Below are 72,089 nucleotides of genomic sequence, written 5' to 3' on the forward strand. Positions count from 1 at the left end.
CATAGGGAAAAGCTAGTGAAACTCTGGACACAACAGATAAAGACATACAGATTCAAACCATCCTTTTTGTGAAAGTGGTGCAAGTAGTGGCAAGGAAAAGGACCTGATTCTGGGGTTATAGTTCGATTGTGGAATTGATATTCCGAGATGTGTGAATAAATTTTGAGGATGAAATTTCAATTAAGATGGGATAGTTGTAATGTCTCAAATTTGCTAATAAGGCTTAGTGCCTTGATTAGCGTGTCGAGAGGGCAATAATTGATTTATTTATCTTAATATGTGAATTAAATGATTACGTGATTAGAAATGCATTTTTAGGGTAATTAAATAGGCATGTGGGTTCATTCTAGTTATTAGGGGCATACTTGTAATTTTAGCATGTTAAGGGCATAAATGCAATATGTATGTGTGTTTTGATTGATACCACGAAGGTGTGTTGATATGTTTGTGATGTGCGATCCAAGACGGTCCTAGGGAGTGGATAGCTAAATAGTCACAACTGGGGTCGAATACTCGGCTAGGGAGGAGCGTAGGGGTATTTTGGGAACATTGTTGGTGTTCAAGATTTACGAGTAGCGGGTAGTAATTTAGCAATTATTTAGGCATGTCGGGATTAAAATGAGAATTTATAGGAACACTCAATGAATTAGCGGGAATATGGAAAAAGACAATTTTTCCCATGGTGGCGTTAGAAAGGGGGTAAGGATAAGTTAGGGGTGTTTTCGTCTTTTGTTTCATGGGATAGACACAGCTGGGCCTTGGGGGTTCTGTGGAATAGACCAGAAGTTAGGAAACGTTTCCACAAGTTTCATTTCCTCTCAGTCATGTTTTTCTCTCTCAAGGCTAAGGAGGAAGTTTTTCTACTGAACTAAAGGGGGGAAAGTCTTTGGAATTCAAATGGGATTGAAGATGTAAGCAGTTGAGGTTTAGCTCATGGCTGGGTCATCAGTTGAGGTAAGGTTGTTTCTATGTTTCTTCTGGGAATTACTGCTGATTTTACTGAGTTTCCTGCGAAGGTTTAGAGGTTTTATAGAGTTGAACTTTAGGATATGAATTATGAGCTTTGGTGAGTTGGTAAGGTGAGTTTTGGGGTATCTTTTATGAGTTATGCTGCTTTGGCATGAATTATGGATTAAATTATGGGTCTATGCTTTGATTTGTGTGGATTTTTGAGTGGTTAGCTCGTAAAATGCATGGAGAATTCTGGGTTTTAGGGCTCGCGCCGCAGCCTTGTTCTTCAGGCCCCGCAGCACAAGATGTAGCGCATCGCGGCTCGTGTCCTTTAGCAGAGAGGCATTTTGCCTCTGACTTGAGCGTGATGTTGCCCTTAAGGGGCTAGGGTGCGACTCAAATGTGAAATGTTGGCCATTTGAGGGTTTTAAGCTCAGGGACCCAAATGTTAAGACTCGGGAAGGATCCTACTACCCGGTTTGGTAGAATCTAAGGTATTAGAGGTTAAATTTATATTCAGAAGTTATTTATTGGTTTAGAACTTGATGGTTAGTTATTATGAATGCATTGTGACTAGGTTATCATTGATGCTCGGGTTAGAGGACTGTGCTCGTGATCGCGGTGCTTAGATAGCTCGGGACACAGGTAAGCGAACCATTTGTACTCGTAGAGCTATGAGGTGTGTTGTACTGTATGTATTATTTATAGTTGTTATTTCATACATGGGGTCATGACTGATCGGCAAGGGGCCGAGATTGGAATTAAGCATGCTGAATGCAGGCCGCCAGAGCGAGACCCTCAATGGTGTTGTAAACACCCGTTCGGCTAGGACCGCGGAGCCGGGAGCAGCAAAGGGCCAAGATCGACATTAAGCATGCTGAATGCAGGTTGCTAGGGCGAGACCCTCTAAGCGTGATGTACACACCTATTCGGCTAAGACCGCGGACCTAGTGGCTGAAGGCACACCCTGAGCGGAGGAGATCGCTGTTGTGCTACTCTGCTGCTATGATGCTATATTATAGTGCTTTTGGATTGTTAAATAGCTATGATGTTACGTTGTCATGCTTATGTGTTGTTATATTGTTATGCAATATGATGTTGTGCTTATGTGTTTCATATTGCTATGAGGTGATATTGTTGTGTTGTTGTGCCATCGTGTATTCCAATAACCATTTTGTAGATTTTTTATTGCCTTGGTTAAGTATTTATTTGTTGAGATAAATTATGGTATGATGTGCTTGAGGTTCTCTTGCTGAGCTTCGGCTCACGGGTGCTCTGTGGTGCAGGTAAGAGCAAGGAAAATGTCGATCAACCATGAGTTGGAGGGCCTGGAGCGGTGCATATATATTTGGCTTACCTGGCCTCCACGGCTGGGGTATTTTTGAGGAGCAGCTTCTTAATGTTGATTTTGTCGCTTAGGTTGACTGTAAAGTAACTTTTGAGCTGTAAATATGTTTCTAAACAATATTTTGGGATCCCATTGTAATTTCTTTATGATTTAAATGAATGACCGATCCTTTTACACCAAATCTTATTTTAACGAGTTTTCATTTTATTTAACCACACTTTTTGGTCTAAATACCTTGATTAGCGAGCTAATGACACATTTTAAAACCACATGGTAACGACTCCAAGGGATGTAGGGCGTTACAGAAACAGGCACTACCAACAAACTAGGTTAACTAGTAGTACTGCTTAACATTTCGAATATTTTAACACTTAGGGTTTAATCGAACTTTTTATAATGTTCATAATTAATAATAAAATACTAAATATATCTAAAAATTGATTAAATTTGATGACATACAACAATATTTATATATCACAAGAGTTTATCTACTTACACATTCAATACAATTACTATTAATTCTTGTTAACGATAATAAAAAATCAATGGTATGATCGACTATTTCTTTGTTCCTCAAAAAATGAATAATTATTTAGCGTTTCAAGAAATTATCAATAACGAAAAGTACATATATATATTTAACAAAAGAACAACACAATATCATATGATCGTACGTTATTCTAACTGATTGTATTATTTGAGTTCTTTGACTTGTTCGTTACTAGCTTACCCTACAGACTAGCCCATACTTACATCTTGGGAACTCGGTAGTATAATTGAGTGGGAGTGTTAATCATAGATATGAACATCTATAGCTTCTGATGAAGAAGTGAAACGATGGTTTCCTTTTAGTTTGGTTCAAGGTGTTAAATGATAGAGATCTCATTTCAGTAATTAAATTAGTTTACTGAAATATCATTTACAAGGAACTAAGTGTTTTAAAGATAAAATACAATGAGGGGTTAAACAGTATTTTAGTCCTATCTCATTCTAGACCGTCTATAGAGGATTGAATGACAATTATGGTTGTAACAATTGAATGACAATTATGATCTAAATTTTTATGTGTTACTATAGGGTGTAGAAACCGAACTGAATAGTTAGATTTTATTTTTAATCATTTATATATTTTTCTTGAATTAATTGGTTTTTATATTAAATTAATTAAGAAAATTAGTTATTTTGTCCAAAAAATTTTAAAATAATTTTATAAGTTTATTTTGGATTTTTGAACAGTTATGTATGATTAATTTGAATTTTGGGCTGGCTGTATATTTATTTTGAATTATTTGAGTTTTATTTGGGAAATTGAGGAAATATAATTTATAAATGTTAAAAATTATTTTTATAGTCATATATGAGCCTTTTCTGATTATTTAGGGTTTCGAAAAAAAAATTTAATAAATTTTGTTGTAATATGATAGTTTTTAGAAAATTATTGAGTTTTTTTTTTGACATTTTGATATTAAAGGCATTTTGATAATTCTTCACGTAAAAAGTATTTATATGAATTCTTGTTTTACGTTAGAAACATCATTGTTTGTGCATGTGACATTATGGCTCGAACCTTTGTGAAAAATGATTTTTAATTTACGTGTCACGCACGTTAAAATTGCATAGTTAAATTATTTCGATCATTAGTGTTTAGAAATAAAACCCTAACGCCTATTTTTTTTACTTTATTCTGAATTGTCACTACACCAAATACCCCCTTCCATAACACATAAATATAAGTTTATTAAAAAAGTATTATAATATCTAATGTAAAAATAAAAGCGGTAAATAATAAATAGTTAAAAAAAGGCGGGCTATGAAATTGCTATACTTTCCTTTTCCCTCTTCCCGTTCTATTCTCTAGACCTAAACCCAAAGCTCTCGTTTTTTTTCCTCTAATCTAAAAACCCTGTCTCTAAGCCGGTCTCCTCACTCACTCTTCCCCAATCCCTCTCCTTCTCTCTCTCTCTCCTGCTCCCTCAACTACGACGGCGAGGGGATATATGAGGCTTTAACCACGGTGGAGGTCGACGGGGCTGACAGAGGCTCAGCGGGACTGTCGGAGGCTCGACGACGTGGAGTCAGAGACTCGTTGGTGCAGGTAAAGATCTCTCTCTCTCTCTCTCATTCTGTTTTATAGTCGACATCGACTGGGTGGCGTGGGCTGGAGATGGTGGTGCGACGGGGTGCCATGGGTATTCAATTCCTGGTTTATGTATTTTTTTTATTATTGTAAAGCAATTTATTTATTTCTTTTTGTTTAAATGGTTCTCGTATCTTGCTCTGTGCAGTCAAATTGAAGGAGTGAAGTCCACTCGACTTCCCTCTTACGCCACTTTTCCCCATGTTTTGGCTTCAAACGGAGTGAACCCCTAGAGACCTTGAAGGAAACGGTATGGAGCTCTTTTGTTGTAGCTTCTGTTTTATTTTGGATATTTGCATGTGGGTTTTGCTGTTAATTGATTTGGTTTTACCTTGAAATTTCTATGTTCTGTTTTCATTAGGGATAGTTAGTAATATTTCTTATTGTATCATTAATACTTGGTTTGTTGTGACCAAAAAAATTTCTACTAGGGATCAAAATCTTGTATTCTTTTGTGATTCTAAACTGTTTTTTTACTTTATAGTAATTTATGAGATCTGTTATTTTATTGTTCTGCACTCTACAATCAAGTGATCAAATTCTTTATTTCACTATCCCTTGCATATATTGATCACAAAATTTGACTCACGAAAAATGTGATTTTGGTGCCTTTAATTTGTACAATATTATGATAATTACTATCTCATCTTTATTGTTACTGTGTCCCATAAGCTAATCTCACATCTCAGAAATCCTTGGCTTTTTACTTGTTTGTTCTAACATTGTTCTTGTGTATAATTTTCTATCGAAAGGAAGAGTCAAGAAATCAGTTTGATTAAAATATTGGTATACTGTTACAAAAATAGCATTACTGTTTGGTATATTGGTCTACATATCTTTCTTTGTGTTGTACTAGAGCTGATTATGTTTCTTTATGTGAACTTTCTGTAGATGCATTCTGTTATACCCAAAAATTGGAGAATGCATCCTAGGAGGCTAAGGAGAATACATTCTAGGAGAGCTAAGGGGAGTGGTCCTAGGAGACCCCACGGAGGATGTGGTCCTAAGAGACCCCAAGGATGTGTAGGAGGTAGCCTCCCAAGGTTTCCTAAGTGTTGGCTCGAACGTGTCCAAGGTAAGTAGCTAAGGAGGAGGAGTCTCATGCAAGAGGAAGGAGACTTAGATTTTGATAAGGAGAGCCTATACAATGTTCGATCAGACATGTTTGGGAGATGCTAAAGGAGAATTCCTTGACCTTGTCCAAGGTGAGATGTTATGAAGGAGGTTGCCTCAATGTTGTCCAAGGTGAGGCACCAAGGAGATTGCCTCAATGTTGTCCAAGGTGAGGTGCCAAAGAGGTTGCCCCAATGTTGTCCAAGGTGAGGTGCCAAGGAGGTTGCCTCGGACCACCTTGGTCCGAGGAGAAGCCAAGGAGATTGGTTCAAGGAGGAACATGGCATGCTAGAGGAGAGTGCCATGTTAGAGGAAAGAAGTGCATGTCCTACCACCATGCACGTTCAACCCACAAAAACATGTCCTACCACCGTGCATATCCTACCACCATGCATGTTCAACCAGCACTTGCATGGGTAGTGAGTAGGAGGTGGACCAACTAGCTAGAGGAGACTAAGTCAGACACAACTCCAACAACATACGCGGGAATCTCTCATTCTTCCCACAAATGGGGGGTTTGTTATATTTCGAATTTTGAATGTTTAAATGTAATAAATATAATAAAATATCCCTATCATGAAGGGATATCAGTTAAGGATCTCAGGCCTATAAATAGAGAGCTTATGGGATGAGAGAGAGGTCTTTGGAGCTGTTTCTTTCTAGAGAGAGAAAATTGGAACTGTCTATTCTAGAGAGAGAAAGTGCTGAAATAAGAGAGAATACTTGTATTTTTGCAATCTGTACTGAAGAAACTCAGTTGGCTCAGTCCATCTGATCTTGAGTACGGATCTATAAATCACAACTCTAAGTGGATTAGGCTATTACCGACAATCGGGGCTGAACCACTATAAAAATCTCTTGTGTTATTTACTTTTCTTGTTTATACCGTCTGTTGTCGTTTTTATTTTTCTTGAAGGCTTGTCGTTATTGACGTTCTCACGTCGTTGGCTAAAAACGTAGTCAACACATTCTAGTGGATGAGAATGACTAGGTTGTTGGTCATGATACAAAATATAATTGTAAGTAAAATTTGATCTGCACAATTCTTTTTGGGTATTATGTCACGTCTTTATGGTACTTTGCATTTTGCATACTCCAAGGCTTTCTATCCTTCCTAAATCTTATATGCTCTTTTGATTTTGGATACCTTCATGTTATGGAAATGAACTGTTTATTCATGTTTTGGGCATTCTACTACATGTTCAAATCATATATTTTGTATATAGATCATGTTCATTCTGTTGGATCAGCTGGACCTCTGTGGTTTGCTAATGCTTTTGTACCCTGTAGGTCACTTGATGGAAAAGATTGAAAAGGAAAATTTGCTACACAGGGCTTTCAGTGTGTTTTTGTTCAACTCGAAATACGAGTTGCTTCTTCAGGTATTGCTTACAATATTTGAGGGACATCAAGCTATATGATTTTCCAATTAGGTACCCCGAACCTTAGATCTTGTGGGATCAAACAATAGACCTGACTGTTTGAACTGCCCTCCTAGGTGCTTACATTTATAGTAATAAGTGTCATGTGAAGAACCAAGTCAAGATCTAGCCTATCTATTAGGAGGGCATAAATTGAATAATTGTGTCATATTCTATTTCCCATTTTAGTTTTCTATATTCCTAAAATTTCATGCACTCATGACCATGTCTACATATATTTTCTTGTTTTCTATGTTTTTTCCCTTTTCCCAAAACGTCTTGTGTGTGGCTAGTTATATTGCCAATTCGTATCTGTATGGGGTAAGCTTTTTATGGTACTCTTAAATGCTCTATTTAATAGTTCAGTAAAAAATGGCTATTGTACAGGTTCGAGTTTTGATTTGCTCAGACCACAATAAATTGGGACCTTCTCTATTCTGCTCATGGTGGTGGACTAGACTGAAATTGTTACCTCTTCTCTTGGTCAGGTGAGGTGAGTTCAGTCAAAATTATTTACAAATTCTATATTATATCTTGATTACTTTCCATTTGATCAAATGTAATTGGGTATATCTTAGTTTCTTTTTAATTATTTGGTTTTCAATCCATCTAAATCATTCTAACAATCATCATTTATGCTTTAAGATTAGACAATGTTTTTGTTGAATTCAATATTTTCTTCATTCGTTGATGTTTTTTTAACAGCTGATTTATTGACTGAAGTTGCAATATGATGCCTTTTATATTGAACCGTGGTCCATTCTGTTTCAGAAAAATGTTTATTCTTTGTTTGTAGTTTCCTTTCATCTTCTACTTAAATTTACTCTTTGAACTTGGAGTTAGAGGAGAAAATCAACAGTACGAATCTTATTAATTGCTTTTTTGACACCTTATTTCAAGACATAAGAAATCTTACTAAACAGTGAGACTAATGTAGCTAAATGTTGTCAGTCATTAAATTTTCATGAAGTTTAATTTTAATTTTCCTTTAGATGAAGACAACCCTTGATGTGGCAGCAGGTTCAATCAGGTAAAATTTCTTGGAGACGATATAGTGATTGTGGCGTAAATTTCTTGCTTCAACAAAATGAACGTTTGATTTGTTTTAAGCATTTGTTAATATTTTTATGTAGTTTTTTTTCCTTTGAAAATTTTCTCAAACAGGGCTTACCGGACTCCAATTTCCAAAGCTAAGCAAGGAGGGTATAAGGATACTCCAGCTGATGATTTACTTGCAGTTGTTTTAAAGGTAAATAGCCCATTAATTTTGGCTTGTAATACCATTACTGTATATGATTTTGTTCTGATTTGGCTTATATACACAGGATTATTGATTTTTTTCTTTCTTATACTTGATTAATATACAATTTAGGCCATGATAGAGAAAACAAATCTGGACCCAAGTGAAGTTGGGGATATAGTTGTTGGTACTGTTTTGCCACCTGGTTCACAAAGAGCAACAGAGTGCAGAATGGTAGCAATCTATGCTGGTTTTCCTGGTAAGTTTTCACTTTTATTTTTTCAGCTGCACCTTTTATGAGTTTTTTCCAATGGTATATAGTTTATGAGTCTACTTTAATATCAGACTATATTAAGTTTTTTTTTCATTATGTTGTCTTTCATCATATAGTGATTTTCATATTTTATGTGTTTTGTTAGTACATTTTAATGGGCCACTTAGCAAATCTAGTTCTCATGCATGTTACAAGTAATAGAAAAGCTTGGTCTTCTAAACAATTCTAAGTTTGAATTGTTAAGGATTTACTAGTATAGTAGTCTTTCGTGATCATTTCCTTTTCAAGACTTAATCATTGGCTATAAATGACTCATAATTTTATAATTGCTTGTATTTTTTTGATTTCTTCTTTGTCTGACTCACGTACTCATAAATGCTCTATATGAATCTAATTATTGATAGTAAGGGTTTAGCTACAACAATGTATTCCTTGAGCACTTAAATTTTTTCCAAAATGGATTCATTATCACTTAAAATTCGAGGCTTGCTTAGATTTCATAATTACATGGTAATATTTTTTTAATATATATGTATGCTTGACCATATTTTTTTCTTCAATTCCTCTGAAATAAGGTAGCATGTCAACTTGCATTTATTATGATTATGGAGCATTTATTCCCAATTATATAAATTCATCATGCAAGTTAGTTGGGCAAAGCTTAAGTAAAGAAAAAAGAGAATAAAGGTGGTAGCTAGGCATGTTTGCTTTCACAAGAAAATAAATTCAATTCTAGAAAGGGCATTCAACATATGATAGTTTGTTAAGTTGTTGGATAAAAATATTGATTTGTTATAAGCCACCATTTCTCTTTGAAATTTTGGTTTGCCCTGCATCATACAAGATATTGTAACTTATAAATAATTTCTTTTATATAGCGTTTTTTTCCCTTTCAATTGTTGCATGTTAAAATGAATGGCCTGGGCTAAAACAATGAAAAATAATTACATTTAAATTTATGTAATAATTGCATCCATGCTTTATTTGAGGAGTGTTGTCTCCTATCTTTATTTGAGGAGTCTTGTCTCCCTTTTCTTTAATTGAGGAGTCTTATCTCCATTATAATCTTTATTTAATATTTGTTATCTTTTATCTTGTAGTAGGTCCTTATGCATATATATAATTGTTGAAGCATATGTATGTTCTTTCCATTTTCTTTTATTCTGTTTGATTGTGTTGTGCCATATGATTCTAGTTCAATAAAGTATCGCGTTGCTACTATTTTGTTATTAGCATTCAGTAAGATTTTAGTTACAAATTTAGTGACTTAATTATCGTTCTTGCTTTTTTTTTTTTTTTGATGATTTTTTACTAGTTTATTAATGGTCTTGAAGTCTTGAAAACAATTGTTGGTGAAAAAAAAATAATGTTAGTGATAATGATGTTATTGTTAATGGTTTGGGAGTTATGAAACAAAAGAATACAAAGTCCATGCCTTCTTTTTGTTGGCTTTTGGTATAAATACATGCTTCTACTTCTTATAACACTACACCAATAACCCCTTTTTATAATATAATACATGGGCATGATGGAATTGCGAGGATAAAATATAAGTGTTGTTTTTTCTTACCCGAATTTCTTATCTTTTTAACATTACAATGATATTGAACCCAAGGCACCCGAACTACTGTTGAAGCTGCACGCCGCCGCTAATCTGTCGTCGGTCTCCTCTGCTCTGGTTCCAGAGGTAGGTTTTCTTGCCTTATATCTCTTGTCTTTTGCTTCTTTGAAAAAGTTATGGGTTAGATTTTGGAATGTTTGTTTGTATTGAGGTTCAAGGTAGTGTAAGGTAACTGTGGTCTATGTTACTCTTTAACTAATGGTCAATGCCCCACAAGTGTGTGATAAAATGATGCAAAGAAACTGTATATACATTATGAGCTTGGATAGATAGAATATGCTGTATGAGCCCTTTTGTTTAATGAAGTATTCAAGATAGTTTTAGAGGGTGAGCTATATATTTCTAGGCTAAGACAACAATTTCTTGCATGAGATGAGATATAATGAGCTTCGTAAGAAAGGAGAAGGGGAAAGTATATACCACTTATATACCTCCTCTATGTTTAATGACACAGTAATTCCTACTATTTTGTCTCGGAGAGGCTTTCTTGTATAAATATATACATATATATATTTTTTGTGTATATATAAAGAAAGAGAGGTATACTTTTCTTCAATTGGAGAGAAGAGCTGTAGTTATTTTGTAATCAATTAAGGAATCTGTAGAAATTTTTGCGTTGGTAGTTCCTAAAAACTTACTTTCTATGCTATTTTAATTTGATATTCTTATGACTAGTATTAATATGGACAGTAAATTTGGCCTAGAAAATTGTAATGGGTCTATGACAGTGTTAGCAAGTTATGGCTTGTTTGAGGAGTAGTGCTTTTGTGGACCTGAAGCTTGTCTTTTTCCAACCCTTTTACTAAACATAGTCTTTGGGTGATCATGTACTCTCTGGTTTTGAGTTTACTGGTGATGGTGATGTTTCTATATAGCAATTTCATCTCATCTGAGGTTCATGCATATCTATCTAATAATCTATTTGGTTTTAAGGGAAATTAAATTTAAAATTTGTACAACCAAAATAGCTTATAAATGAATGATTGTTTGTCTTTTTGTTTCAAAATCAAATCCTAGACTGCATAAGAAATGTCTTCCAAGGTTCAGTAAAAGAAGAACATGATTATTGATCAAGTAGAGAGAAAAAGGGAGGAATTATAGAATTAATGGAGAGTTACTAAGTTGTAGCAAGAAGTTGAAAATTGGATCATATTGTTTGGAGTATAAATACATGTGTTTTAGTGTTTTTTTTTCATGTAAACAGAAAATCATGGATTCCCTGTACTTTTTAGCTTAAGAAATTTTCTTGTCATGTCTCATTTTCTGTTTCTTGTGAACCTTTGTTATTGACACCGAGTTAGATGCATTTTTTACTGACTCGGGTCAAAAGAACACTAGAATTAAAGGAACAGTATTTAAGTTTAGACAATATTACAAAGAACTTGAGAAAGTTCTATGCACAAGCTTACTTGGGACAATCACCAAAGCAAGCTCCAAAGTATTGGCTTCATTTTCAAGTTTCTGTACTATCGCTTGGTTGGAATACTTACTTTGTCTCAAAGGCATATAGTACAGGTAATTGAGTTCAAACTTGCTAGTCAAATTATATTGAACATATAGTTGATTCTTATGAAGCTCACCATTAAGATACAATATCATACAATATGCATAAAGAGTAATGCATGTTGGTGAATTGGATTGCTTACTTATTTATAGTAGTGTTTGAAACTAATTTGTTTGATGTGATCTGAACTAGTAACTAAAGTTGTTTCATGAGTTTCAAAAGCTTGATTCATGAATTGGATTGCTTACTTCTTCATGCAAAAAAAGGGATCAATGGCAGATGAATTGGATCCATGTTGAACAATCAGTAAGTTGCTTAAAATTTCTGCTGAGTCGTTTATGTCAAGCATAAGTAGAGAAACGAATATCAGGTTACTACTTGGGTATATTGTTAAATGAGTCCTTTGATTATAGTTTTTAAAATAACGATGCTTCTTCCTGCCCTTCTTTATTATTGAAATTAATTCCCCTGCTCATGTATGTTGTTCGGTGTGATTATATGCTGAATATCATTCCTTGTATTTTCTCCTGTGTGAATTAATTTTGTTATTAATTTTTAAATTCTATACAAGTGTAACTTAAATAAGTATGTGAATATTTCAGCATGATCTAGAATATGATATTTTAGTCATAAATTTACGAATTTGATATTGTTGTTAGAAAGTTACTTAGTAGACTTTGTCTGTTTTCAGTTGGTGAACACAGGAAAGGAAAGGGCAAAAGTCAACCTTCTTTTTACATGGGCGGTAAGCATCTCTTTTCCTAACATAATTGTGTATAATTACTCCTAGATGTTGAAATTCTTGATTTCAAGTATTGACTTGCATGAAACTTATATAAATTTTTCTTCATTTTGTTTGAGACAACTGTGACAAAGTTCAGAGTGGGGTTTTCCTGATTATCACATATATGGCTGTCATGAAACATCTAATATCTAACAATATTTGAACTAAATGTATGCTCTGGTGTATTGAGCAAAACTCATATTGCAGTTTTGAGAGAAAAATATGGTTCTTTTGTTATTTCATTGTTGCTATTAGATGGTTGTCTTTACTTGTCCCTAACTGACAAAATAATATTTTTTCATTACTCTCTTTTTCAAAGGTAAAAAATGTCCAGTTAACAATAATTTCCGCAGCTAGTGTTATGGTGCTCTAAATTTGATTATTGTACCCTTCCTAAGACTATTTCATGGTTTGGAAAACTATCTATGGCTCTGAGGTTTTTTTTCTTAAAAAAATAGATGTTAAAGGAGATAGCTTCTGACTAGACAATCTCTAGAAAAAGGTTGAGATATGACTTTACTTGTCCATTCAGGCCATTTTTGCCAAGTACTTCTGATTTCTGTTTTCCATGGTTGGACTATGTGCTCTTTCTTCTACATTGCTCATATTTTGATGCTTCTCTGAATTTTCATAATGTGTTTTCTAACCAGGAAGGCAATGTTGCCAACCAGAGGGAACATCTAATTCTTCTCCTTGCCAATATTCACATTCAGAAAGCTAATAAGCAATCTGTCTTGAAGGTATTCTGATTGTTAATTAAGGTTGTAAAGCTTTGCCTTGTGGTGTTTATTCCATATTGGTTGCTTCCTAGTTATTTTTAGTTTTTTGGTTTTGCCTTGTGGTGTTTATTCCATATTCCTTGTGACGTGATTGGTTTGAATAGATGCTTTGAAATATACACAAGTTAGCTAATCTCTGCCTCTATTTTGGGCAGTGAATGCTTTTTCTTATGAGACTAAATTTTTTTTGTTGTATTTTAAGTTGTGGATAACAATTGGTTTTTATTTTTTAAGATAACAATTGGTTTTTGTGCTGTGGATCATTAGATCTGTTTTATTAACATAAGGATGTAATATTTGCTTCTACATTTACTATCATTCTAGTCATAGAAATTTAGTACAGTTTAGTTACAAGTAATTTAGTTGCTGCTGTTGACAATTTGTGGTATCTAAAAGATGGAATACATACTGTAGTCTTGAAAAAACTTTCAGAAAATGGTAAGAGCTATGTGGGTTTTACAGTTTTATTTTTGTATGATACTTCAAGCACTGATCTGTAGACTTATCTCAGTTTTTGGTGGATCCTACTCCATTTTCTAGGATCTTGCAGGCAAAGGACACCAAGTGAATTAGATAGAGAGGTTAAGAACTTGAGGGTGGCATTTACTGACCTGTTTTTGAAGCATAACACTTTCAAAGAAAATGCAAAGCCATCGAGATATTGATGCAAACAATGGAAGAATGTATTTCACTAATTTTTGTATACATTTCTTGTTTTGTATTTAGTGATAAAGGAATCTGAATTGGGCATAAATTATGTTGTAATATGATTTCTTAAGCCTAGACTAGTAGACTAAATATTGTAATTACATTTGAGTAATTAATAAAAATCTATTTATGTTACCTTATTTGGCTTCAACTTTCAAATTTGTTTTCCTAGTTTTGTGTAAGTAAAAAAAAGATTATGTTTCTCTAAGCTAATATAACACATGTGTTATACTAAAATGTATTATAACACAAATAATTTGTTATACTAAAGTTTAGTATAACACAAAAAATGTGTTATACTAAAGTGTAGTATAACACAAAAAAAGTGTTATCTAATCGACTATAAATAACATAATTCAACACTTATCTATATATTAAAATAACACAGAAATTGTGTTATCGTTGACAATACAATAACACATCTGTATAACAATGATAAAGTGTTATGTAAAGTACCCTGACCTACGATAACATAGTCGGTCTTAACACATCAGAAAGTGTTATCGTATGTTTTGATAACACATTTTTGGTGTTATTAAAAGCATTTTTTCTTATAGTGTGTCGATGTGTAATTGGATGTCTAGGAGCTAGTGGTCATCGAGGTGACACAACATGTGGTTCGGGACAAGTCAGCGGACAACGAACTGCTTAAGGTAAGAAGAGTGGATATCTGCGCACACGGTAGACATGCTTAGATGATAGAGTAGGCGTACTACTAGATTCTAGCTGCTTGTGTGAGTATAGCACTTGAAGGAATTATTTTGGGTGTGTATAACTCAAGATAATAGGATGCCACCACGGACACTACTACAAAACTGTACTTAGATGACACACATGAGACGACGGTTTTAGTAGACCTGTCTTCTTGTGTTAAAAATAAACATATGACGACTGACTCTCTAGAACCGTCATGCCATGCACAACAAAACTTACATTAGACAACAGTTCTTAGAAGAATGTCATCACGTGTTTATTTTTAACACAATTAGACAGTTCTACTTAGACTGTTGTCTTATGTGCGTCGTCTTATTATTATTATTATTTAAGGGTTATTGAGATTTTTTCCCCTGAACTATTACCGATCCAAATCGTGCTCCCCGAATTTTTGAACTGGTTAAAAATTCTCCCTTAATTATTCACGTTACTGAAATGTGGGACTTCCTTCCAATTTCGCTAATAGAATGGTGATGTGGTAGTTTGGTGGCCGATGTGGTATTGCCACGTCAATGCTTCATTTATAATATAAATAATAAATAGTATTCTTGCCCCCAAACTATTACCATTACTAAATTGTGCCTCTGATTTTTAAAAATTTACAATTAAACAATCTTTTGAATATTAAAAAAAATGAAAAAATCATTAAAATTAAAAAAAAAAATTGGCTTGGGTGTTGGGCATGCGTCAGAATGAGGGTAGTGACATCGTCGACAGACTGGGCTCATGCGGGTCCCTTGCGACATTCAACTTTGGTGTCGCCTATATCGCTTTAAGTTTTTATTTTGTATGATTTAATTTTAAAAAAATGATTTTTTAGTTTAATGTTTTTAATATTTTCTTTTAAACATTCAAAATATTGTTTTAATTTTAAATTTTAGAATTCAATGGGCATAATTTGGTAACTGTAATAGTTTGGGGGGTAAAAGCCTATCTATTTTTTAAATTATACAAGTAGCAATCTACATCAGCACTCCAGTGTCGCCATATCACTATTCTGTTAGCAAAATTGGACGGAAGTCCCTCATTTCAATAACATGAATAGTTCAGGGGGAATTTTTAACAGGCCAAAAAATTCAGGAAGCACGATTTGGTAGTCGTAATAGTCCGGAAAAAAATCCTAATAAGCTTTTTTTTAAAAGGGTATTAATATATTTAATATTATTGCATCACATATATATTTTAATATTTATAAAAAATATTGTCTAGACATATCTATTAATACTTTAATTAGTTGTTAAATTTTTATATATAATATTATACTTTTAATTAATTATATTATATTAATAATACTTAAAACTTAAATCAAATATTCAAAATATCCTTTTAATTTTAAATTTTAGAATTCGATGGGCATAATTTGGTAGCTGTAATAGTATCTCATTTCAATAACATGAATAGTTCAGGGGAAATTTTTAACAGGCCAAAAAATTCAGGAGGCACGATTTGGTAGTCGTAATAGTCCGGAAAAATATCCTAATAAGCTTTTTTTTAAAAGGGTATTAATATATTTAATATTATTGGATCACATATATATTTTAATATTTATAAAAAATATTGTCTAGACATATCTATTAATACTTTAATTAGTTATTAAATTTTTATATATAATATTATACTTTTAATTAATTATATTATATTAATAATACTTAAAACTTAAATCAAATAAAATCATGCATATGTCTAATATTAAGATATATTACTCATGCATATGTTTCTTATTTTTTTTAAACTAAAAATAATTTATATAAAAAAAAAATTTAATCCACTTGTAAAAAAAAGATTATTCCTTAAAAAAGAAAAAAAATGTTTGCATGTTTAATATGTGATATAATTTTTTTTTAAAGTAATGAGTCATATACACGAAATTAATAAAACAAAACAATAAGAGACTCACTCAAAAATAGCCCTCAATTGTCAAAAATAGCCCCAAATGAAATTTAACAAAACAAGAAAAATCCCTAATCTTTTAATTCTACCAGTTGGCTTCTCTGAAACTCACTCAAAATAGCCTCAATCGTTTTTCTCTCACGCTCACCAGCTCACCCGCTCGATCTATTCTCTCTCACACTCAGCCCTCTCGATTCATTCTCTCACTCAGCCTCTGCAAGAACTCAGATCTCGTCTCTCTCCATAACGTCGAGCTGCTCTCTTTCACTCTCAGCCTCGGCAAGAACCAGGCGACCCCCCCGCCGACGCAAGAACCAGGCCACCCTGGGGTAAACTAGGCAGACCTCCAATTGTTTATGAGGTAAATTTTTTTTAGATTCAATTTAATATGGAGAAAATACTTTAAATATAGTCACTGTATTTTTTTGTGTTGGAATTATTTTTAATTAAGAGAATCACTCTGCAACCGAGAGTTTTATGTGTACATAAAAGATTGAAGTGCTGGTTTTTGTTGAGTTTTAAAGTACTTGTTTGAAGAGTTGTTGTTCTTAATTCTTTCCTGTGCATACCAGTTGTTTGTTTCATTGTTTGTACTGAGTTTGAGTGGATAAATGTTTATTATTGGTGCTAAGGTATCATTACAGGATCTTGATATTGTGTAGGAATTATTTTTGGGTGTTCAAGGTGTCAATACAGCTCAGAGTTGTCTTGACAACACCAAGATTGATTTTTTTTCTTCACTGTTTTGGAACAAATGTTTTTTTCAAAAATTCAGAGCAAAGGGATCAAAGCTGATACAATAAGAGAGACAATCTTGTTCTTTTTGGATTTTAAGGCATTTGCTAGAGGAAAAGTGAGAGGGAGAGGGGAGATAAAGGAATGAAGTCTCCATTTTAATCCTCCAAAATTAATCTTTCCTATGATAGGATGGAAGAAGGATTGGATGGATGGAGAGTTTTGGAAGGATGTGAAGTAGGATGGAAGGAGATGGATATCGGGATAAGAGTAGAAGAGATGGATGGCAAGTATATATATAAACTTACTACATTACCTATTATAAAATAGATATTAATTTTTTAGAATAATTTTGTAATTTACATTTTTTGTTTTGTTCTCTCATCCTCCCATTTTTTGAGGGATTGATTTTGGAGGATTAGGAGGGAGACCTCATCCCTCCATCTCTCATCTCCCTCCCACTTTCCCTCTTGCCAAACAATTGATTTTGCTCGCCTTCTACCCTTCTCTCCTACCATCTCCATCCTTTCAAAAACCGATTGATGGGGAATGTGGCCTGGTTAAGTGACAGTTCATTATGATCTGAATGAACATAATGCTTTATCTTTCTATTGTAAAAGTCTGCAAAGTGTTCAGTGAAGTAAATCGATTATGAGAACCTTTTTGGATTTGAAATAAAATGAAAATAATTTTGTGAACCACATAATACTAATTTAAAGCTTAAAAATAGTGTCAAATGGTATTTTTTGAAGTCACATCCCTCAAATGGATTAGACTAACTCTTCTGTCTTCTGTGAGTCTGCACCCAAGAGAATATACTGGAGGAATTTCATCAAACATGTTAATAGACACTGCTCTGAAGGGAATATATCAAAAAAAAAAAAAATTATCAAACATATTCAAAGTAATATCTATGGTGTTTACCACCAATATTGACAATAAACAAACTATTATTTATTATTCTCTTCCATGGGCGCATAGTTTGTTTAATTATTTTCCATTTTTATTAGAATTTTAGCATACTTATTATGAATATCAGGTGGAGGACAATGTTTGGAATTTCAGCTATACCCTCTATTCTACTGGCAGTTGGAATGTGTTTCTCTCCAGAAAGTCCTCGATGGCTTTTTCAGGTTTTTCTCTCAGAAGTTCTTTTCTGATGCTAGTGGAGTTGTTAATGGCTTTGATGGGTTCCTTAAGCTGTTGATAAGTACATATCATTTGTATTAGTTGTTCATTTAATGAATATATATACGTATATATATTATATTTTTTCCTTTTGGCAGCAAGGGAAGATTCCTCAAGCTGAAAAAGCTATCAAAACATTAAATGGAAAGGAGAGAGTTGCTGAGGTTATCCGAGATTTATCAACTGGAAGCCAAGGCTCGATGGAACCTGACGCAGGCTGGTTTGATCTGTTTAGTACCCGCTATTGGAAAGGTAGAAACATAAGTTGATTGAATTCTTTTGTCAAATATTGTGAAGAGATGAATATGTGCTTTAGATAATAAGATGATTTGTCAAGTTCATAATTCTTGAAGACCAAAACTAGAGTAATTCCCATTCATTGACGGGGCACATATTGTACAAATTTTCAAAGTTCCATCAAAGTTTCCACCACATTCTGTGTTTGTTGAACATTGTTGCATTGCAATTAATTTCGTGGTCACGACTGAAAAATTTCAAGTTCTTCTGGTAGTAAATATTTTGATACTTTAAGAAAAGTAAAATCTCAATATAATGTGAAAATGGGTTTGAATCAACATAAATATACTAGGAAGAAAAGGTTGCAAGGCAATAAGTAAGGAAATATAACTTTCAATAAAGAAACCATTATTAAGTAAATTGATCTCCATCTTGCATTCTGCTACCAGAATATGATTGCATATATAGGCTGAAGAGATACTAGGCTGAGAATTAATGTTGTTAATCTTTTTCCTTTCTTTCTTTTTCCATGACAACTATTTCTTGTTGCAGTTGTTAGCGTTGGTGCAGCACTTTTCTTGTTTCAACAGTTGGCTGGGATCAATGCTATTGTATACTATTCAACTTCTGTATTCCGTAGTGCGGGGATTGCCTCTGATGTTGCAGCAAGTGCTCTTGTTGGAGCCGCAAATGTCTTTGGTTAGTTTCTGTGTCTTTTGTACTTGGTTTTCTAAATTTTGGCTTCACTTTGCATCATGCCATAAAGACTTCCAACTGATTCTCTTTCAGGCACAGCTGTTGCATCATCCTTGATGGATAGACAAGGAAGAAAGAGTCTTCTAATCACAAGCTTTGGTGGAATGATACTGTGTTTTTTCCCCATGAACATTTATTTGTATATAGATATACATATTTATACTTTCATCAACTGATGTAAAAAAATTATGTTTTCTTGTATTCCACTATATTCAAGAATATAGTGATAAGCTTTGTATATGTTAAAGGCTTGTTAAAGCTCTATTTTTCTGTTAAGAATTTAATTGTAGGATTTTTTTAAGTTGTTGCTAGGTTAGTTACATTAGGGATGAATCTGTATTTAAGAACTAAGATTGAAAGGAGACTCAAACAGAAAGTAGACAATTTTCTTGTTTAGGGAGAGGAAGCTTCTAGAACTAATCCAATCTGTACTTGGGATTGCTTAGTCTTGCTCTCTTGATCCAATATTAGACTAGTGCACTGACAAGAGTCTAATCATGTAGCTTGTGAACTTGGACACTGAATCTACATAGATTATAAAGAGAAGAAAATTCTATTTTACTACCAATCAACTACTAATGAATTTATGTAGTGATCAAGAGCAAAGTTTGTACCTATCCAATAAGGCAGTGCTTGAATTAGACATATATTGATGGTACTACTTTCACCTGTTGCTGTGTTCCCAATTACATAAAATATATTTTGATAGAAGTGTGATATCTCTGAAACCTTGCAAGTAGCGTGTGGGATGTTCTGTTTTCGAGTCTTTCAATGTGAAACTTTCTCAGTTTATGGTATTATTAAAACTGATAACGCTCTTGCTGACTTGTTTAGGCTGCCTCTATGATGCTGCTTTCTCTATCCTTTACTTGGAAGGTTCTGGCACCATATTCTGGCCCCCTTGCTGTTCTTGGGACTGTTCTATAAGTTTTTACTTTTCATGGCAGCCTTTGAAAAGCTTTTTTTTCTTTTCTTTTTTTCCTTCAAAAATAAATAAATTGTAGTAGTACTCTGACTCAGTGGGTCCCTTCACATAGTGACCATTTTATCACCGTGAATTCCTGAACTTGGCCTTTTGTTTCATTAACAGCTATGTCTTGTCGTTTTCACTTGGTACTGGTCCTGTGCCTGCTCTTCTTCTACCAGAGATACTTGCTTCAAGAATCAGAGCAAAAGCAGTTTCTTTGTCATTAGGAATGCATTGGGTGAGTGACTTTTTGTTCTGTTTTTTATGTTATGCACCAGTGTTTTCATACCTATATAATCAAATTTCTTTGAACTTGTGTACTTTCCACTTGATGAATAATTCAGAGAATGCTTTCCTTAGCTGTACTATATTCAAGGCAAGGGAAAAAAATGAAATATATATAGATAAAAAGAAAATAATGCCTAAAAGGTGAACTATTATTTTTCTTATCATATAGTTTTGAGACAATAAATACTGCTTCAGTTTCGTGCTGAAACAATGGCATTGTGTATTGGCAGCACTGCCTTTCTTCCTACAATTCAAATGAAGTGAAGGAAATTTTCTTACATTTATTTTCAGTACTCTTAAGGAGTACCTAGAGGGTGATGATGAGCAAGCTGATGTTGATTCCATCGATGAGCAAACTGATGGTGGTTCCATGGATGTTGACCACGAGGAAGAGGATAATAATAAAGAGAACGCAGAAGATAAAAAGAAAACACATAAGCGGACACGAGGCATAGTGCGATTGACGAAGATCATAGCAGATAAAATTAAAGGAATCAAACGCCATTTGAGGTTCAATAGCAGGGGGCAATCAATCGGGACCCCAAACAGAGAGCTTCAATGTTATTTAGGAATGCAAGCCAAAAGTATGGTGCCAATTAACATTGACAATTGGCGCGAAGTTCCTAAATCTATATTGGACAGCTTATGGAAGGATGTCAATGTAAGACATTTTACTATGTTTTGAAATAAATTGATGAGTTTTATATTTTCTTTTGCTTACAAAGTTTCTTAAACTATTTGCAGCTAGCTTTCCACCTAGATGAGAATATGCGAAAAAATATTATTGGCCCAGTGGGTAATAAGTGGAGACAATTCAAATGTAATTTGAACAAGAAGTTTATAGTCCCTTACCTTAATGACCCATCTCTTTTGGAAGCAAACCCTCGTGGTCTTGATAAACCTCCACCAAGCTATCATATAGAAGAAACACATTGGAAAGAATTTGTCAAGAGAAGGACATCCAAAGAGTTTCAAGATTTTAGAAAATTACAACAAGAAAGGCGTAATCATTTACAATACCCTCATAGGATTTCACGCCATAGCTATATAGAATTGGAAGCTGATTTAGTAAGTATATATATAGAACGTATTATGCCTGATTTTATGTTTTCTTCATTTGATGTTAAAATTGACCTAATTCTATTACATGCAGCAAGCTAAGTGGGGCACAACAGAGCAAATAGATCAATCTATACTCTGGAAGGAGGCCATAAAAGATTCTTCTGGCAACTATGTCACCGAGTGTGACAAGGTCAAGGGAGAGGCCATCGTAAGTTGTAAAATGTTAAATGACTTTTGGTAATTGTTTTATATTTTCGTAACAAACATATAATTGATTAAATTTTGTATAGGAAGACATGCTTGAGCAAAGAAAAGAGGGCAAATTGATTGAAATCGGAACAAATGACATCCTAACACAAGTGTTAGGTACTGCTGAGCACCCCGGTTGAGTTCGAGGCCAGAGTCGAGGTGTCACACAAAGAGACTACTTTCATAAGCCTATTGGGGGGGGGGGGGGGGGCGGGGTCTAAGAGGCTTGCAGAAAAAACAAATTGAGTTTGAACGACAATCCAACATACGACATAGGGAAGAGATTGAAAAGTTGAAAGAATCATTCATGTCCAAGCTTGAAGAATTATTAACCAAGATGGCACATATGCAAGCTAACTTTGATAGTCATTCTAGCTTTGGCAGCCATTCTAAAGTCAATACAATAGAAGTTGAGGCCCCAATTGACACTGCTCCAGAAGTTGAGGCACCGATGGACACTACTCCAGATGTTGAGGCACCAATTGACACTACTCCAGAAGTTGAGGTACTGATGGACCCTACTCCAGGAGTTGAGGCACCTGTTGACACTAGTACTTTGTATGAGACACCTACACCTTCACCTTCTATTCATCCTGAGCCACTAAAGGTAAATTCTCTAATATTTTTTAAGAAATGATTATTTAACTTATACTAACTATAACATCATTGCAGAAAGATGTTAAGTGCAAATTATACATTGAGCAAGGTGGTGATGTTGTGGCTCTTGGACGGGTGGTGGCTACCAAAGGCAATGTACATGGGAAAAGTTTAGCACCTGGTAACTATCGCGTGGTTGTTGATAGATGTCTAGATGGGAGTGCAAAACTACCTGTCTCAGTTGGGGATGAGATGACTCTTGTGGTTCATGCGGTCAACAGTTATGTTGCTTGGCCATCGCATCTGATCATTACTTATGACATGAACAGGTAACTTTTAGTATGCTGTAAAAATTTTCATCTTGAAAGATCCATAAATGTTTAATTTCATGGAGAGAGAGGAGTAAATTGTGTAATAGATGGGGATTTTGACAAAGAAATATATGGTGTGGTACTGGTGAGGAGCCATGTGCCAAAGGAATTGACATAGCATACTTAATTAGTCTCTTAAATTATATATTTACATTAATTGTTTTGGTTGAAATACAACCTATAAATTGCAAGTGCTGCTGCAGAAAGATAATAAAATAGTGTGTTAGAAACTTCTCTTTTGCGATATTTTCAAAATGTCTTTCTCATTATGCCTCCCATGTACAACCATATATGTTCACACTCCTAAATTCTTACATTTTTTAATACATTTGTTCTCACCTACTACAACTAAAAGAATTACAGCCCTCCATGAAGAATATTATATATATATTTATACATGTATATATGAAAGGAAGAGATCAATTTTGGACGGGCATTTGCATTGATAATAAATTGAATGTATTTTGTGATTTTTTTATCTAATTTTTCTATGTTAATTTTGAAGGAACCGAAGAGACTAAAGAGAAAGAGGATTTCAGTAGCTTGTCCGCCAACACAAGACCTAAAACATCCTCCACAACATCTTCCCACTACTCAAGAAGAGGCAGGATCAAGTATGGCTAGTAAGTCGCCGATTATCTTCAAGGTTCCCACTGGACTTCCCATGTTTTTGAAGATACTTCTAGGTTCAGTTAAGTACGTAGAACCAGGATTCATGATTGACATTCTTATGGAGACCAATATTTTGGGCGAACAATATACCTTATATATCTCACATGAGGTTACAGTACACTTTGGACTTATGGAAGAAATCAGCGCGTCTTGCATTTCATTCTATATCAGGTAAATTTTAAATTAATAAACATTATATATTTTAGTTTCTTTTTAAGTATAACTATAATATCATTAACTTTCATGTATGTAGTATAATATATTCCGAGTTGTGCGATAGAGAGATATCACACTTTTTTGGTTTCATTGAGCCATCGTGGTCATCGAGAATTGGGACAAATATGGATAATCGGGCTGAAAATATCTCAGAGTGTATCAATAACACAATAATGGGTCAAACTTGGTTAATGCCATATCATTTCTTGCAAGTAAAATTTTCATTTAATATTAATTTTACTTATACCTTATGATGTTTATTTTAATAACTTTGTTTAAATGGAGACGTCACTGGATGTTAGTGATCATTGATCCAGATGACCATACATGTTACTATCTTGATCCACTTAGAAAATTTCCTCCAAATGATTTGAAGAACCTTATGAACAAGTAATACATTTGAAACTCATTTTAGAATATAATATGGTTATTTGATATGGAAATAAAAAATTAATATGCTCTTCATATTGGTGTATATATAGTGTCTCTTCACACATTAAGCGAAAGACAGGAAGGAATGAAAAAAAATTACAAGTAGAAAATAGTCAATTGCCCTCGTCAAACATCGTCAGTAGAATGCGGCTTTTATATCATAAGGATGATGAAGGACTATTGCTTGAATGAGACACCAATGTGATGGCTAAATAGTAATGTAAGTGTATTTATTAGTATTGAACTACAATTCTATTGGATTTAATTTCTGACTTAGTTTTTATTTTGTGTTTTGTAGTGTGGTGGAAAGAATACATATACACTTGGTGAAATTAATGAAACTCGAAATGAATGGGCAGCCAAGCTTCTTGAGCGGATGAGTCATAGTTAGAGTAACTTTTGAAATTAGAATTAAAAAATATATTAATTGTAGTATTTAGTTAGTACTTACATAGTTATTCCAAGTGTATATTTTGATATTGTAATTTTAGATTTGGAACATGTTCTATTGATTTTGTCTGCCTATTGATTATGTCTGAACTATGTTGTAATTACACAGGAAATTATGAATGAATATAGTGGTTGAAAATAGAGAAATGAAAAAATTCTCATATTCTACATGGGACGTCGGTCTCCATGAACTTGTCGTCTTATGTATTGCAGGGGACGATGCTTGCACATAAATTGTCATCTCATGTACTGCAGGAAGATGACGCTTTAGTACGAACTGTCGTCTCATTTATTACAGTAGATGACGCTTGCACAGAAATTGTCGTCTCATGTACCACAAGAGACAACGTTTGTATAGGACCCATCATCTCATGTACGACAGGAGATGACACTTTTATTTCAACTGTCGTTTTATGCTTTACATGGCATGACATTGCATGGGACGATGGTATTAGAACCGACGTATGAGAGTCCATACGACGGTTTAAAACCATCGTCCCATGTCAATTTTGTAGTAGTGGGAACTGCCGAGTGTGAGTATAGCGCAGGCAGGGCAACGATGTCTCAAGGGAGCGCCCGAGTGTGAGTACAGTGCAGGCTAGACTAGGTGCCACTGTGGGAATGTCGAGTGTGAGTACAATGCAGGCAAGGCAGATTACATTTCATGTCCGATCAACATGACTTGTTAGTATTTAGGTGTGAGAGTATAACACATTATGTTAGAGTGATATTGTGTTTATATATCGCACAATGATTGTTATTTATGCTTATGTTATCTTGTTGGTGGGTTATGTCCTACATAGTTCTTCTTACTGGACGTTAGCTCACGGGTACTCTGTGTGCAGGTAAAGGCAAGAAAAAGCAATGAGTGGAGTAGGCTCGAGGCGTGGATCTTACATGTTAGCGGTGGACGATGTTTTAGAGTTTTAAAAAATATTTTCGGATTGGAACATTTTAGTTTTGGTTTTGGACTTAAAATGGTTTATTAATGTCATTATGGTTTTAGTTAAGTGTTAAACATTTTATTTTAAATAATGAGATTTCATGCCTAGTTTTATTTCATTAAATAAGTTTTTCTGTCATAAAATTTATTAATTTAAATTTATAAGTAACGTCTCGGAAAATCGAGGTGTTACACAATCTAACAACTTTATACCCTTGATTAGATGTTAAATAATTATTAATTAATTAATGATACTATATAAAACTATAATCAATTAAAAAAATTAAAAATTGTGTATTTCTATTCTTTAATACTTTTACCTGTGCAATTTTATCTTGTCCTGGTGGATTTATGACTTTTATTGGCGTGTTTAGAAGACTTTTGTCGGCGCAACATTGAATGCGCCGACAAAAGTACCACCGTCAAAACTAGATTCGTATAAAAATCACATTTGCCGGCGCAATAATGCCTTGTGCGCCAACAAAAAAGTATGTCATCTAAAGTGCACAAGCTTTGGCCGGCACATTCCGTCTTTGCGCCGGCAAAAGTTACTTTCCCAGACGTTTTTCAGAATTGCGTCGGCAAAAACTACCTTTATTGGCGCAAATTCACACCGGTGAAAGTGGTATTTTTTGCCGGTGCAATTCATGAAACACGTTGGCAAAAGAAACTTTTGTCGGCGCAATTCCGAAACGTGCCGGCAAAAGTCTAGTTTCTTGTAGTGTAAGTAGGTCACTTGTTGTGCCCCGCTATGGTGGTGTATTTAGTGAGTTGTATTCGGCTTGAAGATTATTATGTAATTGAGGTTCAATATAACATGGTTTGCATTGAATTATAATATATCTTATTGTAATATGTAATGATTAAAAAAATCTAATTGTTGAGTCTTAGAATGAGTACAAGAATTACAATTTCAATAACACTTGAAGGAAGAAAAAAAAACAAGTGAGTCTGGCACCAACTGTCGACCAAAGCCTATGCATGTTAAAGATTTTTTAATGTTTCACTTTAATTTTGTTTATTTAAAACAAGCAAGTAACTTCCCTAAAATAAAATAAAAAACAAGCAAGTAAAGTAAAATTGATTTTGGTAAGCAACTAGACAAATAACTGATTTCATTTTAAAAAAATAAACTTCTGAGAGATTATTTGATTTAAGGCTCCTATTAGAGCATGTTTGAAAGTAATTGTGTAATTACTAGGATACTAATTACATTATCTTTTAAAATATACTGTGCATTTAGATGTCAAATAGTAATTATTTATGAATTTATATTGTCGTCGTTGACAAAACAATTAATAGCTACACAGAAAAATAATATTATATAATAATTATTATTTAAAATTAGTAATTACATTTAATTCTCATGGGAGTTCTCCCATGAAAATTAGAGAGTGTAATAAGGATTCCTCAATTACCTTTATTACATCGCTACTGTGTAATTACATAGACAGACAAACACGTCAAATCGAGTAATTAATATGAATTACACTCAATTTCAATTATATTATAACTTTCCACACACCTTATTTATTAATTATTTTTTTAATCTTTTTGAAATTCTCAGCTAATTAATCAACTCAAAATCTAACGCGACAGTGATTAATTAAGAAATGATTTTTTGTTATTTATAACTAAGTTTGAAATTGTTATTATTTTGACCATTAAAAAAGAAGTCAAAATAAGCGTGTGCATGCGTGTATAATTATTACATTAATGTATCAGAGTGATAGAAGGTAAAAGATATAAATAGATTTCAAGTCGTCATTTATACATACCTAATGGAAATACTAGAATGATGAAACTGTAGCTAATAATACTCAAAACAACGATTAAATAAAATGAGGATATTGGATTTTCCTAGTATGTTTTACTTCGAACATCTCAACAAATTTCATCCCCAATTCCAGTAAATCAAATGAACTTGCAATTGGTATATAAATATATGTATATATATAGTGTGTATGTGTGTTCAAATCTTTAGGAGACTCATCTAGAAGTGTTAAAATTAACCAAATGATCTTACAAACATAATAAAGATTATAAATATTTGTACAGCAATTTTCATGAAATTTCAGAAATATTTTATGGAATTTTATATTCAAGGATACCAACCACCTCTTGTTATTTTTTGTTCAATTAATCTAATACAGTGATATTAATTGTAGCTCATATCTAAGAATTAATTTCAGTAAGGGTACAATTTCGTAATAATAAGTCGATCCTAATCGTACTCTTAATGTTAAAATTATCTTATTTTAATTTGAAAAATATATAAATATTTATTTTTTAATATATATATATATATTTATATATATAGTCTCGTAAGATACACTTCCAAAACACTTAACAAAGTGACTATGAGCTATCATATTTCTCTTGGAAGATAAATGATAAATATTATTTTAGATGCCAAACGATACAAATTTAGTAATTTAATACGAAATTAATTTATTTGATTTAAACGTATGCCTTCGTTCATACTTCTAGATATATGCCCGATTCTGGGCATAGGCCTGGGACCACAATGGAAACAGATCCTGAGTTTTTTTTTTTTTTTTAAAAACCATTTTTTAATATAAAAAAACTCTGAAATTTTAGATATTTAATAATAGAAAAACATTACAAATTTTTTTATATTAGGCCACACCTCCCAACAAACCACATGGCCCACCCTGTTTCTACCTTTATACCAAGCTATTTGACCATGTTGAGAACTTAACCAAGATTTACTTAATGTAAAATTTAGAGATTTAATTTGCATTGATTGTTATTTTCTTTTGGAGACTCAAATTTCAAAGAGCAAAGTATTATAATTTATAGAAGGTACCAGGATATTACAATCATATAAACATATATATATATATATCAATTACAAAACTACTAACCATTATTTTATGATATTTTTATGAGCTGCCTAAGAATGATCATGGCAATTATACATAGATACACATGCATCTGCAATTGGATTGAGTGTTTCCGAATCATGCATGATATATAACACGTTATCTCTTTTTAATCAACAAAAGAAATAGTTTTGAATTGTGTATTAAAAAACCTAATGGGGGAATTACAATGAAAGAGCACCAAAAATGACTAGAAATTTTCACAAGAACATTAATAACTCCTTTTTAGACGAGTCATTTTCTTCTATAAATATTAAACTCAGTTGGCATATCTATTATTCCAAACACCAATATACATTATATTTCAGTTGAAAAATAATCTTCATACATAACATACAGAGAGTTGTAAGTTGATATATAATCAACTCAAAATGTCTTCCTATCCTTCTCATACTCCTCAAGATGTCCAGTCAGGCAAGGGCAAAGATAAGGATGACAAAGGAAATGAGGGCCACAAAGGAAAGAAGAACAACGACAACAACGGTGGACAGAATATGCAATACAAACCTCAGGATATATTTTCACCTAAAAAGAAAAAAAAATGATGAAGATTATTATTGATGACAAATTACATATATAGGTATAAATATAGGTTATATATTTATTGTTATGTATTCTTTTTATATAGGCTTTACAAAATAAAATACATATATATATGGGTACCATTGTTAATTTGTTAGAATAAATTTATTATAGGATATATATTTGGAAAAGGAATGTTTTTTTATAGGTTCATGCATATATATATATATAAATATTAATTAAAGATATATTTTATGTTTCACTTGATCTCTTATGTTGGATGGATTCGTGTTTTGTGCATAATTACAGATATAATTTCCATAATATAATATCAAAGTAGGTGTTGTGTTGTTTAAACAACCAATAAAGTAATAATGTGACACTATTCAAATACTAACAAAATAAAATAGGAGCAATAAGAAAACAATTGAAAATAGACACGTACCAAGTATGCATGAACAAACAAAAAATATATATTATTACTAAAGTTTTTTCGCAGTGCAATTCATCACTTCCTATTAGAATTTTTTTTAATTAAACATGCGTTTTCAAAATAGTAATTAATAATTAAGTTTAATATATTAAAAAATATATATAATTTTTCACTATTTAAAATAAGCAAGCAGTTCCCTAAAAAAAAAGTAAGTCGTCATAACAAATATCTGTTTCATTTTAAAACACTTCTAATAAATTATTTGATTGAAAGTTCCTATTTTTAATTTCCAGTTAATTAATCAACTCTAAATCTAGTACGATAGTGATTAAAAAAATTAAGTTTGGTGATGATTTTTTTTTATTTTTAATTAAGTTTGATATTGTTATTTTGACCGTTCAAAATGATTTAAATTAAGCGTGTGCTGCATGTATGATTGTTACAATGTATCAAAATGGTAGAAGGTAATATATATATATAATATATATATATAGAACCAAGTCAAATAGTTTATTCATACCTAATGGAAAATACTAGAATGGTGAAACTATAGCTAATAACAAGGGCAAAGATAATGGAGCCGATAAAAGTATTTTTTAAATTAAAAAATTAATAATATTACTAATTTTAATTTAAATATATTAATATTAATTAATAAATTTTGATCTTAATATATTAATAATTTTTAATTTGTTTAGTAACATTATTTAATTTAATTAGAAATAAAATAAAAATTACACTGTTATAAATAAATAAAATTATTTTATAACTATTAATGTTAATTGTCTCTACTAAATATGAAAATATGAAAGTAGTTTAATAAATTAAAAAAACTCTGTCTCTAATTAATTAAACTTTAAATAAATAAAAAAAGTTTTACAAATGAGTATTGTCCTCCTCATCATCCCCGCCCTTGTGAGCATCATCGCCACCAGGACCATTGTCTTCGTCGTCGTTTGGATCCTCTTCTAGGAAGTCAACAGTTAAACCAGGAGCCAATACACCAACCTGCTTCAACAAAGCACTGAGCACTAAATCTTGTCGTTGACGAATCTCAAGTTTAGTCATATACTTCCTTAGGTTCTGATTTTGCTGTATAATGTCCTAACTTTGCTGCAAAATAGTGTCCACTTCAGGTGACAATTGCCCGGACATTTGAGAAGTTGATGAAGATACTGCCCTCTTTGCGCCAATTGCTTTCAACCTAGGCAATCTCCCAAGCCCTTTCTTATAACGCGAGCGGGGCCCGAGGACATCAGTGACAATGTCCATATCAGGCGGGAACTAACCGTCGACATTATCGATGACACAAGAAGTAGCGGATGATGCAGGAGTCGTACTCTGCGATGCTCGGCGCTCGATCATTTGAGTCTGCACAATAAAAAACACATATATCACATTCCAATATAACATTATTTGAAAACCTAACTTAGAAATTTTTAATATAACTACATATAAAATATAACTTTATTATCTATCTGCCAACATCCTATCATTAATGACTGCAGACCAAATATTGGAAAAGAATGTAATTAATTTTATTCCTTTATCAGGGAGCAAATGGGCTAAAGTTAATTTGGTCATGAAAATCCATATCTAAATCACAATAATTAAGATATTGTTGATATATACATAAGAGCAGTTAATTCAATTAATGGAGCATTTACGTCTCTACATATACATCAACAATATCTGGGTGTTTGTGATTTAGATATAGATTTTCATGAACAAATTAACTTATTCCTTAATCTCCCTGATACGGGAACAACATTAGTTACGTTCTTTTTTTATCTTAGTCCACAATCATTAATCATAAAGATATTGGCACCTAGATCATAAAGATTTAATTGTTATAGATTTAATTAATAAGTAATTATTAATTGACACCAACCAATTAATACTTATTAATTATTTACTAAACTTTTTTAAAGTTAAATGATCATAAATTAGTTAAAGTTAGGCTACTTACATGTTTTATCACCGCTTCATCGCTAATCCACTTATCCTTCTTCCTGTGGAGCTGCTCGAATGTGTCGAACATGCTCGGAAACTGGCCAGTAGACAAGTCAATCTAAAAAAACAATTATTAAAACACTGTCACCTTTATAATATTTTCGTAACCATAAAGATATAGGTTATTATAACTTACGTGATCATAAACATGTGCAACGATGGATTTGGAACTGTGTCCTCCTGGTATGGTCATTTTTGCTCGAGCCTCATTATTTCTCTTCAATACTCTACAAATAGAAAATAATAGTCATTAATTTAGATTGTAAATTTATAATTAAACATTAATATAAAAACTAAAGTATACCTGCTGAGAATCGAAAGCCCAATAATCACATGGAATTTCCCAATCAGAAAAACTAGCACCACGATAAGGTTTCGCCTTCGCTCTCTCGTTGTCCACCTCTCCCCAAACCTCTACCCAGTGTTTATTCATTGTGTGGCGCCAATCACTCATATGTTTTTGCATTTGACTTACCATGACATCATTGATTCTGGATTGTCTTGTGGATAAATGAATTTGTCATAAAATCACAATTAAATTTGGAATTTGTTAAAATATTATGAATATAGAAAAAAATAATTAATAGTGAGTTATTAGAGATTTACAAAATACTTATAGATAACCTCTGCCGAATAACTTAGAGATCAATTGGCGTTACTTGTTCCCAAGCTAGTGTAGTTGGGGGTACGGCGTCACGCATATAACGAGCCATGACATTGTTGAACCACTTGTCATACGTTTTGAAGGTGCAATATCTAACTTGTTGAATCAAGAAATTATTCTACTAGAATGTAATGGACAATTAAAGCAAAGTAAAATCACACTTAGAATTTTACAAGCTTCATCTGCACTGGAACAATTTCCAGCCGACTAGTGCTTAGGTCGGGTAAGATGTAACTTTTACTAACAAATCAAATGTTAAGTACAATGACTAGTTCCAAAATGAAATCAACGTCTTAACACTACTAAAATTACAGATTACCCTAAAAACTTGAGTAACCACTCAAGAACAATTTCCAAATCCCTTGGAACTTATGAATCGAATCCCTCGATTCAAAAAACGCTCAAGATCCCCTTGAGCACGCTAGTTGAATCCCTCTACTAGCCAGATCCGAACACCCTTCGAACCAGATCAGAACTTCCCACAGCTCTGCAACAAGCTCCCCCTTCAACAATGGCGAACCTACAAAAACACAAGAAAGAAAGAAAGACAAGAGAGAAAAACAAGATTCTGTTTTCTCAACCAAAATGAGCAACTAACAGAAAGAGGGTTAGGTTGTTAGGAACAGATTATTATATTTATAGCAACCCTAACACCTAACTGATTAACAAAACGAACAGCTAAATAGATTTAACATGTTTCCAAATATACTGACACAAGCTGACGTGTACTCATTAATCTACAGCATCCTGTAGATGAAACTCGAGACTAAGTAGTACGAACAGAGACAACATATTCAAAAAATCAATTCAAAGACTGATCAACAAACTCTGTAGATGAAAAAACACAGACATATTTTGACAACCATAACAAAAAGGCTGTTACACGTTTGAATGAATTTTCCAATTTGTGCATCGAAACGTGCCGGTAAAAGTTTTCACCTACCACATTTAAAACGACACACTTTTGTCGGCGTAGTTCACATAACACGCCGGCAAAAGTCCCAACACTAATAAAAACGTGGGACTTTTGTCGGCGTATTCAGTGAAACGCGCCAACAAAAGTATTTTTCTATGTGTGTTTTAAAATGGGAAAGACGGGAATTTTCCTACTCCACTTTTGTCGACACGTTTCGACAAATGCACTGGGAAAAGTATTTTCACCGACGCAATATTGTGCTGGCAAAAGTAATTTTGCGCCGCCAAAAATATTTCTTTTTATTTTTCTCGTTTAAATTTTAAAATTATTTCAATTATCCGCACACAATAATAGAAACATTTTACTGTCTAAACAACAAAATAATAGTTCAAATACTTAATGTACTTTTCGGGTGTTATATCGAACTAGATCGAAACAACCATTACCAACAAACTTAGTTAACTAATAATATTTTAACACTTAGAGTTTAATCGAAATTTTTATAATGTTCATAACTAATAATAAAATACTAAATATATCTAAAAATTTATTAAATTTGATGACATACAACAATATTTATATATCACAAGAGTTTATCTACTTACACAATCAATACAATTTTTATTAATTCTTGTTAATGATAATAAAAGATCAGTGGTATGATCGACTATTTCTTTGTTCCTCAAAAAATGAATAATTATTTAACGTTTCAAGAAATTATCAATAATGAAACATACATATATATATATATTAACTAAAAAATAATACAATATTGTAATGCCCCAAATTCCCTAATAAGGTTTAGGACCTTGATTAGGAGGCCAGGAGGGCCATAATTGCTTTATTATGCTATTTAATGATAATATGCATGTTTAGGTGTATTAAATATTCATGTGAACCCATTTGTGATTAATTGGGTGATTTTCATATTTTGGCCATTTCGGGCATTTTTGGCATATATGTGTGAAATGGGCGTGGTGCCTTGTTATTAGTTGGTTATGCCAGTGTTACCCAGCACAAGACGATCCTAGGAGGTAAGCTAGTGGGAAAGTCACAACGGGATTTAAGCTTGACTTGGAGTAAGTCAAGGGGTATTTAGAGCATTACTGGGTTATCGGGTAATGGGAATTAATATTTGGTGATAAATTGGGAGTTAGTAAGACCAGGGGAAATTCTGGAAGTTTTGACTATAATGTCCCCAGGGGTGTTTTCGGGACCCCGAGCATTAGGTTTTATTGGAAGCTACTTAAGCTTGAAGTAACCTTTTAAGAAAATAAAAAGAACGTTATGTACGTTCTCTCTCCCTAAAGTTCCCTTTTCGTCTCCCGATTGCGTTTTCAAAGATAACTTGAGTTCTAAGACTCGGAATCAAGCGAGGATCGAGGCATAGCAATCCTAAGGAGAATTAGAAGCTTATTAGCTGAAGTTTTTAGTTGGAAACAACTCAATTGGAGGTAATTCAAGTTTAAGTTTTAAGTTTTTAAAAGTTTTAAGCTTGAATTGGATTTTGTGAATCGTTGAGTTTTTAGTTTGTTTGAGCTTCAGGTTTTGGTGGTTTTGGACCATTGGGGAGTTTGGGAACTTTGATTTGATGATTGGGAATGTTTAGACATGTTTTTGGGAGGTTTTAAAAGGTTAAAAATGAAGAAAAATGGCTGCCCCGAAGTTGGGCCGCGGCCCTTACTCGATGAAGCAGGTCCCCTGTTTTGCTCTTGCTGGGCGCCGCGGCCCTTGGTGTTGAGCGCCGTGGCGCTTGCCTTTGGTTTTGCTGGGGGCCGCGGCTCAGGCAGGCTTTTGTGCCCGTTTGGGTGTTTTGACCCCGGGAACATGGTTTTTGGCCTCGGGATCATTCCTACTACCCGGATTAGTGAGGATTAATGTCTTGGAGGATAAGTTTTAGTTCAAGGATTGGTTTTAGAACTTGAACTCATTGGGTTACCATTTGTGGTTGTGACTAGGTTTTCACTAGAGGCTTGGAATCGGGATCGTGCTTGTGGCTCATTTGTTGGTAACCTGTGCTTGGACCGAAGGTGAGAAAACTGCACCCCATGTGTGACATGCATGGCTATTTATGATGCATGTTGGATGTTTAGATGTAAACATTGATAGCATAATGAATGCTTGGCAATTTTGCCCATTTGCATATGATTATCATTGAGGCATGCTGGATGATTAAGTGTGATGCATGTGATGCACGAGAAACATGTGATTAGGGCATGCCATGAATGATGAATATGAGATTGGTCAGAGCTTGAGTCTCTGTGTTTGTGCATGATCATTATTATGCTAGCAATTGTTAAGTAAGCATGTTGAATGCCCCATCTTTGGATGAATGACATATTGATAGCATTGCTTACTTGTGCATGGCTCTGACTAACTGGTCAGATTTGGCAAAGGTGTTAGTATCAACTGTGAAGCTGTGACTCACTTGTCAAGTTCGGCAGTGGTACTGGGCACTGGTCACATTGTGCTGACTCACTAGTCAGGACGGCCTTAACGTGTTCAACGCAAGCCATGTCGATTAGACCTAATCGACCTTCTGCATTGAATGACTCAAAGAGCATTAATACAGGACCGACCTCAAGTTCGATGAATATAAATAAGCACTTATCTAGCCAAAGGCTAGTCATTTAGAGCTAGGGCTAGCGAGCCCCGTGACTATTAGGTCACATGGCTATGGGCACCAGCCCTCAGTGACATGCTTGTCAGTCACTCATTTGATAAGAGCCATTGCAGGAAAGCCTAGGTAACGGTGTCGTTACACGGCTATGGGCACTGGGCCCCTAGTGACTTGTTTGTCGGTCACTCAGTATGGTTTAACAGGACCTCAAAGTGATATTCACTTATTTGATCAGAGCTATGTGCTCTGTATGATCATTTTGATCATCATATGCATGGCTTTGGACACTGAGGCCCTAGTGACTTACTTGTTGGTCACTCAGCATGGTTTATCGAAACCTCAAGTGTTGCAACACTCATCTGATTAGGATTGACTTGATGGTCATCCAATCAAAAGGGCAGGATTTCTTATCTGAACCCCTAGTGACTGGCTTGTTGGTCACTCAACATGGTTTACCAGAACCTCAAGTATTGAGACACTCATTTGATTAGGATTGACTTGATGGTCATCCAATCAGAAGGGCAGGATTTCTTATCTGAGCCCCTAGTGACTTGCTTGTTGGTCACTCAGCATGGCTTATCGGAACCTCAAGTGTTGCGACACTCAACTGATTAGGTGTGACTTGAGGGTCCTCCAATCAGAAGGGCAAGATTTCTTATCCTGGATACCCCAGCATTTTTTGAAGTCATTTGCATGCTTGAATTAAGCTATGTTTGCAAGGCATGCTAGATATGATTTGATATCATGATATGACTGTTTATAAGCATATGAGTTTTCTTGCTGGGCTTCTGCTCATGGGTGCTTTGTGGTGCAGGTAAAGGCAAAAGGAAGCTGGACCGTCCTTGAGTTGGAGAGCTTAGGAGATGACGTGTACATATGCAGCTGCTCGACCAATACTTGGGCGAGGTTTGAAAGAGGAACTAGGGTTAAACCCTGTTTTGCCGCTTAGAACGGCCTGTTGTAAATATTTTCTTGTAATTGACTCTGAAATTATATTTTTGGGATCCCAATGTATACAGTAAACGTTCTAGTGAAACATTATATCTCAACCAAAATGTTTAATCCCTAAACCGCTAATCATACTTAGTTACGCGTTTATGGCTGAACGACTCGATTAGAGAGTTTAGCACTGTTTGCAATGTGCACTGTAGCGGTCCCTGGAGTTGGGGCGTTACAAATATCATATGATCAGTAACACTAATAATGTTGAGTAAGACCAAGATTGTATATATTCATTAACTTATGTGTAATACAATAGTTTATTAGACTTACGATATCAATTTTTACAAATAAATGATAATCGTATGGTTAGATAAGCATATTCGACAATGATCACAACAATCTTAGTTCATAATTACAAAGTTAATTAGTATTATTGTTGATCTTAGATCAATCTGTAATATTTGTTTTCCCAAAAGGATGGTTTTGTAATTTTGCCACTGAGGGTATTTTATCATTTTACATATGTATGGGTTTAGATATGTATGGATTCCAATTACAATAATGATTATCAATTTCTTATGTTTGAATATTTGGAATGATAGTTGAATTTATGGCATGAGTATAATGCCTAGTAAATAAGTAACGACTCATGTTAAGTTATTAATTATTTAATTGAATATTATTATTATGGGCATAATAATAATAATATGCATGAATTTATTTTATCCTATATGATTTAGCATATTTTATGTTATTATATTGTTTGATGCATTATTGTTATTTGATTGGATTAAATAATAATAACTTTGTGAAAATTGTGAAAAGACCATAATGCCCTTATGATGGGATTTGGTTAAGGGGCAATTAAGGCACATTAAATTGTGATTAAAAGCTAGATAAACTGATTAAATTCAAAATTTAGATCCGTTACAATATTATAGTTTTTATTTATTTATTTAAAATAAGTGATAACCTAGAATTTAGAAGAGGGAATAGCTCCACATTCTAAACAGAGGATTTCTTCATTTATTTTTCTAGTTAAACCATTAATCTAGTGCCAAATCTGTTGACTTCCCCAAATATCAGATTTATCCAGATAATGAGATTTCAGGCAACATTGCACCCATGGTGGATATCTAGCATCTTCCTCCACTTGCTTTCCATCATCATTTGTAGACACTCCAAGCAATGCATTTCGCTTCTTCGTCCCTAGCAAATTCCAAAAAATAAATAAATAAATAAAATAACATAGAATGTAGTGTGACAAAGAGAAGAATAATTTTTTCTAATGGCAAAATCATTTTTCAATGCACTAGAAGTTCCAAATTTTATTTTGTCAGTCTGCTGGAGGAGAGCATAATGAAGTTCCACATGTGTTTTTAACAGAACAATTTCTCTATAGCCTAAAGAAAATAGCAGAAGAAAGTATAACAGGGGACAACATCAATGGTTCAGTTAACATCATTGTTATAGAAAAGTATTAAGATTAAGAATAAAAATAAAGGCTAAAAGAGGTATCATTGAAAAATCTAGGACCCATATTAAGAGTAGAATTATAAATTATAAAACAGAAAATTTACAACACAAAGTCTGTAAATCTGTATAACCTGAGACTACAATAGGCCAAAGGAGTAAAGTTGGAAAGCTTTTAGAAAAAGGAATTTGAGTTACTGACCAGGGATCTTATAAAGTGCATTCACTTTCTGTATCTACATGACAGGTACCATATCAAGAAAATGTACTAATGTAAGCTCTCCTAATTAGTTTTTCACATATGCGGATATGTACAGAAACAAATAAGTAGTTTCACAATTCAAGATAAGTAAATAAATGTGGGGAAAAAAGTGAGACAGGAAGGAATCAAACAAAGAGATGAAAAACGTTATAAACATGAAAAAAAACCAAAGGATGAATTCTCACATTATCGCATATAAAGTGCATCCTAATGACCAAATATCAGTTCTCTCATCGATATCTGCATTACTTGGACAATCCCACAACTCAGGAGCTCGAAAAGGTGCTGAACAATGCTCAGATGCCCATTCCTACACAGCAAGCAATGAGTCCACCATCAATACAAGTACAAAATATTTAATGAAAGATGAAATCTATGTCCATTCCTCCATTACTTTGGCATATTCTAACAATAGGAACTTTTAAATTGTACAAATTAAAAATTCAAACATTTTGTAATTTGATAAGTTTTTTAAATGAGACTATCCAAACAGTAACTAAAAATGCAAAAACTTGATAGAAAACCTCAAAACATGAACACATGTCAAGTCTTCACAAATATGCCATTAATTAAAAAAATTCAATATTTTTTTATCTCTTAAGACTATGAAAAAATAAACTCAAACCTCATACAAATACCAAAGCATTGGATGAATGTCATTCATAGTAGGGTAACTGATGCATTGCATGTGTGTGTGTGTGTGTTCGACTGGGGGAACAAAAAAAACACCTGCAATTGTAGTGCCTTTGAACGAGATTGAATATGCCTCCTTGCAGGTCGAGCACTGCCAAAATCCATCAATATGGCTAGTGGTGGTTGTCCTTTCCCATGAGTTATGAGGACATTACCAGGCTTGACATCATTATGAGCATATGGTGGATCTAAATTGTGCATGTGCTCGAGTCTTGCACAAAGCTGTTAAACAGAATTCCAGGTTCAACTATTTTACTATAAGTACACATCATTGTATCATATAGACGAGGAACTGAAACACAGGTGATAACATAACTCAATTCAAAAAGTCTAAAGAAACATATCTATCTACCTGTCGAAATATATGAAGAACATCGGTGGTTGAGAATAACTCATTTTTAGCTTTCATGGTGTTAGCATTGTCCAACAATGTTCCATCCAAATGAACTGGAAACAACAAATACGCTTCATGCTTCCAATATCCTTCTTGTGTAGGCTGCCAACAAAAATATCTTAATGAATTATTCCGGATCAATTTCAGAATTTCTTTTTGCAGTTCCAACAGTGTTTAAAATACCTTTTTTAATCAAACATTCTGAAGTTAAAAATTGATATTGCTACTATAACCCACCAGATAATTGTTGCTAAAAAAAAATTAGCATCTAATTCATTACATACTGAAAGAAATATCAAGTATGCAGCCAGAAAAAACTGGTGCATACAGGGTGGCATGCTTTACTAGACTATATGCAATAGAGACAAGAAATCTAGGACCCAGATAAGCAAAGAAGTTTTTCCAGCTCGTCCTCTACATTAACCAATATGTAAATCAGAATGACCAGGATAAACTACCAATAATTCATATCCCGTTACCCTTTAATTCCCGGCAACACTCTAATCATTAAAATCTCCCCGAGACTCACCCCGAGCCCCGAACTTAATCCCGATATGACTAAACCGCTAATTTTTACTCAAAGATCGTCTCATGCCGAATGGCTCGAAAAAATCCACATTATAATGTGGTCTCAACAATATGTCACCGACATGCATACAAGTATACAATTACACCCTCAACGAGATAAATTACCAAAACACCCCTGAAATGAAATGTGGACCTACATGCATGCATTTAACATCATATTATAATATAATTCACATAAACATGCATATAATCATTTAATGGCATAATAAAACAATTATGGCCCTCCCGGCCTACTAATCCAGCCATTAAACCGCATTAGGGATTTTGGGGCATTACAATATCTATGGACGTAAAAAGAAAACCAAATGAGGATCGATGGCAACATACATAAGCTAGCTATTTATATATATATATATAGGTTACTAATTGATCAATTAATTACAAAATAAAATATGTTGCATAATGATGTTAATTTCTTTCGGTAAATTTATTATAGGATACATTTACAAGAAAAAAGTTTTCTATATAGGTTCGAATTAAATGTCTTCACCCATCTTGATTCCAATAATATCATTGTCTTCCTACTATTTTTTGAAAACAATATAGTATCATATTAATTATTTCTCTCTCTTCCCCACAACTTTAAAATAAAATTCTCACCACACCGCTGGTCGTTTGGGCTCAAGAGTGGTAACATCACTACCTACTATTTAGTGTGATCATTTTGATATGTGTGAAGCTTATGTTTTCTCGTCATCACCAAAATAAAAAACAATCACTTGCTTGCTTACAATAACAATTAGATACTAATTAGTTACAATTCTACAAAAAAGAGGGTACTAAAATGAAACTTTGTAAAAACACAGGGTACCAAATGAGTAAATTCATTTATTTTAAAAGACGTTTCAAAGTTCCAGTTAAACAACACGTGAAAATCAATTGATACAAAAGTCAAAAGTTAATAACACATAAGCTGGAGATTAAGAAAAAATATTTGGTCTAATTCTTTTATTTCTAAGTTTGATATTATTACTTTTAAAAAAGAGTCAAACTAAGCACAAACTGTTAGAAAAGTTTACTAAGTTATTGTATATGAGAAAAAGTGAATGAAAAACTTAATTTTTGGTTTGTCCCACATTGTTAGCGAATAAAAGTTTGCCTTTGGAAAAGTCTATAAATAAGACCTTATGGTCTTAATTAAAACTACCCCAAATATTAGTATATGTATATCTTCCTTTGAAGAATAATATATATACTCAATATAATATTTCTTATTTACTCATTAGAGTTTTTAGGCTTTTTCTAGTGTGATAGAGTTCAGGCATACTTAGTTTGCCAGAAGTAATTTGGTGGTGTGCCAAGTTACTTGGTCTCTATTGTATCTTGGGAGATAGATGTTAGAAATCCTCTAGCACCAACAGGAGGTGGCGAATTTGTTTTAAGGAAATTGTATGCTACACGGGCATCGGATATCCTTCTGTTGAGAATACACAAATGGTTAATTTTCTCAACTCTTTATATTTGTTATTATTGTTAGAAATCCTCTAGCACCAACTGGAGGTGGCGAATTTGTTTTAAGGAAATTGTATGCTACACAGGCCTCGGATATCCTTCTGTTGAGAACACAAACGGGTAATTTTCTCAACTCTTTATATTTGTTATTATTGTTATTTATTATAATTGCTAGACAGATTAATTATAATTGTTAGTTATATTATAATTATAAATTGTTTTATTTATATTTATAATAATATTGTTAATTATTATTTTATATCTATAATTTATGAGATAATGTTATTGCTTATATCTTAAATTGCTTTATGTGATTTGGATATATTATGTGCAGACATTGTGTTTGCGAGAAGTTCGTTTGAGGAAGTTGGGGTTTAAGTGGGACCACTGTGACCCCTCCAAACTATCCTAGGAACTGAATATTTTCAAAGGAAACTAGACTATTGCGGCAGGGGCACGACCCTCTTAGTCTTCTTTGAAAACTATCTAGTAAAGGTATTTATGACATGGTTTGAATAAATACTCAAAAGAAATATTCAACGAGAGGTTAGACCATGAATGATTGGGTTTTGACCCTTCCTGGTTTTCCTGAGAATAATCTCATGAGTACAATTCAAAATTCCACGTGAAATTTCCAAGAGGAAAGTAAAACACTGTTGGTTGTGTGATTTCAGGCAATATGACAATTAAAACAAAGCAAAGTGTTGGGAACGATGACATGTCAGCTGAGCGCTCAGGCAATTCAAGCTCATACCCAAATGATTCCAGCTTTGATTCCTACGATCCATCTTTAGAGCTTTGGGGAAAGACCTGATAAATTCAACATGCAGAATTTCAAAGGGTGGCAGCAAAAGATGTTGTTCTATCTGACTACCATGAATCTTTTGAGATTCGTGGCTGATAACGAACAAAAGCTGAAAGAAAAAGGAAGATGATATCCAAGTCGTTAATGTTTTTGAATTAAATCTGTTTTTCTCTATCGTAACTATGTTATGAATGGTCTTGAAAATTCTTTGCATGAAATTTATGCTACAAAGAAAACAGTTAAAGAACTGTGGGAGTGTTTAGATCGAAAATATAGAACTAAGGATGCTGGCACAAAGAAATTTGTGGTTTGGCAGTGTCTTGACTATAAAATGGTAGATTCCAAGATTGTGATCAGTCAAGCTCAGGAATTTCAATTAATCTTACATTAGTTTTATTTTGAGGGAATGATCCTGAGTGAAACATTCCAAGTAGCTGATTTGATTGAAAAGCTACCCCGTGCATGGAAGGAGTTCAAGAGCTACCTTAAGCATAAGCAAAAGTATATGACCATTGAAGAATTAATTGTTAGATTTCGTATCGAAGAAGACAACAAAAATTATAAACCCAACTATAAAGGGTTCAAGTTTGGACAAAATATGGCTAAGGTCAATCTGTTGGAGCAATGTCAAAACTCTCGGGGAAAGAAGAACTATAAACCCAACTATAAAGGGTTCAAGTTCGGACCAAAAGGAGGAATCTCCAAAAAGCCATTCAAATTCCTTGGAAAGTGTTTTAACTGTAATAAGCCAGGTCACAAGGCAGTGGACTGTATACTGCCAAAGAAGAACTGTAGTCATGAGACTAACATGATGGAAGACATCTCAAAAGATGTTGGTGATATAACTCTATCAGCGATGGTGTCTGAGGTAAACCTTGTCAATTATAACCCTAAAGAGTGGTTGATTGACACTAGTTCAACTCGGCATATATGCTCAGACAAGTGTGTGTTTAAATCTTTTGAAAAATTGACCAATGGAGATAAACTATTTATAGGAAACTCTACCACGTCTGAGATTAAGGGTCATGGAAAAGTGATCCTAAAAATGACCTCTGGAAAAAAGTTGACTCTGAACAATGTGTTGATTGTATCGGATATGCGCTATATAGCTGGTTTGCCCTGGCGCTCTATGAGCGCGACCACGCCTAGTCATTGGCGAGACTGCATTAGTTTCCTAGAAACACGAATTTTGGGGATTTTAATGCACCCTTTAGATATAAATTTGTACATTTTTGGAGCTTTATGCAGTAGAGTTATAAGACTTTCTTAAGGGTATTGTGGGGATGACTTAGCCTTAAAAAAATAATATGAGTGTATCTTAATATGGTTTGGTTTGGTTTGAGGTTTTAAAATTTGTTGTTAAGTGACATGTTTAGGCTCGCTAAGGATACTTGAAGATACGTGTTAGGGTGTGTGGATCATTGCTGCTTTTGAGATAAGAAGAGTAGACACATACACACAAGGTGTATGCTTGAAGTAATTTTATGGTATAATTTGTCTTATATGATATGTTTATATTAATGTATGAGTATGCTAGTGTATGATTATGTTTAATAGCTTACATGTAATTGTAGTTTATGTGTTTTGTATGTATATGTGATAACTGTGTGGCATGCTTACGTTTTAAAATGCATGTCTACATTACGAAACTTCATGCTTATGATATGTTGAAATTGCATGTTTATGTTGTAATGTGCTCACTGCACTTGTCCAACTCAACTTGGGCTACGATATTTTATTTTATGTTATGTTTGTCTTTATTGTTATTATTCAAATAAATTCACGGTTAAGGTTATGGGGTTGTGTCCTACACAACTCTTCTTGCTGGGCTTTGGCTCATGGGTACTCTGTGCTGCAGGTAAAGGCAAAGATGTGGTTACAATGCAATAAGTTGGAGAACTTTGGCGGAGGGCATACATTTCAAGGATGTAACGACCATAAGGGATCAGGCCTACTAAGGAAATTTATTAAGAATTTTGGAATGATGTTTTCGTTTAATTGTCAACATTAAAAGTTTGTTTTGTTTTACTTTATTATGATAACCATCATGGGAATGGGTACTGGTTTTAAGTTTGCCATATCCATCTTTTTCCGCAGCTCTGCAATATATTTCCCTTGTGACAAATATATCCCAGTATCATCTCTAAAAACTTCTATTCCCAAGAAATAATGAAGAGGTCCAAGATCCAAGATCATTTAATTTCCAAATGAAGGCTTAAAGTTCTTTTGCATTGTTCACTGTGACTATGATGCCATCAACGTAGATAAGCAACATAATGACAAAGTGAGGAGTCTTCAGCATGAAAAATGAGGAGTCAGCCTTTGAATGTTCAAAATTCCAACTGATCAAGGTAGTTTTCAGTTGCTTAAACTAAACACGTGGGGCCTGTTTTAGACCATAAACGACTTGTTGAGTTTGCATACATGGTCTGGTTTTTCTGGGTCTTCAAATGTAGCGTCCCAGAATTTTACTTAGGTGGTAGTAGTAGTAGTAGTAGTAGTAGTAGTAGTAGTAGTAGTAGTAGTAGTAGTAGTAATATGTAGAGTCCCAGAATGTTTACTTAGCTAGTTAGATAATAGTACTAGTAACAATAGCTAGTAGTAGTTATAGTATGTTTATTACTGTGGATTTTGGTTAAAGCTGAGACTTAGTTGAACACTCGTAGCAACACTTATAGATTTTATAAGTTTAACCTATAGTTTAAGAATATTAATTATAACATAAAGTTTAGTTAATATAGCTGATTATTAAGATGTCATTTATTGTACAATAAGGTTTAGATAGAACTAATAATATCATGACACTTGTCGTGTGCATGTTTATTGAGAAATTAAGCATTTTCGATGAATAGTTTTATAAGAGAAATATTTGAAAACCCCAAAACCTGCCAGCAACTTTAAAATCATTTTGTGACTCAATCAAAGCTGTTTACCCAATTCAAAATAAGCTAAAAAGTGTAATTACGTGTATAATATTTCAGTGTATGCCGATATATCGTAGCTCTAGGGGCGATATATCGCCACACGGGGAAAACAAAAACACGTGAACTTCACACAAACGCATCGACGAACACTCGGGGCATAAGCCCAGGCGATATATCGCCTACAATGGGCGATATATCGGCCCTAGGGAAAAAAAATTCCAAACGTTTTTTAAACTGAGCTCATTTTATTCCTTAACCTCTTAGCAAGCCTCTAAACGTTTTGACTGAGTCTTAAGCCTCTGCTGAACGAGTATTCAAAAGTTTTTCAAGTAATATTCATTATTTTTATTCAAGCTAAAAGAAGATTTTTTCACTCCTTGAACTCTATAAGTAGGACCTAGTACCCAGCCATTTCTCTCATTCTTCAAGCTGAGTTCAGAGCCTTTAAGCTGCTAGGTTTACTATTGAGTGATAAACACTTGGGTTGGGGTTATAAGCTTTATCATTTTAAGCTTTATAAACACTTGGGAAGTAAGATAAATAGTGTGTTTTTCTATATCGAGGTGTAGTTCGGTTCTAGTACAACCAAAGGTATTCCTTTCTTAAGTCCATTTCTGTATGTTTCTTCAGTTTCCATTAGTTTTCTTTACTCAAATCCTAACTCACTGTTTCCCACTCTTGGTTAGGTATTTAAGTTCATTAAACTTAAGGTTTCTTTTTGGTAAGTTTCATCTTGGTGGTTTAGTTCATTTCTTCATCATCTCTTTCTTTAGAAATACTCACATTTTTGTTGGTTTTAGGAGTGTTCCAAATCCTGTCCTTGTTCTCACATCCCGGTTTTGGTAAAGAAAATAGGATAGATTTTTATATGTTTATATGATATGTTTATATGTTATGTTATGTTATGTTATGTTATGTAATGTTATATTATATATGTTGATAGACCTTGGGCATATGACTTGTATAGCTAACAAGCCCGAATAATTTATGGGCATATGACTTGCTTAGCTAGCAAGCCCCACAAATCTATTGGGCATATGACTTGTTTAGTTAACAAGCCCCAAGTAGTATAATGGCCATTGTAGTAGTATATGACATATGTTATAGTATATGTTTATGTTTATGTTTTATGTTATTAGTAGATTTTCCTTGCTGGGCATTAGGCTCATTCCTTTATTTTTATGTAGGAAGGAAAAATAGTTATGGCAGTGGAAAGATTCTTGGCAACTTGGGGTTGTGTATTGAGGAAGAATGGATTCGGTGGACTGCTTGAACGATTCGAAGACGATGTTATTTTCAGTTTTTTTTATTATGTTTCTATGTATTTTTCCGCACTTGGTTTTGTAAATAATTTTAATTAAGTTAAAGTTATGTTTTATTTTTCAAACAGTGGGATCCCATACCCCGATTTATGTATTTCAACATTTACTTAGAGTTTTTAATGAAGTTTGTGAATGTTTCTTATGTATGTTTTTTTTAAAATAATGTATATGTATAGTAGTTTTAATGGTCCAAAGTCTTAGAATTAGTTGGGTCATTACTGTTACACCCAGATTTCGAGCTATGTTAAATATGACCTCGAAAGTTGGATTCGCAAATAAGTGGACTCATAAGGTTGGAAACATGCTCCAGGATTGTATGTCGAGCTTGCAGGACATAGACGACCTCGAGTATGGTGACCTCGAAGTATTCATGATCTCGAAAGATAGCTCCGGGAACACACTCATCCTCAGGAATGACCTCGGATCAGTGAGTCCGAGCTCGACGCACTTACGATCTCGAAAGCCAAGTGACCTCGTTAGATGTCTCTAGTTCGAAAGATGACGAGAAACCTGGGAAGCAAAAGCCTTAGAAATACGCGATAACCACCTTGAATATCTACAAGTGTTATAAATACGAGATGTAATCATCGTTCATTATTGTAAATCCCCTAGAATCGTGGGATATTATTTAGTCAGTTATACGTCTCCTGGTCTTCAGGGGACGTTTCCTTTTATATCTGAATATTGGCATTTAAGGCCATTTATTTTATTTATACAAAAAGAGTAACTACCCAAAATATGTGGGATAGTATTCAGCAACTTTCTCTATAAATGGAGAAGCGGTGCACCATTGGAGAGGACCGAAATTCTGATCCTTGAGAGAAAACTCTGGAGAATTCATTCCTGAAGAATTCCTAGAGATAATCTTGAGTTTAATAACAAAGACTCATGGACTAGGCAGATTTAACTGCTGAACCACGTAAAAAACTGCGTGTTTGTGTTGTTTTATTTCAATTGGCCATTATCAACTATTGTTTATGTGCTCTTCTTTCACTGTTTGACGAAAAACGGCGTCAACAGTTTGGTGCTTTCATTGAGAGCCTTAAGCATTCATCCCTGAGAAAATCATGGCCACAAACAATCAGAACACCCCTGAGGAAAATTACCCAAGACGTCCTGGAAAACAACCAATGGAGAACCCGGATGTTGAGGAGAGGAGTGGGTCTTCTGATTCCCGGGGACCACCGCCTCCACCAAGGGATGAGGATATGTACTAAAATCCTGAGCGTTACGTTCCTATTGTAGAACTAGAAAACCGGCAGTTGAAACAGCTGTTGGCAGAGGCCAACAAACAGAATGAGGAGTTGACTAGGATAGCCGCAGAGGCGCAGGTGGCTCAGCCCCCGCCTCCGTGCGAAAACCAAGTCCCTCCTCCAAGGGACGTGCATGTTCCTCCCCGGAGGCCTCGTGGGCGTCCACGAAAGGATGCTGCCACAAGGAGGCCGACTCAACCTCCGGCACCAGCAGAGCCATCTGCTCCTCCTAGGCCACAGAGGAGTACTCGAGCTCGGGTCCCGCATAACTCGCCTGTGGAAGTGCCTGTAGGAACTGAGAATAACCGAACCCCTGCAGAGGCTCGGACTCAGGTTCCTGGGAGTGCGCCGAACGCGACTGACCCGTCTCGGGAAAATTCTGGACCCTCTAGGCCGCGACAAGAGCGGCAGCCACCATCGCCTATACGGTTCCCTCCGTCACCCATAAGATATCCTTCACCTCCCCGCAGAAACGCTCAACCTGTTCGAGATCAGAATCAAGGGCGTACGGGGGAAAGACAAGGAAACAGGGAGACTTTCTAGGAGCGGAGAGGCGCACCATCTGAGAAAAGTCAGACGTCTCGGTCTCGCACTGCGGAGACAAGGCGACGTGGGAAGAAACCATCATGAAATGACCGAGCAATGAGTTTCACCAGTGATGAGTCCGGAGAGACTAGGTCCGTCAGTAAACACGACCGAGGTCGTAAAAATACTGGAAGTCACAAGAATCGTCCCGACCTGCGAAATCATCTAAATCAGAGTAGGGGGAAGGGAGATCAAACAAATCCGGACCTGAGGGATCGCTTGAATAGGCGTAGAGATCCCTCGCGGAGACGCGAGCCTGGAATCACGATCAATGACAGTCAATTCCAGACAGCACTTCCTACTGACCCAGTCCAAGAAAGAATCAATCAGCTCGAAAGAGCCTTTAGGCTTTTAAAGAATGAGCGAGGAAATGGTCGATATGAGGACTCTGATGAGGAGCTCGAACCGTTTGCTCCTCATATTTCTGACACTCAATTTCCTCAAGGGTTTCGGATTCCTCACATCCCAACGTTTGAGGGAAAGACCGATCCATGTAGTCACCTGAGCACGTTCAACACTATCATGAGAGCCAGTAACGTGGGTTACGAGCTAAGGTGCATGTTGTTTCCAACATCATTGGCAGGACCCGCCAAAAGTTGGTTTGAAAAGTACAAGAGACACTCAATAACCTCATGGGAGCAGTTGTCTAAAGCCTTTAAGAAGCAGTTCAGAGCAATGGTAGGGGTCAGACCAGAAGCATCCACCTTAACTAACGTCCGGTAGAAACCGGGTGAAACATTGAAGAGTTACTTAACAAGATTTAATCTGGAGGTCGCCCGAGCTCGGGACGTGGATGACAGTGGGCACTTAATGGCTATCCGAGCTGGTGTTTTACCTGGAAGTGCCCTTTGGGATGATATGCAAGGGAAACCGGTGAGGTCGATAACCGAGTTTAACAGACGTGCGCAGAAATTTGTCAATGTAGAGGAGGCGAGGTCAACGCTCAAAGCGACCTCGCAGACCGAAACTAAAATGATAAACATCAACTCTGCCTCAACCTTGGCTGACCCAGTAGCTCCACAGCCTACCTCAGAGAATCCCTCCAAGAGGAAAAAGAACGAAGGAAATAATCCCGAAGCTGAGGGAGGAAAGAAAAAGAAAGGAGAGAGGTATTTCTCCGTGTATAAGGTGCACACCGAGCTCAACGAGTCTCGGGAAAACATATACCTGGCTAATGAAAACCAGGTCCCCTTCAGGCGTCTGGACCCAATGAGAAATCAAAAATCCAAGAGGGATTCCAGTAAGTACTGCCGGTTCCACAGAGACACTGGACACACAACTGATGAATGTCGACAACTGAAGGACGAGATCGAAGGGTTGATCTCGAGAGGTTACTTCCGGCAGTATGTCAAAAACCAGAGTACTGGACAGACTACCGCGAGCCAGAGAGTAGTCGCGCCTCCAATGATACAAAACAATAATTCTCGATCTCGGGAAGAAGACAGACCCCCACCGATAGATGGAGAGGACGTAATAACCATCTCGGGAGGGCCTCATCTCGCAGGAGGGGGCAGGAATGCCCAAAAGAGATATGTTAACGAGCTTAAGACAGGGGACGAGTCTCCTTATGAACCCAAACCTAGGGCACCTAAAAGCCAGAGGATTAAAACACAACCCATAACCTTCACTGAGGAGGACGCCTCCAATGTTCAGTTCCCACATCATGATCCGCTGGTTATTACTCTTCAGCTCGCCAACAAAAGAGTCCACCGAGTTCTCATAGATAATGGGAGCTTAGTCAACATTCTTTACAAAGCAACCCTCGAGAAAATGGGACTCTCCCCTCGCGACCTGAAGGCATGTGCAACTACTTTGTACGGCTTTTCAGGAGAAGGAACTGCCTGCATGGGATCCATTGAGCTCCCCGTGACCTTGGGAGACTATCCAGTCTCGGTGACCAAGATAATGGAGTTCGTGGTGGTAGACTTGCCATCTGCCTACAATGTGCTGCTCGGGAGACCCGCCCTGGTCGGGCTGGGGGCAGTTTCATCAGTAAGGCACCTGGCCCTTAAGTTCCCGACCCCTAGCGGAGTCAGGACATTAAAAGGGGACCAACTGGCAGGGAGGGAATGCTATAGCATCTCTTTGAGGGGAAAGAAGAAAACGAGGCTCAGGCACTTGTTATCATACAAAATAAAGATGGAACGGTCTTAGAAATAGACGAGGAGATTGATCCAAGGATTGAGGAGAAAGTTGACCTCGAACCTCTAGAGGAGCTCGAAGAAATTCAGCTCGAGGAAGCTGAACCCTTGAGAAAGGTGAAGGTCGGGAAACACCTCCCAGATGAGACAAAATAGCAATTAATTTGCTTTCTGAAGGAAAACCAGGATGTCTTCGCGTGGTCACACTCAGACATGGTAGGGATAAGTCCAAATGTAGCGAGCCACGCACTGAACATAGACAAAAGCTTCCCCCCGAAGCAACAAAAACGAAGACAGCTGGACGAAGACAGAAAGAAAGCATTAAAGGAGGAAGTTGACAGGTTAAAAGCAAACCATTTCATTAGGGATGCCTTTTACCCTGACTGGGTGGCCAATCTGGTGTTGGTCCCAAAGCCCAATGGGACGTGGAGAACCTGTATTGACTACTCAGATCTCAACAAAGCTTGCCCAAAAGACTATTTTCCGCTGCCAAGGATTGATCAGCTCGTGTATGCCACGGCGGGGCATGGCCTGATGTCATTCATGGATGCCTATTCTGGATATAACCAGATTTCCATGCATGCCCCCGACCAAGAACATACGAGCTTCATCACAGATAAAGGGCTCTACTGCTACAATGTCATGCCATTCGGACTCAAGAATGCTGGAGCCACGTACCAGCGGCTCGTAAACATGATGTTTTCAGAGCATATAGGGAACAACATGGAGGTTTATGTTGATGACATGCTTGTCAAGTCTCAACTTAACAAGAACCATGTTGATGACCTCGAAGAGTGCTTCGGCGTGCTCAGAAAATATGGCATGAAGTTAAATCCTCAAAAGTGCACCTTCGGGGTATCTTCAGGAAAATTTCTGGGCTTTATTGTGAACTCTCGTGGAATCGAGGCTAACCCCGACAAGATCAAGGCCCTGATTGACATGCCTTCACCTTGGAAGCACAAAGATGTCCAAAGCTTGACTGGCAGGATGGCAGCCCTAAGCAGATTCATCTCGAAATCAACGGATCGTGGCCTTCCATTCTTCAACTTATTGAGAGGAAGTAAGAAGTTTGAATGGACAGAGGAGTGCGAGCTGGCCTTTCAGGAGCTCAAAAAGCACCTAGCTGAACCACCCATCCTGTCAAAACCTGAAACGGGAGAAGTTTTGTACCTATACCTCTCAACCATTGAACATGCGATAAGCGCGGTGCTCGTTCGAGAAGAAGAGAGGGTGCAAAGACCCGTTTATTACATCAGTAAGAGATTACTGGGCAGAATCAAGATATCCATTGATGGAGAAACTCGCGCTCAGTCTAATTCATTCATCTTGTAAGCTCCGCCCCTACTTTCAGGCGCATCCCATCCATGTACTGACTGATCAACCACTTAGGCAAGTCCTGTCTAAACCAGAAGCTTCAGGTCGACTTCTTAAATGGGCTGTTGAGCTCGGACAGTTCGAGATCACCTACCACCCGAGAACGACCATTAAGTCATAGGCATTGGAAGACTTTATAGTGGAATGTATTGGTATGGCCGACGACAAGGTAATAACCACGGCCCACGAGCTGTGGAAACTTTACGTCGATGGCTCGTCAAATGAAAATGGAGCGGGGGCAGGGGTTATTCTGACCACCCCCACAGGGAGAAAATTTCACTCCGCTTTAAGATTTGGCTTCAAAGCATCGAATAATGAGGCCGAGTACGAGGCTCTACTCGCGGGACTACGAATAGCAAAAGAGCTCAAGGCTAAAGCTATACATTGCTATAGCGACTCCCAGCTCGTAGTTAATCAAATTTTGGGAGAATACCAGGCTTGTGGCACAAGAATGGCAGCTTATCTGGAGAAGGAAAAATCCGCATTAGAGTATTTCGAGTTTTATGAAATCGAACAGGTTCCCCGAGAACGAAACTCAAATGCAGATGCCTTAGCTCGACTCGCCACCTCCGCTGAAAAGGAAGAGCTGGATGTTGTACCCATAGAAAACCTATCAACACCCAGCATTAGTGAGCCAGAAGAGGAAGATGTGTGTATGATCGAAACAGAGCCGACCTGGATGACCCCGATAGTTGATTACCTCGAAAACGGAATCCTTCCAAAAGATCGGAATCAGGCTCGAAAGTTGATGTATCAACTTCCTCGGTACACCATTTTAGACGGAAAACTATACAGAATGGGATATTCCATGCCGTTTCTTAGATGTGTACCCCCCCCCCCCCCCGAAGCTAAGAAAATCATTGAAGAAATTCATGAAGGGTTCTGCGGAGACCACACTAGGGAGCATAGCCTGTCCAAGAAGATCATACGCCAAGGATATTTCTGGCCAACCATTAAAACGGATTCTTTCGAGTATGTGAAGAAGTGCGACAAATGCCAGAGATTCGCCACGATACCCCGAGCTCCACCATCCGAGCTGACCATGTTGACATCCCCATGGCCTTTCGCGGTATGGGGCATCGACCTCATAGGCTCTCTCCCGACTGGCAAAGGCGGAGTAAAATATGTTGTAGTCGCCGTTGATTACTTCACGAAATGGACGGAGGCTGAACCATTGGCGACCATAACTTCAAAAAAGATCCTTGATTTCGTGGTAAAGAACATCGTATGCCGATACGGAGTACCGAGGAAGATCGTATCCGATAACGGAACCCAGTTTGATTGCGATTTGTTCACCAACTTATGTGAAAAGAACGGCATAATAAAGAGTTTTTCATCAGTGGCTCACCCTCAAACGAATGGTCAGGTCAAAGCCGTTAACAAAACTCTCAAGAGTTCTCTAAAGAAAAAGTTGGAGGAAGCAAAGGGACGATGGCCCGAGGAATTGCCTCAAGTCCTTTGGGGGTATAGGACCATAGCTTGGACATCAACAGGACATAACCCGTTCTCTCTAGCATACGGCTGCGAGGCAATGTTGCCCATCGAAGTCAAAATCCCAACGATCCGAACTCAAATTTACGATCAGAGTTCAAATCACACTCAGCTCGAAGAAAACCTAGACTTGATCGAAGAAAAAAGAGAAGAGGCTCAGCTGAGAAATGCTGCTTACCAGCAACGCACTATCAGATATTTCAACAAGAGGGTTCGAGATCGAAAGTTCGGAATGGGAGATCTGGTGTTGAGACGCGTATTCTTAGCAACCCGAGATCCAGCAGCTAGAGTGCTCGGGCCGAATTGGGAAGGACCGTACCAGATAGAGTCAGTCATCCGACCTGGCGTATACAAACTTGCGAGATTGGATGGGAGCCTAGTACCGCGAGCATGGAATGGCGAACACCTTAGACCTTACTATCAGTAGTGTAGGAAAAGTGTTGCCTGTAACCATGATTTTCTATCTGTATTAGCTTGTCTGTTTTTGAATTCCATCAAATAAAATATCTATTTTGTTCAATATGTAATCTCTTTTTGTTTTTTATTTTTGCAATCTCTCTTAATTTAATAACCTATGGTCACACTCATAGGATATTAAGGGGGCATCATTGGTATATATACCATCAGCTTAAAAAATAAAAAATATATATATAAAGTATTTGGATGTAACCAAGTACGCGAGCTTAGATAGTTCGGACATAACCGAATTATCAAAAATATATATATAAAGTATTCGAATGTAACCAAGTACGCGAGCTTAGATAGTTCGGACATAACCGAATTATCAAAAATATATATATAAAGTATTCGAATGTAACCAAGTACGCGAGCTTAGATAGTTCGGACATAACCGAATTATCAAAAATATGTATATAAAGTATTTGGATGTAACCAAGTACGCGAGCTTAGATAGTTCGAACATAACCGAATTATCAAAAACATAAAGTATTTGGATGTAACTAAGTACGCGAGCTTAGATAGTTCGGACATAACCGAACCATCAAAAACTTAAAACATTTGGAGTTAACCAGAGGTGCAAACCTAACAGGTTTGGAACAAACCGGCCAAAAAATTAATCGATGATAAGTAGGAACCTAAACCTACTTCGAGATGAGTCGAGATCGAGGCTGGAATATCTTAAAGAAAAATAGTTTCGAACTCTTAACCTCGGAGCAAAAACTGAGGATGAGGAAGAGTGACTAAACAAAAAAGATATAACCAAATCATATACGTTACATACCATATAAGTACTTTCGGGTTCATGGTTAAAGTAATATCCGACCTTGATAAATAAGAGGTCGAAAGCGGATAAGTCGAACAAACTATGCGTGAATGCATCGAGTTTCGAGCCTAAAATCCAAACTATGTTTGTATGAATAAATAAACATAACTGATTCATCTACATAAAATGTGCAAAATATTTCGAGCCAAGAAATGTAAAGCATGTAAAAGAATAGTTAAAGAAATTGTATCAGCCCCGTGGGCATAAATTAAAATAATTACAAAATAGGGGGACACAGCCCCAATAAATGATCTCCCCGAGGTCAGATTCAAGGAAGAGGAGTCTCCTTGGCCTTCTCAGCCTCAGCAGCACTGGAGTTACCAGGATGAATAGCATGACTATCCTCCTGGGCTCCCTCCGAAGTGGCCTCCTGAGCAGCTTTTTCCTTCTCGAGCTGGGCTGCTTCTTCCTCCTCGAGCCGAGCATTCCACCTCTCAAGAAGAGTCGCCTCGTGAGGGCCTAAGAAGCTGGTATCCAGATCTTCATTGTAGGCCCACATCCAGTACATGGCCGAGTCGACCGCCTTCTCTTTCTTCTCTTTGTACTCAGCAAGGAGACGAGCTTTTGCATCCTCCATGTTGTCGAAGGTGGCGGCCTTGTCCTCTTCGAGCTTCTTATTGGTCTCCCGAAGCTGGATGATCTCTTTTTTATGCTCCTCGAGTTCAGCCTTCAACTTCCCGAGCTCGGTGGCCATACCCTCACGCTTCTTAACTCCCGCCTCGAGCTTCGCATTCGCTGCCTTCAGATCATCGCTTGCCTTGAGGTGAAGATCTTTCGCTCTTGAGCATGAATCTTGCTCGAATGGATCTCATTGTTTAACTGGTAATTGAGCTGGGCAGTGAAGGCAAGAGCCTGAAAAAGAAATAAACCACCATTAGCTCCAGGTCAGTATGATTACAAGTAGAAAAGGAAGGAGTATAGAAGAATACTTACCGTGGCAGTGTGCTCGATACTCTTCTCATAAAGAGCAATGCAGTCTCGGGTATCATTTAAGCACTGCCACTGAGAAACTTCAAGGCTGCCATAGCTCTGGCCGATCCAGGACATGACATCTGAGACCAGCGTGGATCCATGAGACCCAGCAGCATTGTTCATCGCATATGTGTCCATATGGGTGGAGATTGATAGCTTCTGAACTCGGGAAGAAAAAGGCCTTTTGGAAAGCGGAGCAGAGGATGATTGACCCACCATAGGAGGTTGGGGCTCAACCATGATGGGGGCACCAACCAGCGAAGTCGGTGCCACCGCAGAGGCGACGGCCTGCGAGGATGGCGCCGTCGTGGAAGCGCTGGCCTGAGTAGTCGACGCAGCAACAGAGCTCGGAACCGGCGGAGCAAGGGGAGGTGTTTTCTTGGACCTCTTAGAGCCTTTGCTCAGCTGGCCGGTCTTCAGCAACCCCGCCCTAGGGCGTTTGCTCCTCTTGGCACCAGCAGTGTCGATGAGGGTGTCGAGGTCGGAGTCCATCTCACCTGCACAAGTCACAACACGGTGAGTAAAGTGAAGCACACAAGTTGTTTCAGTATCACAGACATATAGAGTGATGATAGAAGAAACCTAACTGGAACTCTTCCCCGAGCTCGAGCTTGGGGACCATGAAATTCCCCCGTCTTCAGAGGAGGCGGGGGGAGTTCCTTCCCTATAAGTAGGTGATAACCTCGAGAGGTCCCTATAATCATTGGTCCTGTACTGCACAGCTATCCCATTCCACACCTCGTCCGTGGTGTACATGGTGTCGTATTTCCCCAGCCCACTATCAAACCTATGGACACAATCATCTACCCAACTCCATATGTAGAAGTGGTATCTATCATGTGGGCACGAGACTAACCTATTGGGCCTGTGTTTTAGTAAAGTGGGGGACCACATTCTTGAAGTAGGGAGGACTTTACCTATCGAGACGGGGACAGACCATCTGTCCAGAAGAAGGCCCTTTTGAAATCAGGCGGGTGGTTGGGAAGATCCTCAAAAACCTTCGTCTCCTTGGGGTAGCTCGAGAGGTAGTAAAAGCCATCCCCTCCCCGAGCTCGGGAGGGGTTACTTTTCAAACAAAAGAGATATAAAATCTCTTGAGGTGAAGGTCCTTTCCACCCCAGCTCGTGGTACAAGGACCTCAAGGCAGACAGCACCCTGTACGAATTGATGTTGAGTTGGAACGGAGCCAACCCAACGAAATCAGTAAAGTCTTTGAAAAAAGACTTCAAGGGCAGCAGTGCTCCCGCCCTCATGTGCTCCTAGCTCCATGCCGCATATTTCACTGTGGCGTCGCGGCCGCCAGGGGCGAAGCAGTTCCGTTCATGACCAGTCGGAGCTTGACACTTCAAGGTGCCCGACAAACCAAGGCCATGGAAAGCCAAGATTTCATTTATTTGACTGGTTGTGGTAACCGAGCTCCAGTAGAGCTCAGCCTCGAACATCTCTCTCCTCGACTGCGAGGATAAAGGTTCCCCCATTAAGGAAAACTGGAGCTCCCCTGGATGGTATGCGACAGTGAATTTTAGCGCAGGGTTGAGGGGAATTAGCCTAGGTCCTGAATTGGGCTCCGAATAGAGGGCCTCCCGAAGAACTCTTCTCTTATTTTCTATGACCTCGTCTATCTGGCGGCGATAGTGAGCTCGAATGTCCTCTCGCTCGCGCGCAAGCTCGTATTCTCTTATCCGACGTTGATTCCGGGCGAACAGCGATTCTGGGCTCGGAGATTTTGGCTCGTAAGGGATTGCCAGCAATGACCCCCACCGTCTTTCCAGATTCTGTGACATCTAATGAGAAAGAAAAAATGGTGAGGGCCATGCATGCAAGAATCACGAGCTCGATGGGATGAGCTCGGAGATTTAGGAACAAGATAAACTAAATATTAAGACCCTTATTGAGGAGTCAGGGCGTGTGTTCCACGAAAAAGAAAGGGAGCGTGGATAATTTTTTGAAAATCCCGAAATTCAAGGGAAAGAAGAGTGGCGGTTAACCAGGAAAGGCATTCTTGGGTTTCGTGCATATGTCAAGAACAAGGGTTTTTACCCGAAAACTTAGTGTACAAGAAACGTCGCCTAAAAAATTTTCAAAACCCAGAAAGTAAGAACTTCATTCAAACATCAAAACTGGGTATGAACCAGAGATGTAAATCCAGGATGAAAGTCTAAAAAGTATAAGAGCTTATCAGATCAAAACCTCCTATCGTATTATGCTAAGGACGTAAACCAGTATATACACATATACAGCAAGAACAGCGTGAATCAAAACTGACAAAATGGAAAACAAAAATTGCATACTTACACAGTAATGGCGATTGCAGAGAGATTGTCGATTGAAGAAGAGGTTTCAAATAAGAACTCAATGACTCGAACAGACCAGGATTTCTTTGTTTCTTTGGCCGAGAAAACATGCGCGGGATAGAAGATTTTTAGGAAGGTCTCTGGTTTTCTTTTTTCTTCTTTTCTTGCTTATGATGAATGAAGGTAAAAGTGAAGGTGAAGAGTGGAGTCTTGTATATATAGGTGGGAAAAAGGAGTTAATCTGGAACGTTGAACGAAATCCTTGCAAGATCCAACGGTCAGGGATCAATGACATGATGGCGCCGAAAAGGTGTCAGACGAACGATCGTGGGCGTGTTTCCAAGGTACTAAAGTACCAAAAATGAGCAATGCCCAATTGACGCGTGTCCATTTTCAAGGGTGTATGACGGTACAGTTGTCGAAGAAAGTAGTTCAAAAGTTTCCTTCTCTTAGGATTCGAACAAATACTTTTGAGGGGGCAAGATGTTACACCCAGATTTCGAGATATGTTAAATATGACCTCGAAAGTTATATTCGCAAATAAGTGGACTCATAAGGTTGGAAACATGCTCCAGGATTGTATGTCAAGCTTGCAGGACATAGACGACCTCGAGTATGGTGACCTCGAAGTATTCATGATCTCGAAAGATAGCTCCGGGAACACACTCATCCTCAGGTCTGACCTCGGATCAGTGAGTCCGAGCTCGACGCACTTACGATCTCGAAAGCCAAGTGACCTCGTTAGATGTCTCTAGTTCGAAAGATGACGAGAAACCTGGGAAGCAAAAGCCTTAGAAATACGCGATAACCACCTTGAATATCTACAAGTGTTATAAATACGAGATGTAATCCTCGTTCATTATTGTAAATCCCCTAGAATCGTGGGATATTATTTAGTCAGTTATACGTCTCCTGGTCTTCAGGGGACGTTTCCTTTTATATCTGAATATTGGCATTTAAGGCCATTTATTTTATTTATACAAAAAAAGTACTACCCAAAATATGTGGGATAGTATTCAGCAACTTTCTCTATAAATGGAGAAGCGGTGCACCATTGGAGAGGACTGAAATTCTGATCCTTGAGAGAAAACTCTTGAGAATTCATTCCTGAAGAATTCCTAGAGATAATCTTGAGTTTAATAACAAAGACTCGTGGACTAGGCAGATTTAACTGCTGAACCACGTAAAAAACTGCGTGTTTGTGTTGTTTTATTTCAATTGGCCATTATCAACTATTGTTTATGTGCTCTTCTTTCACTGTTTGAAGAAAAACGGCGTCAACAATTACATAGTAGTATTAGTAGTAGTAGCATATAGTATGTTAGTTTTAGCGGATATTGGTTCAAGCCGGGAATTAGTTGGATACTCATAGCAATAGTTATGGATTTTATAAGTTTAACCTATAGATTAGAAATATTAATTATAACATAAGGTTTGATTAATATTATTGGACATAGAATATTATTTATTAAAACCTAAGGTTTAGATAGAATTTTAAGAGCTTGACACTTGTCACAATCTTGTTTATTTGAGGATTTAAGCATTTTAAATGAATAGTTTAATAATAGAAAGATCTAGAAGCTCTAGAACCTTCCTTTATCTGTTAGGATCACGTTTTACTCAGTCAAAGCTGTTTAATCAATTTAAATTATGCTAAATTAGTGCAAAAACGCGTTTAAAATATCTACGTATGCCGACATATCGCAGCTATAGAGGCAATATATCACCTACGGGAGATACAGAAAATACGTCGACTTCGCACGAACGAAACCACGAACCTTTGATATGCTAGTAGGGGTGATATATCGCCTACCCTAGGCGATATATTGGCTCTAGTGGCCTATTTTGAGTTTTCATAGAATCTGAGCTTGAAACAACCCTTAACCTCTTGACTTGATTCTGAACGTTTTTGACCGAGTTTTAAGCATCTGTTGAACAGATAATTCAAATATATTCAATTTTTAATCATTTATTTATTCAATCTAAAAGGAGATAGTTTCACTCCTTGAACTCTATAAATAGGATCCTTCACTCAGCCATTTTATTCATTCTTCAAGCACAGTTCAGAGCCTCCAAGCTGCTTAGATTATTCTTGAGAGAAACACTAGGGTTTTGGGATAAAAGCTCTATCATCTTATGCTTTATAAACACTTGGGTAGTGAGATATAGTGTGATTTCAATATCGAGGTGTAGAACGGTTCTAGTTTATCCAAGGTAATACTATTCATAAGTTCTATTATTTATGATTCTTTAGTTTTCCTTAAGTTTATTTCAGATCCTAACTTTTGTTTATGATTTTGATGGTTAGGTGTTTAAGTTCTTAATTTAAGGTTCTTCTCAGTAACTTTCTTCTTTGACGGTTTAGTTTCTTTTCATTTCTTTTCTTTAGAAACTCACCATTCTTTATGTTTGGAATTAGGAGTTTCCAATCCCGCTCTTGTCTCCAATATTCCGGTTTTTGGTAAGGAAAATTAGGTAGTTTAGTATTATGATCTAGTTTATGTAGTTTATGATATAATTTATGTTTGTATGATCTAACATTTCAGGTACAATAAAGGGGTAAGTGTGTCTGGACCTAAGGTGTCCAATGATGTATGACGAACTATGTCCGGTAGGCTCGGTTGCCAAAACTTTATGACGGACCTATGTCCCGTGTATGACAGAATTTTGTCCAGGGCTTAATTGCCACCCTTGTATAAACACTTATCTTTTTATTATATCTGACTTGTTATTATAGTTATGATTATGATATATGACCTATAGTTATGATTATGATTTATGACCTATGATTTATGATCTATGACCTATGACTTATGACTTAGAGTATGATTTAAGATTGATGATTTAGAATTATGACTTAAGTTATGATATGATCTAGAGGTTTGTGTTGGTATGAATTTTGTGAATTTATGTTATGTTTGATTATATGACTAACTCTTGCTTGTATTTTCCTTACTAGGCTTAGAAGCTTACTCCTTGTGATGTTGTTATTTCAGGCAATTAAGGATAGAAAGGCCAGTGGCGAGTGGAACCTAAGAGCTTCGTGATGTACTCGTGGGGACCATATAGTCGAGCAAGTCCAAGCGTGCCTATTTAAATTAAAGAATGATTATTTTAATTTTTTTTATTTAAATGATGCTCATATTTTTATGTTAAATACAATTATTTTGTTTTTGTAAAACCATGGATCCATGTATTTATTTTCAAGTTTTTATTCAATAAAAGAGCAATATTTACGATTACGACCCAACGTTGTGTTCTCGGTTATCTATGAGAAATTAGGACGTTATACCAAACCCCTGTGGTTGCACCATATATACCTCTTCATCAAGTGTACCATTCAAAAAGGTGTTGTTTATATCCAACTGTCGAATGTCTCAATTCTTTGCTACAGCAATGGTAATGACAACTCTAACCAGGGAAGCTTTAATAACTGGAGTAAAAGTCTCACCAAAATAAACTCTTGGTTATTGATAAAATTCCTTGGCTACAAGGTGAGTTTTAGGTCGCTGAAAAAGTACCATCACCATTGTATTTTGTTCAAAAAACCCACTTGTTGCCCACAATATTGTGAGTCGCATAATTGAGAACTAAGGGCCATATATGGTTTCGTTGTAGAGCATTAATCTCCTCAGCCATGGCATTTTTTCACCCCTCATGTTGAAGAGCATTCGAGATTGTGGTAGTTTCAAGTTGATTGACATCCAAGGTAGCTTGATCAATAACAACTCGGGGCTTAAAAATACCAGCCTTGGCACGAGTGACATAGGGTGAGATGGTTGAAGTGATGTTGAGGGTTGAGCAGGAGCATTAGATGTAGTATCATGACTAACAGAGGCTGGCGAAGCTGGATCATCATGGTCAGGAACAATAGAAATAAGAGAACCAAGATAAAAATCAGAGTTTTTACCTGAAATTGTTGCGAGGCAACACTATGAATAGGCGAAGGCACTACAGGGGACTCATGTCCAGGTACTGGGGTAGAAGTCGACCTCATAGGAGGAGAGGGAGGATTAGATGATCCATTATGAGGAAGCACAAGCCAGGAATGTGGAGTATCCATGGTCGCAACTTGTTCATGTTGAAAATTGTTAAGATAACCTGACTGAAAAAGGGAACTATTGTTCATTAAACACTACATTCCTAGAAATATAAATTAGACCTTGAGGAATTAAGAATTTATACCCTTTCTGAGTATCACTGTATCCTAGATTGACACATTTAACAAAATGAAATTGAAACTTATGAGTTTGGCAATGTTTAACCCAATTTTGGACTCGGTGGCATGGCATTTGAATAATGCACGTGGCAATAAAACAAAATCAAACGTTGAGAGTTGTTTGAAATGAGATAGTTGCTCGAGGAAGTCATACCAACACAAGGAGTCATAATCTGCTTGAACCAAGTGTCATGCTCGAGAAGGAGAAAGTGAGCACTATCCATTGAAGCTGCTCGAAGACAGACCCTGCTCGATATGCAAGACAATTTCACCAGAGGATTTGGATTTTACGAGATATTGTGAAATATCCCAAGATATTTTTGTAAGTGATATTTGAATGTGTTTTTCTCATATTATTTGAATTTGTAATCAGTTGTAACAATCTCACACTACATGTGTAAAGCCTAGATTAATTTGTAAAGGCCCATAGCCCAATAAGGGACTCTACAAATAGAGATTTATCTCAGTTATTATCTCTAAGCAGAACTAGAGCGCACTTTACATACAAAACCCTACTAAATTGTATTCTCTCTCAGGCTTAAGAAACTCAGTTGAACCCTGTTCTTCTTAATCTTTGATCTAAGACTTCTTTGATTAATAAAATTGCAAGTGGATGTAGGTCATTACCAACTCTTGGGATTGAACCACTATAAACTTTTTGTGTCGTTTACTTGGTTTCAGTTCTTTAAATCCATTTTCATCGCATAAGTTGACTCAGTGTCATTGACCAAAACGTTGGTCAACAGGTAAGGTCGAAGGCAAGGAAAAAAAATTTGAACCAAATACTTTGAGGAACCTATAATCAGGTACTTTGGAATGAAGGAGTTCAAAGGGAGACTTACCATGCAACACTCGAGTGGGAAGCCTATTGTAATGACCCAACTACTCTAGACTTTGGACCATTAATGAAAACTACACATAGACCCAAATCCTTAATAGAACTTACAAGTGGAAAGATCATAACTTTATTAAAACTTGTAAAAACAAATTGTTAAACTTACATAAAATTTAAAGTAGGATATGGGATCCCATTGTTTTAAAAACAAAACATAACATAATGGTAATTAAAAAGAGATTACATAAATAAGTGCGGAAAAATAGACATAAAACCATAAGTAAAGACTTCATCCTCGAATTGAAACTCTCGGCTCTTTGAATCCATTCCGCCTCAATACACATTCCCCAAGCTTCCAAGAACCTTTCCCGCCACTAAAGCTATTTTCCTGCACATATAAACATGAAAGGAGTGAGCCTAATGCCCAGCAAGGAAAATCTAACACATAGACCATATACATAAATTTCATAAAGAAACATAAAACATATCATAACACTTATGTCACATACATACTATAATGGCCATTATTACTTGGGGTCCCATAAACTAAACAAGTCATATGCCCATTAAATTAGTGGGGCTTGCTAGCTAAGCAAGTCATATGCCCATAATCTATTTGGGGCTTGTTAGTTGTATAGGTCATATGCCCAAGTCTACAAACATACTTTACATAGCATATTACATAACATAAAATCATAAGATAACATATAAAATCATATAACACATAAATCCTATCCTATTTTCCTTACCAAAATTACCGGGATATGAGGACAGAGTTGGGACTTTGGAACACTTCTAAAAACCATTTATAACAGGGTGAGTATATTGAAGAAAATGGATGAAAGTGATGAAGGACCTATACCATCAAAATACACTTACCAAGAATCTTATGCTCAAGAACTTAGATTTCCTAACCAAGAATAAATAATAAGGTTAGAATGCTGAGTAAAAAACTATGAGAACTTTAAAGAAAATAATACCAATTGAAGTAGAGTTTGGAAATACCTTGAAGACTTATATGACTAATCTAAACCTTGAACCGAAATGTGAATAAATCTTACTTCCCCAAGTGTTTGGTAAGCTTATAGTGATCAAGCTTATAATCCCCAACCCAAGTGTTTACACTCTCACAATAACCTAGCAACTTGCAGCCTCTGAACTTAGCTTAAAGAATGAATAAATGGCTGGGCACTAGGTCCTATTTATAGAGTTTGGGAATGAAAAGATCTTCATTTAACTTGAATAAAAATAATGGCCTTTTAAGTGAAAAACATTTGAATTATCGTTTGGCAGAGGCTAAAGACTCGTTCAAAAAGATGCTGGACTTATCAAGAGGTTGAAGATTTGAATGGAGAACATTTTCAAAATGTTTAAAAATGCCCTGAAGGAGGCGATATATCACCCCCTTTAGGCGATATATCGCCTGGGCCAGTATGCCCGAGGCAATCGTGCGATGTTTTTTTTTCGTGCTGCGATATATCGGCATACGCTGAATATTTAAACACGAAATTACAAATTTTTAGCTTAATTTGAATTGAGTAAACAGCCTTGACTAAGCCCTCTAACGTTTTCAAAGCTGCTGACTGACCCTAGGATATTCAAATTTTAACCTTAATAAATTTATTCCTCAAAATACTTAATCATTAATAAACATACACATGACATGTGCTATAATCTTATTGGGTCTTATCTAAACCTTATAATATAATAAATATTACCCTCAATATTAGTCATATTAATCAAACCTTAGGTTAAAATTAATATTCTTAAACTATAGGTTAAACTTAGAAAATCTACAAGTGTTACTATGAGTGTCCAAATAAATCCCGATCTGAACCAAAAATCCACAGTCATAACAATAATACTACTATTACTATAATACTACTATTTAACTAGCTAAGTAAAGTTCTTTGGACTCTACACCTATTTATGAGAAAGACGATAGTATGAAAAGTATCTGACCAGTATTTGAGTGGCATATGGGCTTGAGCAAGTAGTGTGATACCCATTTCTACAATGTGACGGTCCTTACGCTCAGCTCGACCATTTTGAGATAAGGTGTGAGGGCAAGGGTGTTGAAAAAGAATGCCACAATCTTTAACAAATTGGTGAAAGCTCCTCACCACCCCCAATCAGTCCTGAGTTGTTTGATTTTAGTGTTGTATTGATTCCCTGCCATGGTTTTAAATTGAATAAAAGAAGCTAAAGCATCACATTTAATTTTTAGTGGAAACAACCAAGTGTAACAACTAAATGTTCAGAATTGTGTCCTTAAAGCAATTGTAGTTGACAATGGTTTTAATGAAATAAATGAATGAATTGAATTAATGTATATATGTTGCTTATGTACTATATTATTAAAAATAATATTAAGTAAATATCAGAAAATTCCCAAGTTCATCTATGTGGTCTCAATCTCATATTGGTATGAGAGGATCGAGATTGAGATAATGGACTTAAATAGGTCGCAATAAAATAAAGTTATGGAATCTTTAGATTAATTACTGCTAGTATGGTCCACGAATATTATGAATACATGTGACCTAGATCCGGGTTACTAGTGTAGTAGGACACTTTAGTCGAGATACTTTGCATACTGAGAGTATGTAGAACTGGACCAGATGTGATTTAATAATACTTGTTTAAATATCGTTTCATAGTATTATAAAACACATCAATTGATGATCATATAAAAATTGATCTTAATCCTGCAGTTACTATGAACTCCTATATATGTCATTTGATCCGTTGATTCATGCATTACAGCTTGTCGGAATGATCAGGCTAAAAACTATTTTTTTTGGGGACTTAATGATGTATATGGCTGGGGACATAACTTAACAAATATGGAATATATACCTTCTTATAGATTGAATGATGGTTCCCTATTGGGTTGGCCTTTGGAACTGAAAAGGTTATTGACGTCAAATTCATAATCAGATTATGAATTAACCATCACTAGTAAAGTCAATGGTACACTAGGAATCAAGATATAATTAAAAGGGTAAAATGGTAATTTTATTCCAACTTAATTATGAATCATCAATAGAGGATTAATTTATATGTAATGATTATATCAATGGACACTTTATGGTTACAATAAAGTACTTAGTAAATATATGTCTTTAATTCTCAAGAGTGCAGTCTCATATTTATAGTGGAGTAATCATGAGATTAATAAATATGATTATTGAATCAAAAAATTTTGGTTAATAATCTTTTATTTATTGGAGCTTGAAATTATTGGTCCATAGGTCTCGGGGCGGCTCTACAAGAAGTGACATTCCTTGAAATTATTCAAGGTAAGAGTTGATATAGGGTCAAACTGTGAATGGGCTATTTGAGAGAACATTTATTCTTCGGAATAAATATGCAATTATGTGATAATTGAAGTTGCACAATTTATTATTGCATTAATGCAAATTTCGAAATTGTGTAGAAATAAAAAAAGTTGATTTTAATCAATTATTTTATTTTAGTATGAAAGGATAACTATTGATAGTCAAAATTGGTTTTGATTATTATATTTATTTAATTAATAATAAGATGATGATGGAAATTCAAATTTTGAGTTTAGAAATTTAAGTTTTCATCTTTTTCTTAAAAAAATGATACCTTATTTGAAATTCTAATTATTAATTAATTAAAATAAAAATGCATGAAAAATCAAATCCCCTTATTTTAGGGAAGTGTTACACGCATAGGGCTTCCTAGACTGCCCTATGTGTGCACCACTACTGATAGTGATCAGTTATTGGTTTTTTTATTTTATTTAATTACTTAATAAAACATTTTGAAAAGAGTTTTTAAAATGGAATGTAAGACTTTATCTTTAATTATCATTTATTTATTATTATTAATGTTATGCTCAAATTACGAGAATAGAAATTATGGTCTCGAAATGTAGGCTTGAATGTAAGCTCGAAATAAGCAAGTATCTACATAATACTTGTGTGGTTAATCATAACGTTATGTGGATTGAGTTTGACAGTTTCGCTCAGCATCAAGGTGACAACGATGGAATTGGTGAGATCGAAGCTACACGCGGTCTCGAAGGTGTTTCGAGGTTACAAGTCAAGCTCGAAGCCACGACTGATCAACTACAAGGGTTCAACACTTGTATAAATTTCCTGATTTGTTCTTATTGGCGACCAACCACTAGACAAGAAGGTTCGAGCTTGGGCATTCCAAGCTCAAAGAGGATGATCTCTAATGGTTAAGCTCGATAAAGTTGTTGGCTAAGGACGAGGTTAACTAGAATGACGAGCTCGTGATGTTGGTCGATCTCGAAAGTGTGTAAATTATACGTTTGAGGTCGGTAATCTAGTTTGAACACGGTTCCTGTTTTAAAATCCCTATTTCTTGGGCATTTGTTATAATCTGATAATAAATCCCTATTATCATGGGATATTATATAATTAATGCATTTATTTGTATTTATTTCAAATTAGAGTTGTAACTTCCCGAAATAAGAGGGAAGATATTTTGAAAACAAGTCTATAAATAGATTGGAGAATTTCATTTGTAAACACAGACAATTTGGTACTGAGAATACTTTGCGAAAATTTCTTTCTGAAAGCTTTAGGGAGAATTCCACCACTCAATAATATTGACTCATGGACTAGGCAGATTTTAACTATTGAGCCACGTAAAATCTCGCCTGTTTTTTATTTGTTTTCATGATGTAGTGTTTAGTGATCTTCTTATTTAAGTTGACGAAAAACGACGTCAACAATTTGGTGCTTTCATTGATAGCATTAAGCAAGTCATTAGACTGTTTAATCAGAAACCTCCTGAATTATTAGTGGCCGCCACAAACAACCCTAGCACTGGTGGGCGACCATAGCCCCAAATACCAGAGGAACAAACTCCTTGCACTGAAGACTACCCACGTCGACCTGGGAAGCAACCCATGGCTAACCAGGGCCCTGAGGAGAGGAGTGATTCATCTGATTCCCAGGGATTTCCTATTCCCAGGCCTGATGAGGATCTCTACTATAATCCAAAGATATACATTCCTATTGTTGAACTGGAGAATCGCCAACTTCGCTAACAATTGGCAGAAGCTACAAGGCGCAATGAAGAGTTGGCCAAATAGGCTGCTGAAGCCCAGGCACCACCCCAGAGGCCAAGAGGACATCCCCGAGGGAGCACGACCACCAGGAGAGCTGAGAAAGGGGCTCAACAGGCTCAGCCGAGGCCCAGAACGAATCCTTGTGATTAACGCCCCAGGTGAAACACTCGGGCTAAGGCTACTGAAAATTCGACTGTGGAGCTGTCTACAGGAACGGGGAATAACCGAGCTCCTCCAGTAGCTCGGAACCCGAACCCTGAAACAGTAAAGAACAACCCAAAATCTGTCCGGGCCAATTCTAGACCATCCAGGCCCAACAATGGGAGGCCACCACCGTCACCAATAAGACATCTGCCCTCTCCATTAAGACACCCCTCACCAGTATGAGAGGCCCCACGACTTGTACCACAGAGGCCATCTCGTAGTGGCAGTCAAGATGGGAACCGTCAGGCCAGACCCGGACATAGGAGCAAAAAGGAGGCTACTCGAGAACATAAGGCTCCCCAACCATCGAGAAGCCATGTGTCGAGATCACAAATGGCTAGGGCGAGGAGGCCAGTGGATGATCCACCTTGTAACCATCGAGCCTCTCAGCCAGAGAGAAATGTTAGCTTCATAAGTGGGAGTTTAGATTACACTCGATTTGTAAGTATATATAATATTGAGCCTAGGAATACTGGGAATTGAGGGAATCATCCTGACCTTCGGGATCACCTGAACCATAACCGGGGGCAAGCTAATCCCACAAATCCTTATTTACGTAACCATTTGAACGGTCAAAAACAGTTGACATATGGAAACTAGAAAATCCCTATGCCGGGACAAGGAGCTGGAGCTTTTATAAACTATAACTAGCTCCCTCAAGCTCAAGCTCAGCCCCCAGTGGATCAAGTCCAGGAGAAAATTGACCAGCTCAAAAAGGCATTCAGGCTCTTACAGAATGAGAGGAACAAGGATAAGGCTGAAGACTCTAATGAGGAGCTCGAGCCTTTTTCCCCACATATCTCTAACACTCCATTTCCGCAAGGGTTTAGGATACCCCATGTAGCACCATTTTATGGGAACTCGGACCCATACATTCATCTAAGCACTTTCAATACCATCATGTGAGCTAACAATGTTGGTTATGAGCTCAGATGTATGTTGTTCCCAGCTACTGTGACAAGACCAGCAAAAAATTGGTTCGAGAAGTTTAGGAGACATTTGATCTCATCTTAGGATCAGTTAGCAAAGGAGTTTAAGAAACAGTTCAAATCCATGGTAGGCATCAGGCCCGAAGCCTCAACTTTGACTAATGTCAGACAATAACAGGGAGAGTCAATGAAAAGTTACCTTACGAGGTTTGATATAGAAGTGGCTTAAGCCCATAACGTCGATGATAGGGTCCACTTGATGGCTGCCAGAGCTGGTATACTACCAAGGAGTCCCCTTTGGGAGGATATGAAAAGAAAACCCATAAGGTCATTAACTGAGTTCAACCAGAGGGCCCAGAGATTTGTCAATGTAGAAGAGGCGAGATCAGCGTTAAATTTGACCTCTCAACCCGTAACTACAATGTCAAATGTTAACTCAGCCTCAACCTCGGTGGCCCCATCGATGTCAAGACCCTCTGAGGATAAACCTTCAAAAAGGAAGAAAAATGAAGGGAATAACCCCGAGGCAAACGGGGGGAAAAAGAAGAAATGAGACAAGTATTTCTCCATTTACATAGTGTACACCGAGCTCAATGAGACTCGTGAGAATATATTTCTTGCCAATGAGAATCAGGTCCCATATAGACGACCTGGCTCAATGCGGAATTAGAAAGCAAAGAGAGATTCCAATAAATATTGTAGATTCCACAAAGACGTCTGACATACAACTGATGAGTGCCGACAGCTAAAGGATGAGATCGAAGGCTTGATCTCGAGGTGATATTTCAGATAGTATGTGAGATATCGGAATCCCAATCAAACCTCGATAGGACAAAGGGTGGTAACTGCATAACCTGCCCAACAGAACAACTCCCGAGCATGGGAGGATGATCGACCTCCCCCAATAGATGGGGAGGATGTGGAAACCATCTCTGGGGGACCACATATTGTAGGATCAGGCAGAAACGCCCAAAGGAGATACATTAATGAGCTAAAGACTAGGGAAAGTTCTTCCTACGAACCCAAACCACAAGCTCCGAAGTAGCGGAGGGTTGAAACTCAATCCATCACGTTTACCGAAGAGGATGCGTCACACGTCCAATTTCCTCACAATGATCCCCTGATCATCACGCTTCAGCTCGCGAAAAGGAGGGTACACGGGGTCCTAATTGATAACGGGAGTTTTTTGAATATCCTTTATAATGCCACTCTTGAAAAGATGGGACTCACGCTTCGAGATTTGAAAACCTATGTGACCACGTTGTACGAATTTTTAGGAGAAAGGATTGCCTGTACGAGATCCATTGAACTCCCTATAACCTTGGGAGACTATCCAGTCTCGGTAACCAAGATGATGGAGTTCATGGTGGAGGATACCCTGTCGGCCTACAACGTACTGCTCAGGAGACCAGCCCTGATTGGGCTGGGGGCAATATTGTCTATTAGGCATCTGGCCATCAAGTTCCCAACGTCTAGTGGCATTGGGACGCTGAAGGGAGACCAGCTCACAAGAAGGGAATGCTACAGTATTTCCATGAGGGGGAAAAACCAAACAAGTGCTCAGACACTTGTGATCATTCAGGAGATGGACAGATCTGTATTCGAGATAGAAGAAGAGATCGACCCTAGAGTCAAAGAAAGGGTCAATCTCGAATCACTGGAGGAGCTCAATGAAAAGGATACCACGAGGGTGGTAAAAATAGGAAAAAAAAACCTTTATGGAAATGCAAGATAGCAATTAACTTGCTTTTTGAAAGAAAAATAGGATGTATTTGCATGGTCACACTCGGACATGGTAGGGATTAGTCCAAATTTCATAAGCCATGCACTTAACATCGATAAAAGCTTCCCCCTGAAGCAACAAAAATGGAGGCTCCTGGACGATGACAGAAAGAAGGCCCTTAAAGAGGAGGTCGAAAAGTTAAAAGAAAATCGATTTATACGAGATGCTTTTATCCCGATTGGATCGCCAATGCGGTGTTGGTCCCAAAACCCAACGACAAATGGCGAACATGCATCGACTATTCGGACCTCAACAAGGCGTACCCCAAAGACTGTTTTCCCTTGCCTTGAATAGACCAGCTCGTAGATGCCACTGTAGGCCACGACATCATGTCATTCATTGATGCTTATTATGGATATAACCAGATTTCCATGCATGCACCTGACCAAGAACATACAAGCTTTGTAACCGATAAGGGATTGTATTGTTATAATGTAATGCCTTTCGGGCTCAAAAATGCTAGAGCCACATACCAAAGGCTGGTATATAGGATATTTTCTAAACAAATAGGGAATAACATGGAAGTTTATGTGGATGATATGCTGGTCAAATCTAAACATAATAATAACCATGTGGATGATCTCGCTGAGTGTTTTGTTGTACTTCAAAAATACAACATGAAACTTAACCTACAAAAATTCTCATTCGGAGTATCTTTGGGAAAGTTCCTTGGATTCATAGTAAATGCTCAGGGAGTAGAGGTTAATCCCAACAAGATCAAGGCGTTAATAGACATGCCCTCACCTCAAAAACATAAAGATGTCCAAAGCCTAACTGGACGAATGGCGGCCTTAAGTAGGTTTATCTCGAAATCTACAGACCGATGCCTTCCATTCTTTATTCTTTTAAGAGGGGGAAAAAAGTTCGAGTAGACGGAGGAGTGTGAACTCGAGTTTCAAAATCTTAAGAAACACCTCACCGAACCACCGATCTTGTCCAAACCTAGTACAGGAGAAATTTTGTATTTATACCTCACCACGACCGAGCACGCCATTAGTGCAATGCTGGTATGGAAAGATAAGAAAATACAAAAACCTATATACTATGTCAACAAGAGATTACTTAGGGTAAAATCAA

General features: G+C 36.4%; 4 protein-coding genes and 1 long non-coding RNA gene across 6 annotated transcripts; 4 read left to right on the forward strand and 1 right to left on the reverse strand.

Moving 5' to 3' along the window:
• Nucleotides 1-8,010: 8,010 nt before the first annotated feature.
• LOC133815859 (uncharacterized) lies at nucleotides 8,011-9,031 on the forward strand. The gene is made up of 3 exons (XR_009884867.1): nucleotides 8,011-8,035; nucleotides 8,135-8,219; nucleotides 8,343-9,031. It is a non-coding gene; the product is annotated as an uncharacterized LOC133815859 (long non-coding RNA).
• A 2,439-nt stretch (nucleotides 9,032-11,470) lies between these two features.
• Nucleotides 11,471-14,015, forward strand: LOC133815860 (putative callose synthase 6). 2 transcript variants are annotated; one of them, XR_009884868.1, is made up of 4 exons: nucleotides 11,471-11,915; nucleotides 12,301-12,354; nucleotides 13,044-13,133; nucleotides 13,713-14,015. XR_009884868.1 is itself a non-coding variant. In XM_062248640.1 (4 exons), exons 1-4 carry the CDS (start codon nucleotides 11,889-11,891, stop codon nucleotides 13,738-13,740), a joined length of 228 nt encoding a protein of 75 aa, XP_062104624.1. In that variant the 5' UTR covers nucleotides 11,471-11,888; the 3' UTR covers nucleotides 13,741-14,015. The 2 variants fall into 2 exon arrangements, 1 of the variants encoding a protein (XP_062104624.1); XM_062248640.1 differs by having other exon boundaries at nucleotides 13,684-14,015.
• Nucleotides 14,016-16,512: 2,497 nt separating this feature from the next.
• On the forward strand, nucleotides 16,513-22,106 carry LOC133813955 (uncharacterized). Its single transcript, XM_062246982.1, has 11 exons — nucleotides 16,513-16,845; nucleotides 18,259-18,352; nucleotides 18,506-18,659; nucleotides 19,197-19,343; nucleotides 19,434-19,512; nucleotides 20,491-20,605; nucleotides 20,712-20,743; nucleotides 20,947-21,316; nucleotides 21,400-21,723; nucleotides 21,809-21,925; nucleotides 22,008-22,106. The coding sequence occupies exons 1-11, from the start codon at nucleotides 16,841-16,843 to the stop codon at nucleotides 22,104-22,106; spliced, it is 1,536 nt and encodes a 511-aa protein (XP_062102966.1). The 5' UTR covers nucleotides 16,513-16,840.
• Nucleotides 22,107-22,303: 197 nt separating this feature from the next.
• Nucleotides 22,304-22,896, forward strand: LOC133813956 (uncharacterized). The gene is made up of 2 exons (XM_062246983.1): nucleotides 22,304-22,573; nucleotides 22,639-22,896. The coding sequence occupies exons 1-2, from the start codon at nucleotides 22,304-22,306 to the stop codon at nucleotides 22,894-22,896; spliced, it is 528 nt and encodes a 175-aa protein (XP_062102967.1).
• A 15,321-nt stretch (nucleotides 22,897-38,217) lies between these two features.
• LOC133813957 (protein kinase domain-containing protein ppk38-like) lies at nucleotides 38,218-56,166 on the reverse strand. Its single transcript, XM_062246984.1, has 4 exons — nucleotides 55,636-56,166; nucleotides 39,444-39,587; nucleotides 39,128-39,313; nucleotides 38,218-38,708 (listed from the first exon to the last, which is right to left on the reverse strand). Exons 1-4 carry the CDS (start codon nucleotides 56,164-56,166, stop codon nucleotides 38,580-38,582), a joined length of 990 nt encoding a protein of 329 aa, XP_062102968.1. The 3' UTR covers nucleotides 38,218-38,579.
• Nucleotides 56,167-72,089: the final 15,923 nt, after the last annotated feature.

This window comes from Humulus lupulus, chromosome 2 (assembly GCF_963169125.1).
Source record: "Humulus lupulus chromosome 2, drHumLupu1.1, whole genome shotgun sequence".
Classification (NCBI taxonomy): Eukaryota; Viridiplantae; Streptophyta; class Magnoliopsida; order Rosales; family Cannabaceae; genus Humulus; species Humulus lupulus.

Bases quoted from the DNA above. Each gene is read 5' to 3' on its own strand.
- LOC133815860 (XM_062248640.1), top strand. From the start codon at position 11,889: ATGAATTGGATCCATGTTGAACAATCA. The intron at 11,916-12,300 runs GTAAGTTGCTTA...GTCTGTTTTCAG, and splicing joins GGATCCATGTTGAACAATCA to TTGGTGAACACAGGAAAGGA. The intron at 13,134-13,683 runs GTATTCTGATTG...GACTTATCTCAG, and splicing joins ATAAGCAATCTGTCTTGAAG to TTTTTGGTGGATCCTACTCC.
- LOC133813955 (XM_062246982.1), top strand. The intron at 20,606-20,711 runs GTGAGTGACTTT...TGAATAATTCAG, and splicing joins TGTCATTAGGAATGCATTGG to AGAATGCTTTCCTTAGCTGT. The intron at 21,317-21,399 runs GTAAGACATTTT...AACTATTTGCAG, and splicing joins GCTTATGGAAGGATGTCAAT to CTAGCTTTCCACCTAGATGA.
- LOC133813956 (XM_062246983.1), top strand. From the start codon at position 22,304: ATGGCACATATGCAAGCTAACTTTGATAGTCATTCTAGCTTTGGCAGC. The intron at 22,574-22,638 runs GTAAATTCTCTA...ACATCATTGCAG, and splicing joins TTCATCCTGAGCCACTAAAG to AAAGATGTTAAGTGCAAATT.
- LOC133813957 (XM_062246984.1), bottom strand. From the start codon at position 56,166: ATGGACTCCGACCTCGACACCCTCATCGACACTGCTGGTGCCAAGAGG. The intron at 39,588-55,635 runs GTAAGTATTCTT...TTTTGTTGGCAG, and splicing joins GTATCGAGCACACTGCCACG to CCTACACAAGAAGGATATTG. The intron at 39,314-39,443 runs GTAGATAGATAT...TCTGTTTAACAG, and splicing joins TTCTTCATATATTTCGACAG to CTTTGTGCAAGACTCGAGCA.